At 58.5% G+C, this 71,830-nt stretch overlaps 4 gene segments (V, D, J or C); all 4 read left to right on the forward strand.

Annotated features, from left to right (window-relative positions):
- Window positions 1-4,557, forward strand: part of LOC129550112 (Ig gamma-2 chain C region-like) — a 6,447-nt gene extending 1,890 nt beyond the window's left edge. The window contains 4 exon segments of the C gene segment in view: window positions 2,881-3,174; window positions 3,501-3,545; window positions 3,672-4,001; window positions 4,084-4,557. Of these exon segments, the coding sequence occupies window positions 2,881-3,174; window positions 3,501-3,545; window positions 3,672-4,001; window positions 4,084-4,412 (998 nt within the window).
- A 1,246-nt stretch (window positions 4,558-5,803) lies between these two features.
- LOC148774462 (immunoglobulin heavy constant gamma 1-like) lies at window positions 5,804-7,295 on the forward strand. The segment is given in 2 exon segments: window positions 5,804-6,088; window positions 6,250-7,295. Coding segments are annotated over 2 exon segments (276 nt in total).
- A 16,382-nt stretch (window positions 7,296-23,677) lies between these two features.
- LOC129550111 (immunoglobulin heavy constant epsilon-like) lies at window positions 23,678-25,295 on the forward strand. The segment is given in 4 exon segments: window positions 23,678-24,017; window positions 24,148-24,471; window positions 24,559-24,882; window positions 24,955-25,295. Coding segments are annotated over 4 exon segments (1,329 nt in total).
- A 15,946-nt stretch (window positions 25,296-41,241) lies between these two features.
- On the forward strand, window positions 41,242-42,449 carry LOC129550723 (Ig alpha-1 chain C region-like). The segment is given in 3 exon segments: window positions 41,242-41,359; window positions 41,546-41,875; window positions 42,055-42,449. Coding segments are annotated over 3 exon segments (843 nt in total).
- The last annotated feature ends 29,381 nt before the right edge of the window (window positions 42,450-71,830 follow it).

Raw genomic sequence — 71,830 nt, forward strand, 5'->3', positions numbered from 1 at the left:
GGGGAGCAGGTTCAGCTTCTGAGGGTGAGCTGGGGCTGGGAGGGCAGGGCATGTCCCTGGTGTTTTGGGGGAGCAGGTATAGCCCATGAGGGTGAGCAGGTGCTGGGTGGGCAGGGTGTACCCCTGGTGTTTTAGGGAGCAGGTGCAGCTTGTGAGGGTGATCTGGGGCTGGGAGGACATTGGGTGCCCCTGGTGCTTTGGGGGAGCAGGTTCAGCTTGTGAGGGTGAGCTGGGGCTGGGAGGGCAGGGCATGCCCCTGGTGTTTTGGGGGAGCAGGTTCAGCTTGTGAGGGTGAGCAGGTGCTGGGTGGGCAGGTGCTTTGGGGGAGCAGGTACAGCTTGTGAGGGTGAGCAGGGGGCTCGGAGAGCATGGGGTGCCCCTGGTGCTTTGGGGGAGCAGGTTCAGCTTCTGAGGGTGAGCTGGGGCTGGGAGGGCATGGGGAACCCCTGCTGCTTTGGAGGAGCAGGTACAGCCTATGAGGGTGAGCTGAGGCTGGGAGGGCATGGGGAACCCCTGCTGCTTTGGAGGAGCAGGTACAGCCTATGAGGGTGAGCAGGGGCTGGGAGGGCAGGGGGTGCCCCTGGTGCTTTGGGGGAGTAGGTACAGCCTATGAGGGTGAGCAGGTGCTGGGAGGGCTGTGGGAGCCCCTGGTGCTTTGGGGGAGCAGGAAGAGCTTGTGAGGGTGAGCAGGGGCTGGAGGTCAGGGGGAGCCTCTGCTGCTTTGGAGGAGCAGGTACAGGTTATGAGGGTGAGCAGGAGGCTGGACAAATAAGGGATGCCCCTGGTGCTTTCAGGGAGCATGTACAGCTTGTGAGGGTGAGCAGGGGGCTCGGAGGGCAGGGGATGGCCCTGCTGTTTTGGGGGAGCAGGTTCAGCTTCTGAGAGTGAGCTAGGGTTGGAAGGGCAGGGGGAACCCCTGCTGCTTTAGGGGAGCAGGTACAGCCTATGAGGGTGAGCAGGTGCTGGGAAGGCAATTGGTGCTGCTGGTGCTTTGGGGGAGCAAGTACAACTTGTGAGGGTGAGCAGGGGCTTGGAGGTCAGGGGGAGCCCCTGGTGCTTTAGAAGAGCAGGTACAGGTTATGAGGATGAGCAGGGCACTCGGAGGGCAGGGGGTGCCCCTGCTGCTTTGGGGGAGCATGTACAGCTTGTGAGGGTGAGCAGGGGCTGGGAGGGCAGGGAGTTCCCCTGGTGCTTTGGGGGGTCAGGTACAGCTTATGAGGGTGAGCAGGGGCTGGGAGGGCAGGGGGAGCCCCTGCTGCTTTGGAGGAGCAGGTACAGGTTATGAGGGTGAGCAGGAGGCTGGACAAATAAGGGATACCCCTGGTGCTTTCAGGGAGCATGTACAGCTTGTGAGGGTGAGCAGGGGGCTCCGAGGGCAGGGGATTACCCTGGTGTTTTGGGGGAGCAGGTTCAGCTTCTGAGGGTGAGCTAGGGTTGGAAGGGCAGGGGGAACCCCTGTTGCTTTGGGGGAGCAGGTACAGCCTATGAGGGTGAGCAGGTGCTGGGAAGGCAGGGGATGCCTCTGGTGCTTTGGGGGAGCAGGTACAGCTTGTGAGGGTGAGCAGGGGTTTCAGAGGGCAGGGTGTGCCCCTGGTGCTTTGGGGGTGCAGGTACAGCTTGTGAGGGTGAGCAGGGGGTTCAGAGGGCAGGGTGTGCCCCTGGTGCTTGGGGGAGCAGGTACAGCTTGTGAGGGTGAGCAGGAGGCTGGGTAATTAGGGGATGCTCCTGGTGCTTTCGGGGAGCAGGTACAGCTTGTGAGGGTGAGCAGGGGCTGGGAGGGCAGTGGATGCCCCTGGTCCTTTGGGAGCGCTGGTACTGATTATAAGGGTCAGCAGGGGGCTGGGAGGGTGGGAGGAGCCCGTGATGGTGAGCAGGGGGCTGGGAGGACAGGGTTGCCCCTGGTGCTTTGAGGGAGCAGGTACAGCTTCTGGGGATAAGCAGGGGGCTGGGAGTTCAGGGAGCTCTCCCAGGATTTTAGGAGAGCAGACAAAAATTGTGCAGCTTAGCAGGGGCTGGGATATCACACCCCTGCCGACGACCTCCGCTGACCATGTGTGTGCTGAGCATATCAGTAGCAGATGATCCTAGGCTGCACGGGGCCATTTGTGCTGTCAGGTCAGGATGTAGGGACACTGGGCATTTTGAGCCCTGCAGAGAAGATGGGCCCAAGAGCACAGCCGTCCAGAGCTGAGTCCAGAGGGCTGAGACCAGGGGTGTGGGTGCTGGACGAGGGTGAGGGACGGGGGTCAGGGAGCAGGGGCACAGAGCCAGAAGAGCTCAGGCCGCAGCTGCTCAGGCAGAGGGCTGAGACCAGGGGTGTGGGCTGCCCCTCAAGCTAATGGGGACACTGTTTGGCGGAGGGTCTGCATGAAGAACAAGACAAGGACGAGCAAAGACCGAGAGGAAGGGCTCTGGGCCTGCAGGGTGAGGCGCCCTGAGGGCACTGCGGGGACTGCACTTCCTGGGCCGAGGGTCTGCCTGTCCCAGCAGCCTGTGTGGCTCAGGAGCCAAAGTGCGACCAGGCCTGGCATGGTGTGTTGACAGGGTGGTACGAGTGGCCAAGGAGGCTTGGGTCACCGGCTCAGTGGTCAGACAGGCTGCAGGTCCAGGGAGCTGACCAGGCTGGGGGAGCAGGGGCCACGGGTCAGGCCAGGCACCTACCGGACAGAAGGGGGCCCGGGCTCTGATCCAGGAGGCCACACCCACTGACCCCAGCTGTGTCCAGACACCCCAGCTGCAGCGCACAGAGCCGGGTGGCCAGACCATGCCGGCCAGTCGTCAGACTCTGGAAGCACACCGTGGCTGGGCTCAGTGGTGCCACAGGCTTGGGCACCTGAGGTCCTGCCAGACCCCGCATTCACCCAGCCTCCTCTCTCACAGCCTCAACCACACCCCCGAAAGTCTACCCTCTGGCTTCTTGCTGCGGGGACACGTCTGGCTCCACCGTGACCCTGGGCTGCCTGGTCTCCAGCTACATGCCCGAGCCGGTGACCGTGACCTGGAACTCGGGTGCCCTGACCAGCGGCGTGCACACCTTCCCGGCCGTCCTGCAGTCCTCCGGGCTCTACTCTCTCAGCAGCGTGGTGACCGTGCCCGCCAGCACCTCAGGAGCCCAGACCTTCACCTGCAACGTAGCCCACCCGGCCAGCAGCACCAAGGTGGACAAGCGTGTTGGTGAGAACATGGGCCACGGGGAGGGCGTCCCCTCCAGGAGACCAGGGGCCGCCCCTGCCTGCAGGGCCCCTCCCAGGGGTGACGGGAGCCAGGCCCGGCGGGTCAGGGGAGGCCCTGTCTGTCTCTCTCCTGACGGTCTCGCAGGCTTGAGGAGGGGGTTGTCTGGAGTTTCCACCAGGTCCAGGGTGCCCGCAGGCTGGACGACGTCCACACACCTGGACCCACAGAGACGGGCCCTGGGCTCAGAGCTGCCAAAACCCGTCCCTGCCCTAAGCCCGGTCCATGGCTTCCTGCCCCTGGTAACCCCAAGTCTGCTCTCTCTGCAGACCCTGGATGCAAACCGCAGCCCTGCGAATGTTGCAAATGCCCAGGTAAGTCACCCAGTCTCACCATCACACCCCGGATGTGGACAGAGCCCGGAAGGGCCACAGGTGAGGCTGTGGAAGTCCAAGAGGAAGTCTGCCCAGGGGCTGACACCTGTTATGTCTTCCCCAAAGCCCCTGAGCTCCCCGGAGGACCATCTGTCTTCATCTTCCCCCCGAAACCCAAGGACACCCTCACGATCTCTGGAAAGCCCGAGGTCACGTGTGTGGTGGTGGACGTCGGCCAGGACGACCCCGAGGTGCAGTTCTCCTGGTTCGTGGATGACGTGGAGGTGCACACGGCCAGGACAAAGCCGAGAGAGGAGCAGTTCAACAGCACCTACCGCGTGGTCAGCGCCCTGCCCATCCAGCACCAGGACTGGACTGGGGGAAAGGAGTTCAAGTGCAAGGTCTACAATGAAGGCCTCCCGGCACCCGTTGTGAGGACCATCTCCAGGACCAAAGGTGGGCCAGGTGGACAGGCTAGGAGGGTCCCGTGGGCCGATCAGAGTGACCGCTGTGCTAACAGCTTTGCCTGTCCCCACAGGGACACCCCAGGAGCCGCAGGTGTACGTCCTGGCCCCACCCCGCGAAGAGCTCAGCAAAAGCACAGTCAGCGTCACCTGCCTGGTCACCGGCTTCTACCCAGACTATGTCGCCGTGGAGTGGAAGAGAGAGCGGCAGCCTGAGTCGGAGGGCAAGTACGGCACGACCCCGCCCCAGCTGGACGCCGATGGCTCCTACTTCCTGTACAGCAGGCTCAGGGTGAACAAGATCAGCTGGCAGGAAGGAGACAGCTACACGTGTGTAGTGATGCATGAGGCTCTGCACAATCACTACACAGAGAAGTCCATCTCTAAGTCTCCGGGTAAATGAGCCACACGTCCCTGCACCAGCAAGCCCTCTCCCACCCCACCCTACCCGGGCTCCAGGTCCAGCCAGGACGCCCTAGCCCCTCCCTGTGTGCATTCCTCCTGGGCCGCCATGAATAAAGCACCCAGGCCGCCCTGGGACCCTGCAACGCTGTGCTGGTTCTTTCCGAGGCAGAGCCCTGGTAACCGCCAGGCCTGCGGGAGGTGGGCTGAGCCGACTCTGGGCCACTTTGTTCACCATCTGAGGGGGAGCTGACCCCACCCCGGGCCAGACACACAGTGAGTGGGTCCAGCAGGCCACCTGGGGGCTGCCCAAGGCCATGAAGGGGCTGTCTAGAGGCACCGCTTCACGGCCCCCTCCAGCCACCACCTGCTGGGCCAGACTCTGGACAGGATCGGGGGAAGCCCCAGAGACCCTCAGGGATTGAGGCCCAATGCTTCCCGCCTCTGCTCCAGCCCACACTGTGGGGCAGGGCCACATCCTTGTCCCCAGGGCCCTGTCCCTGGGTGTCCAGCGTCCGTGTGTCCACTCTGGGCCTGCCTGGAGCCAGGCGTGCCCGTGGGAGGGAGCCCTACTTCACCCTCAGGCTCCCGAGGTCAGGCCTCGCCCTCCATCCACCAGGAGGCTCTGCCTGGCCCTCCCTGCCTGGGGCCAGGCCTGTGCGCTCATGGGGAGGTCGTCCCTGTGCCTGAACAGGGCCCAGGCCGGGAGCCCTGAACGTCCAGGGCAGGGACCCAGCTGCTCCCTGCGGACACTGAGCCCAGAGCCACAGACATCAAGCCCCAGCCCCGCACACACATGAGACAGCCCGCACCCAGGCTCCTCCACGCGCACGCAGGCACCCACCCGCACACGATCACACTGCATCCCCGCCACACACCCACATCCTCACACACTCAGGGCTCGCACTCGGGGACCTGGGGCCAGCCCGTGGGCCCAGACCCAGAGCTGGGTCTCGTGAGCCCTCCCTGTGGACACCAGCTGGTCCCCACCCTCCAGCGCCCACGGGCTGCTCAGCGGCCCCCCACACACTAACCACACTGACCAGTCAGACATCCGTCCCTCGCCTCCCCTGGGCACCCATGCCCCTCCCTAGCAGGCTGAGATCCCCCTCAGCCCCTCGTCCTGGCACCCTCACCCCTCGGGCAGAAGGACACAGCCCGGCGCTGTCTGCCCTCCTTCCCCAAGGGCAGGGCACAGGCACGTGCACTCTGCTCACCCTCCTGGCTCCAGGCCTGGCCCCCAGGGCAGAGCAGGCCGGGAACTGAGCCTCTGTCCTGCAGGGCGGTGGGGTCAGGGCCCCAGCTCAGGACCCAGGTCAGGATGGGAGCAGGACCCCACAGGCCAGGCCCAGAGAACGGCCAGGGCTGGAGGGGTGGGGGCTGAGGCTGGGGCCCAGAGACTGACCTCAGGTGACCCCTGCCCGGCCCATGGGGGGATCATGACACCTTCCCCCACCTCAGAGGGAGCCCTGCCCCGAGGCCCCAATGACCCTGCCCAGCCACCCGTGGGCAGACACAGCACTGACCAACCCTCCTTGTGCAGACCTGCTCCTGGAGGAGGAGAACTGTGCGGATGCCCAGGACGGGGAGCTGGACGGGCTCTGGACGACTATCTCCATCTTCATCACGCTCTTCCTGCTCAGCGTCTGCTACAGCGCCACCGTGACCCTCTTCAAGGTGGGGGGCCACCCCGCTGGGCCCTCGGGTTCCCTCTCTGTCCCCAGGGTCCCCTCAGAGCCCCTCCCCACTGACTGTCCCTCACTGCCCACTCGTCCACTCCCTGTCCCTGGGAGCCACCAGGTGAGACTCAGGCTGCGCTCACCCCACCCCTCCGGCAGGTGAAGTGGGTCCTCTCCTCCGTGGTGGAGCTGAAGCAGACAATCACTCCCAACTACAGAAACGTGATTGGGCAGGGCGCCTAGAGCTCCTGTGGGCCTCATTGGACCACCCCAGACCCGACTGGACCACACCTGTCTGCTCGTGACTCTCAGCCTGTGCCAGGTCTGTTCCATTGCCTTATGAACTCGCTAACCCTTTGGTTTATGGCCACCCTTGCCTGTACTTCAGAACTCTGGCATGGTGGCCACCACTGTCTGGTCCAGCACCCTCAAAGACCCGAGTGGGCAGCAGGTGATGCCCCAACCTGAACTGATGGATGCCAAGGCCCCTGCAAAGCATGCAAGACACCATTGCCGCCACATGCCCTACCGAGAATGCATGGGTCCAGGGCTGTCTGCAAAGGGCACCCACATCTTGTCCAGGCCTGGATCCAGACCAAAGGTCCCTGGGGGAGGCCCCTGTGTCAGATCCTTGGGAATGGCTGTCCTGCAGGGGCCCAGCCTCCCAGCAGGGAAGCTCCTGGGAGGACCACTAACCGTTACTCAGGTCACCTCAACTGAGAACGCTGCTGCGAGCAGGGCCTGGGCCCACGGCTCCTGCAGGAGCCCTGGTGGGGGAAGGGCTGATGTCCAGCCAGATGGACCACCTGGAGACAGAGCTGGTGACCACTCCCCAGTGGACAGAGCTGGAGGGGCTCCCAGAGTACAGGACAGCAGGGCAGCCAGTCCATCCTGCGGCCAACAGCCTGACACGTCCCGCAGGAGCTCAGTCTGCACCGAGGGTGGGGCTGAGAGGGGAGACCAGAGACCCACAGAGGCCCAGCCCCAGGCCCCGGGGCCCCGCCTCGCCTCCCGGTACAGACTCTCCCGACATTGCAGAAATGTGCATGGGCGTCTCTGCATGGGAGGCGCTGCCCCTAGGACTGGGAGGAAGGACTACAGTCTCGGAACTTGGGAAGCTTCTTCTGTGTAATGTGGGGGTCTGCTCATTCTCTTTGCTGTCTCTTGATCTCTTTAATGACAATAAAGCATCTTTACTTCACCTAGCTCACTGGCCAGTCTCCGTATGTTGACACACCTTCTCCCTTTGCAGAGTCCACAGCCTGGCCGCCCCAACCCCACTGGCCCCTGGGCTTCCTGGCCCCCACCACCTGCACCTAGGGTCCCTGGTCCCGTCCCTACTTGACCCTGGGGTGCCTGACCCCCACCCCTTACCCGCCCCTAGGGCTCCATTCCCCCTCGCAGGCAGAGGCCAGCCTGGCGCCAGGGGAGCCACAGACAAGTGCCCCGTGTTGGGTGGTCAGCACAGGAGGCTGTAACGAACACCACAGGGGGCTTGGACCACAGGCGTCACCGCTCACACCCTGCAGCCTGGGAGCCCGGATCCAGGAGCACAAGGCCGGCTCCTCCTGAGGCCTGTCTCCATGGGCGGCAGACGCCGTGTCCTCACGTGGGTGCCCCTCTGTGCCTGCTCTGCCCTCACCTCCTCTTAGAGGGTCTGCAGTCGGACTGGATGAGGGCCCAGCCTGGGACCCCAGTTCACCCTCATCACCTCTTTAGAGACCCCGCCTCCAAAAGCAGTGATGCTTGAGGTCTGGGGTCAGGGCTGCAAGATTTGAATTTGGGGGCGAGTTGGCGCCAGAAACCCAGAGCAGGAGGGGACACCAGTGAAGGCGGGCCAGGAGAGGCAGCTGGGTGCGGGGTGTCCAAGGGAGCACCCAGACCTGGTTCAGTGCTCAGGACACACTGGTCCATGAGAAGGACCTCAGAGGGCCACTGGGGACACTGTGCTCAGCCTGGGCTGCACAGAGGTGATGGCTGTGTCACAGAAGAAGCGGGAGGGGCCCCAGGGCTCCAGACAGGGACCAGGAAGGGTGGCCGCCTGCATGCGATGAGGCCGCTGTGTCCACCGGCCGGCCTGGGTGCAGGATGCAGTCAAGACTCAGTCCTCAAAGACACTGGGGACCAAGGAGACTGGACACTCCCCAAGGGGGAGGAGGACCCTGCTCAGGGACAGCTCCAAGAAGGGGGCCAGGGCCTGGGAGGGTGCTGGCCGTGTGGGCTCTCTCTGACAGGCCTTTTAGGGGAGCTGGGTCATAATGGAGGAGGACCCTGCTCAGGGACAGCTCCAAGAAGGGGGCCAGGGCCTGGGAGGGTGCTGGCAGTGTGGGCTCTCTCTGACAGGCCTTTTAGGGGAGCCGGGTCATAATGGAGGAGGATCCTGCTCAGGGACAGCTCCAAGAAGGGGGCCAGGGCCTGGGAGGGTGCTGGCCGTGTGGGCTCTCTCTGACAGGCCTTTTATGGGAGCTGGGTCATAATGGAGGAGGACCCTGCTCAGGGACAGCTCCAAGAAGGGGGCCAGGGCCTGGGAGGGTGCTGGCCGTGTGGGCTCTCTCTGACAGGCCTTTTAGGGGAGCTGGGTCATAATGGAGGCATGTGAGTGTTTACTCAAGCCGTTCGGGTGGAAGGGAGGCCCTGCCACTGGACAGCCCAGGCCTGGGCCCGGCAGGACTGGCTCCAGACAGGGACCTGCCATCATGTCAGTGTGGCCACATCACCCCAAGGCCCTCGGAGGTGCTGGTCCAGGCTCCTGTGGGTAGAGAGACAGACAGAGGACTTCACGCATCACTCAGAGGACCAGACGTAAGACTGGGTGCTGGGAGGGGCCAGCAGGATGGCCATGGGGTGGACGCCATGGTCCAGGAGACCATCTGGCCCTGGGGGACCCAGCCAGGCTGCATGTACATGAGGCCTCTCTGCCAGCAGGCTCTTGGGGTCCCCCGGCCTTTCCCACACACTAACCATCTCACCAAGACGCTGACCATCCAGTCGGCCGTCCAGCCTGCCCAGCCCTGGGCCCTGCCCCTCACTTCCTTCCCCCAGACCAACATCAGCCTCGAGCTGGTCCAGCTGTCAGGAAGGCTAGGGTAGCCAACTCGAGCACTGGCTCTCTGGCCTCCTAGCTGAACACAACCCCCAGCAAGCCTACTCTGGGCCCCTGGAGAACTGACCCCCCACACCAGCTTCCCGGACTCCCATGCTGACCTCTCAAAAGCCACACCACAGGGCACCCCTCCTCACACTTCCCTCCATTGATTTAAAAACATTCACAACCTAAAAGTTAAGAGTTATGTCTAATTGGGTGGGAATTTTTAGGACTTCAAGCATCCTGAGAGGACTGCTATGAGTTGGGGATGGGAGGAGCCAGCATGTAGAAGTTTGCAACAAATGTCCGGCAATCTGAATGTCAACAGTTTATTGTTAATTAAATAAAACTGGAAGCCCAGGTTAAGGGGCTTACACTTTTCCGTACACCTGATGATACAAGAGTCTGGGTTCTCTTCGCATGCACCTCAGCTACCCTTGGGCCAGCACCCTGCTTTCACATCCTGAGTTCGCTAGGACTCACCATAGGGAGTGGCTGCAGCCTGCGGGCTTCTAGGAGGCAAGTGCTCTTCTCGCTTCTGAGTGCCCTCAGGGCCACTGGCTCACAGAGGAGGGCTGCAGTCACTGAGACTGTGGCGTTCTCACTCACTGCTTTGGCAGGAGATACTCCATTCCCCACCCAACCTCTGTACATTCCCCATGCCCCCCAAAGCCCAGTGGGGGTGCCTGCCCTTGAGCCACTCCAGCTGTGCCCACCTGAGCCTGAGGTCAGCCTCCAGCTGCTTCCTCACCCCAAGAGGCTCCAGAGTAAGAGCCCCGGCTCACACCTGTCACTCTGCCACCTGGGGTACACGCACCACCGACTGAGTCTACACACAGACACACACACAGTCAGTGTGTTACCATGTGTGCACACACCTCCATCTGCACCTACACACACCTGTCAGTGTCACCTGGTATATGCACACGTCCATTGTGTCTATAAACACACACACACATACCTCTCAGTGTGTCACCTGTGCACACACATCCATCTGTATACACAGACACACACACACAGTCAGTGTGTTACCATGTGTGCACACACCTCCATCTGCACCTACACACACCTGTCAGTGTCACCTGGTATATGCACACATCCATTGTGTCTATAAACACACACACACATACCTCTCAGTGTGTCACCTGTGCACACACATCCATCTGTATACACACACAGACACACACACAGTCAGTGTGTTACCATGTGTGCACACACCTCCATTTGCACCTACACACACACACACACATGCCCCTCCACCATGAGGCCCCCACCCTGTCCCAGCCTCCTACCTTATTCCACGGGAATCATCTGAATTCTGGAACCTGGTATAGCCTCAGTGGTGTGGTGTCTTTGGTGTGGTGTCCCTGGGGGCCCAAGCTATGGAGTGGTCAGTGGGAGTGGGAGAGGGAAAGAGGAGATGCCATGGACTGAATGTTTCCCCCGAGATTCCTGTGTTGAAGCCCTCAGCCCTAATGTGATGCCACACAGAGTTGGGGCTTTGGGAGATGATGTGGTCATGATGGTGGAGCCCTTGGGAAATGGAGTGGAGTCCCTGTCGGGTCCCCCAGAGTTCTCGGTTCTCCTATGTCAGGGCACCTCAGGGAGATGCTGTCTGTGAACCAGGAAGCAGCCCCCACCAGACACCGAGTCTGCCAGCACTGTGACCTTGAACTTCCTGCCCCAAGAACAGTGAGAGTGTGTCTGCCATCCACACATCTGTGGTGCCCGGTCGGAGCAGCCAGACCCACTGAGGCAGGAGGCTCCTGGCCAGGACCCAGTTGGGCTGGTGGAGCAGCACTCGGGCTACTGAGATGGGGAGCCCCCCACAGTCAGGGTGGGCGCCTGAGGCCCCATGCGCTTGCTGCCAAAGCCCCGCCACGAGCTCAGCCCACACGGGCAGGCCCGGGGACTGGCCAGGCCAGGGAGAGGGTCTTGTGGAGTCCTGGCAGGGGCTGTCCTGTTCCACAGGCTCTTAGCACTGCAGCTGCCAGTGCACCCGGCAGCCCAAAGTCACAGGGTCAGTCGGCCTGTAGGGGAGGGAGTGGGGAGAGCAGATGGGCCACCCCCAAGAGGCTCTTACAGGCACCCCCAGATGTGTCTGAACCCCTGAACAAGGGAGGGAGCCAAGATGGGCACCCATTGGCCCACTGTCCCTGTGGACTCTTCAGACTGCTCTGCAGGCTGGGGTCACTGTGGCCAAGGCCTGCCCAGACCCACCCAGAATGGCCCAGTTGTAGGCGGTAGCCAGGGGCCAGTAAGTGGAGGGGTCAGTCACAGCATTAGCATGACTTCCCCACCACTACCTCTGGGCTCCCTTCAAATGTAGGCTGCAGAGGACCAAGCCAGAGCAGAGGCCACAGGGGGCTGTAGAGCTTGCCCCAGGGAGGAATCAAGCCAGGTGAGGAGCCAACAACATCAGAGACACAGGCAGACTCGGCCAGGCACAGTCACAGGACAAGGCTGACACACCAGCTGTCGGGCAGCTGGCTTCAGGCTCCTTGAGTGTGTCCTCATCCTGGGGTGCGCTGGTGACTGTCCCCGTGGCTCACCACGCACCCCTACAGCTCTCCTTTGGCGCAATGATGTCTCCTTCCCACTGGCCTTGCCTCGGCTGCAGGAGCAGGCACGGCAGTGCCCATCGCAGCCCACACCTGCTCCATCCCTCCACCCTGACGATGGCAACTTCCAGAAACACCTGCTCCTTTGGCCTGGATCCCAGAACAGAGAAGCCCAGACAGCCTGCAGGAGACATGGCCACAAAAGAGAAATATGGCCTGACGCTGCAGCCTGTTCACCTGGGGCTGGTATGATGGCATCCTGGCGAGAGCTGGCAATACAGTCATCCTCAGACGCCACTGTGCAACATAAGCTCAACAACGAGTATAAATGTAATAACACGTCTGACGTGTGCAGAGTCCTGACTGTTTCAGAGTTTTCAGAGACTGTTAGGGTTTTCAAGAGAAACAGAACCAACAGGACAAAGATGACACAAGCATTGCATATATCCATACAATACAGCTACACGTATATACATGTACAACTAGAGGCAGAGCTGTAAATACAGCAATACAGCGAAGGACGGATCCAGACGTAGGTGACACACGTATATCGACACACAGAGACAACAAGCTTTCTTTCAAAGAGCTGACTCTCTGCTTGCATGGGGCTGGCAGGCAGGGCTCACATATGCGGGGCAGGCCAGTGGGCTGGAGGCTCAGCCAGGAGCAGCTGCTGCTGTCTTGAGGAAGAACCTTCCCCCCCAGGAAGCCTCAGTTCTGTTCTCAGATCCTTCACTGGCCGGATGAGGCTTGCCCACATAGCTGAGGGTCAGCTCCTTTACTCGAAGCCCTTTGGTTGTAGACACTAACCACGTGTACAAAATTCCTTCACAGCAACACCCGGACTAGTGTCGGAGTGAATAGCCCCACTGTGTGGGCGAGACTGACCCTCACAAGGGCCTCATCTCCCTTTGCGCCCACGACACCCCACAAGGCCGGGCCACTGTCTCCACCTTACCATTGAAGAAAGAGCGCCTGCCGCCCCTGTCCGTGGGACCCCTGCCTCTGGCGGGAGGGAGGTGCCAGGGCTTCATCTATGTCTTCTGAGCCCAAAGCTCATGTTGTCTCTGCTATCTATGCTGCCTCTTACAGAGACCCTGGGATGCCCTCCTGGTGAGATTCCTGCCCTCAGGACAGGCTGCCTGAGAGCATCCATCCAGCTGGGAGGCTTTTGGAGAGAAAGAAGCCCTGGAAGGTCTGTGAAGGTGTGTCCGTTTATCTGGTGATGGCAACTCTGCCATCAAGCCAGCCACCGAGTGTCCCTGGTGAATGATACAGGCATGGCCTCTGACCTCAGGAAAGACAGAGCAGGGCAAGTGAGTCGTCCCACAAGCAGTGATGTGAGGGCTGCCATGACCAGTGCTATGAATGGGAAGCTGGGGCAGGAGGCCCTACAGCAGAGGGAACAGCCCCTTCTGCGGGGTCAGGGCAAGCTTCCCAGGGCACGCCCTGAAGCAGAGCCTGGGGGCAACAGTGTGGCTGCCTTGGGTCTGCTTGTCAACGCCTGGTCTCCCACCTTCCAGGCCACAGAACTTCCTGGACTCAGGCTGCATGGGGCCACATGAGAGGACATGGCCATGACCTGCTAAAGGACAGGTTTCGAAACATGGTCTGAGGATGAGCGGATACATAAAGGACACTTCTCACAGGTTAACGCATTCATTGGTGGGTCACACACAGTTCAAAGGGGAATTCAAAATATCACATGTATATAGTTGAATCAAGGATGCAGACGTGAGTTGAGAGCGACTTCCTTGGTGATCCAAGGGTTAAGATTCCGCCCTGCAATGCAGGGGACACAGGTTAGATCCTTGGTTGCGGAACGAAGATCACACATGCCGTGGGGCACCTTTGCCCACACACCGCAACTGCTGAGCCCACGTACCGCAACGAAAGACCCCACGCCAAGACTAAGAACGCAAGACCCCACTCCAAGACGAAGAACACACAGCCCAATAGACGAATGCCTTCTGGAGGGGCTTTCCTCACAGCTCAGTGGTGAAGAATCCGCCTGCCCCTGCAGGAGACGTGCATTCCCTCCCTGATCCAGGAAGATCCCACATGCCCCGGACAACTAAGTCTGGGAGCCACAACTATTGACCCTGCGCTCTGGGGCCCAACAGCCACAACTACTGAAGCCCACGCACCCTAGAGCCCGTGCTGCAAGAGAGAAGCCCCCGCGGTGAGAGGCCTGCGCACCACCTCTAGGAAGCAGCACCTGCTCGCCCCAACAGCAGAGACCCAGCACAGCGAGAATCAAACACATAAAATGTTTTCAAAGAATTGAGCTTATAAATGGGAGGCAGGGAAGAAACAATTGTCCTTCCCAAACAGGGAATTTGCATTGCCATCGATTATCTATGGCTTATGGAGTTATGAAGTAGCTCAAAGACAGCGAAAGTCGTAGAGCCCTCTAGGATCAGACAACCTTGAAGAGTATGCAAGACAACACCTTGTTTTCCACAGAAGACTCAAGAAGTAGCCTTTTGACACACGGCCAAGTCTTTCACAGTTTCTCCTGATAACATATACAACAGAAACAGATCCAGAATACAGAGAGAGCTCCTGCAAACCAATCAGAAAAATCAAACAGTTTGGCAGAGAAGTGGTAAAGAGAATTAAACAGATGTTTCACAAAAGATGTCCAAACAGCCCTCAAACATTTGAAAGGAAGCATACTGGTTACCAGGGAAATGAAAGTGAAAAACCACATCAAAGTAGTTCTGATTCCAGCACAGGGTCGGGCAGCCTGGCCCAGACTAACCCCTTTCAAATAATAATTATAAGCCGTGGGAGAAAAAAACTGTTCTAAAAAAAAGGATCTGAAGGCACTGGGGAATGCCCAAAAGACACTGGAGACCCTTTGAAAGATTAGTCTGAGGAGGTACCTGTGGTCAGGCACTGGGTGTAGCTAGGACATGAGCAGGAACTGCAGTCGGCACGAGGGTCGCATCACAGGATGCAGGGCTGCCTGCAAGGGCAGCTGGAACTTAAGGAGAGAAGTCCAGAAAAGAAGGCAGCCACAGAAGGGGAGCCCCCAAATGCTGCATGCACACTCTGCACAGATCCCCAGCTGTCCCCTCCCATGTGCATGTGTAGGAAAACTCCAAAGGGCCTGGTAGAGGCACCAGCGGGAGGTTAAAAGAACTGAGGTGACCTGAGCTACCGCCAAACACAGGAATGGTGCCACAGCAGACAGACTGGAGCTAACTGCCTCCCGACAGAAAATCAGTCCTTGTCTGAGGAAGAGTACACGATCCATCGCCTTTGTTACGTTTAATCTGCAACACCGAGCACACACTCAGAAATCACTACTTGGGCAAAGAGACAAGAAAATGTGACCCACAGTCAAAATACAAGGTTGTCAATGGAGCAGTTAATCTCTACAGAAAATTTTTAAACTATTTAAAAGAACCAAATAAAACTTCTAGAACTAGAAGTACAATTCTGAATTTTTTAAGTCACCTGATGAGCTTAACAGCAGATTGAAGAAGCTAAAAGAAAGGTCAGAAAACTGAATTTCAATATAGAGATATTCTATATTTATTATAGATAATCTAATGTGTTACATATGTAAAATACATTTTAAATAATATATAGATACACATTAAATCTGCATTTTATATATCAATAAAATGTTTTTAATCCAATTCAAAGAACACAAAGAAAAATATTGGAGAAAATAAAGAAAAGAGACTCAATGTCCCGCAGGACACTATGAAACACTTGAAAATATGTAAAACTGGAGTCCTAGAAAGGGACAAGCGATAGAATGCGGCAGAAAAAGTCTTTGAAGAGATAAAAGCCAAAAGTTCCCAATGTAGCCAAAATATCAATTCACAGATTTAAGAAGCTCAGCCAGTTCCTAACAGTAAATACGATATGATGTGCCACGTGGAGGCATGTTGCACAAACTGAGGAAAACCAAAGATAAAGAGGATGCCTTGAGAGCAGTCAGAGAAATGACGCAAATGTGCAGGGAGCAGATCATAGACGGCTTCTCATGAGGACAAGCAGCGACCGGAAACAGCAGAATGGGGCGTTTCAACCGGAATTCTAAATCCAGAGAAAATACCATTCCAAGATCAGTACAAATACATAATAGATGTTTACAGACACACAAAGCCTGAGGGAGGGCATTTCCAAGAGACCTGCAGTAAAGGAAAGGCTAACAGAGAACCTTTGTGCCGAAAGGAAATGACACCAACTGAAAACTCAGATCTACAGGATGGAAAGAGGAGCTTCAGAGATGGTAAATATGCAAATGCAAGACATCATCTTTCTTCTCTTCGTTTCTTGAAAAGATAATTGATTGTTTAAAAACTGTCAACAGTATGTTGTGGGGGTTTTAAATGCATGGATGCAACACACATGGCAACAGCACAAAGGGTGGGTCGCAAATGAAACTCAAGCTTTCGAAGTTCTAACGACTTACGTGAGGCAGCAAAATATTCAAGCTAAGTTCAGTGTGGTGACTTCAGGATGCACATTATAGTCATGAAAACCGCAGTGCAAAGAGACTCATCTAAAAAGTTGACAGGGAAATGAGAATGGAATGCTAAGGAGTACTTATTAACCCAGAAGAATAAGGAAAGAAGGAATAAAGCTATAGGGAACACATCTAACAGACAAACTTTAGAGGCATTCCCATAAGACTGGAGATGTGTAGTGGGAATCCCTAATAATGTGTTTTCACAGCCTTGAGAAATCCCACAGAAATAGAATCTGGAAAAACAGCATATATTAAGAAACTGTGTTAATGATTAACTTTCAAACCCCAAGGCCAGACCCAGAAGGGAGTATGAGAGGGATCATGAAAACAGGGATCTTGGAACACTGGGTTGGCGCCAGGCGTGAACGCTGCCTACGAACTTGCTAATTGTTCCCAAGGCTAGACCAGAAGAGAGGAGATCTGGACAACGTCGGTGTCGTCCGTGACGTACAGGAGCACATGATTGACACAGCATGTGTCTTGAGAAAGATAAGATCTGAGAAAGTCTTGTAGTCTGCGATTAGGAATAAAAGCTGGACTCAGAGTGGACTCTGCATGCCAGTCCAATAGGGGCTGCAGGTCCCCTGACCCCTTGCACCAGATTTCGTGTTCTGTCTTCATTCTCGTCACTCACCCCTGGACCATTAGGGCAACAGAAATGAAGCAAGTATGCCTGTCCCTTCTGTCATACTATTTTGCAGTGCTTTTCACACATGTGACCTGACTATTTGTGGACTGTGAAATCAAATCAGAGAGTTGCCTTTTTTAGTAAATAAAGAATAAAAAACCTTTATAAGTTTAAAAGAATAAAAAACATTTATAAGGTTTAATAATGAAGGTTTTTAAATTAAAAATCTTTAATAAAAAACCTTTTTTAATAAATAAAGAAAATGAGAAAAATCTATGCATTGTATATAACAAGACTAAATATTTTCATGAAACTTTTGTTTCAGTTACATAAATAAACATATATAATATATGTTATATATAAATAATGTTGGACTTCCCTGGTGACTCAGATAGTAAAGAAACTAGCTGCAATGCAGGAGACCTTGGTTCAATCCCTGGGTGGGGAAGATACCCCTGGAGAAGGAAATGGCAAACCACTCCAGTATTATTACCTGGAGAATTCCATGGACAGAGGCGCCTGGCAGGCTACAGCCAACAGGGTTGCAAAGAGTTGGACACAACTGAGCAGCTAACACTTTCACTATTCTTTCATAAATAATGCATGTATATGAATTAAATTATAATGTAAAACAGTTTTTACAAAGACCGTAGTCGAAACAGTTTGAAAGATGGTCATTTAATAGATTATTGGAGGTCCTGGCCAGTGGTACATGACAAGAAAAAAGAAACAGGGCTGTTACAATTGAAAAAGATGTGAAATAGGTCCTACTTGCAGATGATATGGTCATTTCCAAGGAAAAGCCAACACCATCAGCAAACTGTTAGAACTAACAAGCACAATTTCTATGCAAGGCCAATTTACCACAAGTAGTCGTGTTCTCATGAGACGAGTTGACTCACTGGAAAAGACTCTGATGCTGGGAAAGGTTGGGGGCGGGAGGAGAAGGGGACGACGGAGAATGGGATGGCTGGATGGCATCACCGACTCTGTGGACATGAGTTTGAGTGTACTCCGGGAGTTGGTGATGGACAGGGAGGCCTGGCGTGCTGTGATTCATGGGGTCGCGGAGAGTCGGACACGACTGAGCGACTGAACTGAACTGAACTGAACTGAGTCGTGTTCTTCCATGTCAGCAAAAACCTACTAGAAACTGAAACAGACAGGGCAGCACAAGCCACAGCAGTACAAGGAATGACCTGAAAAAGAATGTCCCAGACCTTTGAAGAAAACAATCAAATTCCATTCAAGAGCGTAAAAGAAATCTGAATGCCTGGAGAGATACACTCCTCAAGAAAGGGATGGCTTATTAAAGTAATATCATTTATCTCCCAGACTAAGAGACACAGTATGTGCCAAATCAAAATCCCAGCTGAGTTGGCTGGTTGGTGAGATCCATTTACAGCTGAGATCATTTTGAAAAATAAAGCAAAGGATGAAGCGTTTTGGGGAGACTGTCCCCCTCAGTGTTAACACATACCCCTAACCGTCACTGAAAAGGATGGTCTCATGCACAAATTACCAGACCCAAGGACTAGGAGAACACTCAGAAATAGCCTGGTCATTCTTAGGAAGGTGGACAACAGTGAGCATGGCACTGCCAGGCAGCAGGAAAGCTTCTGAGGTGAGCAGGGAAACTGGCTTCTTCCATGGAGAAATTCAACCTGCATGTCTACCCCACAGCACTTGCAAGGTGAGTGGGTGGTGGGGGGAGCCTGCTGAAACCCAAAACTTACATCAGAAAGGCCAACTCTAAGCTGAAAGGAAAAAGACCAGCTGAGGCTGGCAAAGAGTGGTGACAGTATCTCCCCAGTGCCGTGTGCATCCCCCCAGAACTCCAGAATGTGACCTTGTCTGGATATGAGGTCTCTGCAAGTGTCATTCGCTTAAGGACCTTGAGATTACGTCACACCCGATTTCAGAAGCACATTAAGCCCAGTGATTTACAACAGGAGGAGCTGACACAGGGCAGATGACCATGTGCAGATGGAGGCGAAGACGGAGCCGCCAGGCACTGAAGGAGGCGGGGGGGCCCCCCTGGAGCCTCCTGGAGAGTCCAGCCCTGCTGACTCCTCAGTTTCGGACTTCAGGCTCCAGAATGTGAGGGTCCATTTCTTTGGTTTTAAGCCACCAACTGTGTGGCCTTTGTCATGGCAGGCCCAGGAAGCTCACACAGCAGCCCCGAATGTACAAGCTGGAGGGTAAATAGCCGATGACCCTGCCATGTGGAAATCAAGAATTTCTGTTCAATGAAAAGGGTTCAATAAGCAGCATAAACAGCCAAGGGATTAGCCAGGAGACGCTTATCACAAGTTGAAAACTAGCAAGGGGGAGCTTTGCTGCTGGTCCACCGGTTAAGACTCCATGCTCCCAGTTCAGGGGGCCTGGGTTCGACCCCTGGTCGGAGAACTAGCCTTGACAGCTAAAGAGCTCGTGTGACACAGCTAAGACCCAGCACAGCCAAATAAACGTATATATCGGCCGGGCACCAAGGCCTCTGCCCTGAGTGCCCACGGCGGGGGAGAATGAGCAAAGGGGTGCCAGGGTGGGCCAGGGCAGACAGGCCAAGCCCCAGCCCCACACGCTCACACAGTGCAGGCTGCAGGGCCTGACACCACCTGGCAGGAGGCTCCCCAGTGGGGCTCTGCACTCCCTGTGGTTTCTCTGAGAACCCTGGGTCCTTCCAGGGAACTCGGTGTTCTCCCATCCACCTCCCATGCACCATCTGTCCCTGGGGCCAAGGGGGGAGGGGTGGCACAGACCAGGACAATCTGTCCTGGGGTCCTCGGGGCCCCAGCTCTGTGCACTGGGTCCACCCCCAGGCATGAGGCTGCCCTCTGGGGTCTTCTGCCCTCCAAGAGGACCAGGCCTCACAAGGCCTCTGGCATGTGGACCACCAGCCCAGGACGTCCTGGGTCCAGGGCACAGGGTCCTGCAGCCCAGGTCCACGAAACGGAGGCAAGGCCGACACTCAGCCATCACCAGCTGAGCACACATCAGTGAGCATCTGTGAGGGACCACTGCTGTCCTCACACCCTGGGTGGACTATGGCAGCCCAGGTGGCACGGTCCACCCCAGGCTCTGGGGAAGCTCGTGTCCAGCCTTCCCCAGGCCCTCGCTAACCTGATGGGAGCCTGGCTGCAGGACAGTGATTGTGCAGCAGGCACACAGGCAGAGGATGAGCCTGCCAGGGGGCGAGCTGTCGCTCCCTTGCCTACACCCAGCTGGACTCATGGCCCTGCACACACAGCCAGGGCCACCCCAGTGGGCCAGACCTCAGCCTGCTCCTCCTAGCAGTGTGCTCTCGGGTAGCCCCAGGATCCACCGCAGGCTCCGGGGCCACCAGGCCTCGACCTCTCCCTCTCAGGGTGGCCTCGGGGACAGTGGTGGTCATGCCTGCTGCCCTGTCCCTTCCCAGCCATCACACGACCATAGTGCATGCCACGGGCTCACCAAGGCAGCTCGTGGCATCGAGAAGAGAGGCCATGAGCCAGCAGCGGAGGCCGGGGGGTGAGGCCACAGAGAGGAGCCTGGCCTGGGACCTTCCATCACTCAGCTGACTTCCCAAGAACAGAAAGAGAAGGGAAATCCCAGGGCTGCTGGGGCCTCCGGGGGTTCCCACCCCATTTTTAGCTGAGAGCACTGAGGCAGAGCCCCCCAATCCCCGCCCAGGCCCTACCATCTGGATGTAACAATGACAGCAATGGGTATTAGCGATTCACCTCACCCGGGAGCCTGTCCAGGGATCCTGGAGAAGGCCACCACTGGCCAGACGGGCCACACCAGCCATGGACACATGATGGAGCACCCAGCACCTTGGGCGCCCCAGCTCCTGGAGCCACCCAGACCCTGCTGGGAGAAGATACCTGAACTGCCTGCCGTGGGAACGCAACCTCCAGGTCACTGCTTGTCTCTCCGCTGTCCACTCCCCGCATGGGGACACAGGGAAGGGAGAAAATGCTCAAAGCCGACCTGTAGGAGACAAAGGGGCCGAGATTCTCAGACAGGTCAGGGCCAGGGCAGGGACTACACACAGGGTGTGGAAAGTGGGCTGAGCACGGATCTGCCCACAGCCAGCCAGGACAGTGGCAGCTAGCCAGGGTCAGGGGGGAAAGCTGCAGGGTCAGTCCGCATGCTGGCCAACACAGCAAGAGCACTGCAGCCACACTGTCTGCCCTGAGCCACCCTGACTCAGGCGGGCCAGGCAGGGCTCCTCTGGGCCAAGTGTGGCTTAGTGGACAGAGCCATGAGGAGGGAGATGAACCATCCCAGCCTCAGCTGGGCCTCACTGGACACACGGGCTGTCCTCAGCCACGTGGGACTGTGAACTGAGCTGAAGTGAGCTGGGCTGCTTGGAGTCAAGGTGATTCTGGGTTAAACTGGGTGGACTGAGCCAGGTGGTTTGGAGAGATGTTGTTCTCAGGGGGCCAGGGTAGCCTATCTTGGCTGTCCTAAACCAGGCTGGTCCAGCTGAGCAGAGCTCAGGAGTCAACCGTCCTGGGTTGCCTGAACTGGGCTGTGCTAAGCTGACTTAGGTGGACCTGGACTTGACTGGACTCGGCTGGATTGAGTTGGGCTGAGTCAGAAGAAACTGGGCTCAGCTGAGTCCAGCCAAACTGGAATGGCTAGGTGGGATAAAATGGGCAACCCAAACCTATCTTGGCTGGCTGGGCTGGCTGGGCTAGAATCTTCTCTAGTGAGCTTGCCTACCCTGGAGGGGTGGGGCTGAGTGGGGATTGGCTGAGTTGAGCTGGGTCAAACTGGGCTGAGCTAGGTTGAGCTGCACTGTGCTGGGCTGAACAGGGCTGAACTGGGCTGTCCTGGGTTTAGCTGGGCTGAACTGGGTTGAGTTGGGCTGAACTAGGCTAAGCTGAGGTGAATAAGGTTGATCTGGGCTTAACTGGGCTGAACTGGGTTGAAGCTGGCTGAACTGGGCTGAACTGGGTTGAGCTTGGTTGAACTGGCTTGAACAGGGCTGAACTAGGCTGAGTGGGGTTGAACCGGACTGAGCTGGACTGAAAGGGTTGAGCTGGGCTGAACTAGGCTGAGCAGGGCTGAACTGGGCTGAGCTGGCCTGAAAAGTGTTGAGCTGGGCTGAACAGGACTGAGCTGGGCTGAACTGGATTGAACTGGCTTGAACAAGGCTGAACTAGGCTGAGCAGGGCTGAACTGGGCTGAGATGGGCGGAAAAGGGTTAAGCTGGGCTGAACTGGGTTGAGCTTGATTGAACTGGTTTGAACAGGGCTGAACTAAGCTGAGCAGGGCTGAACCAGGCTGAGCTGCGCTGAACAGGGCTGGGCTGAGCTGAGCTAAACTTGGCTGAGCTTGGTTGAACTGGGTTGAGCTGAGCTGAATAGAGCTGAACTGGGATGAACAGGGCTGAATAAGGCTGAGGAAGGCTGAACTAGGCTGAACCAAGCTAAACAGACTGAACTGGGATGAGCTGGCCTGAGTTGCGCTGGTCCGAACTGACTGGACTGAACTGGACTGAACTCTGCTGAGCTGGGCTTGGTTGAGTTGAATGAGGCTTGATTGAGTTGAGCTGGGCTGAACTGAACTGGGCTAAGCTGGGCTTTTCTGGGCTGAACTGGGCTGAATGGGGCTGAGTTGGGCTGAACTGAGTTGAGCTGGGCTTAGCTAGGCTGAACTAGACTGAGTTGGGCTTATCTGAGCTGAACTGAGCTGAACAGGGCTGAACTGGGATGAACAGGGCTAAGTTGGGGTGAACATGGCTGAGCTGGGCTTGGCTGAGTTGAGTTGGGCTGAGCTGAGCTGGGCTGAACCGTGTCAAGCTGGGATGAAATGGCCTGAACAGGGCTGAACTGGACTGAATTGAGCTGAGCTGGGCTGAACTGGGCTGAGCTGAGCAAAACTGGGCTGAACAGGAATTAACAGGGCTTAGCTGGGCTGAAATGGGTTGAGCTGGGCTGAACTGGACTGAGTTGAGCTGGGCTGAACTGGGATAAACAGGGTTGAATTGGGCTGAACAGAGCTGAATAAGCTGAGCTGACTGAACTGCACTGAGCCTGAGGGGGCTGCCGAGGGGGCTGAGGAGGGCCCTGAGGGGTCTTCATCCTCTCTCGATGGGGCTGTAATCGAACTTCCTTGCGGGTCCACAGGCAGGGCACCAGGGGGCCTGGGCTCTTCAGGGGAAAAATGGGGTGAAGGGGCAGCCATGATGGAACAGCTCAGGGACCTGAAGGGCTAATCCACTGGCCGCAGGTAGCAGGGCCCAGAGGGAAGCAGGTGGATCCACCCACAGGATGCCCACAAGGACTGGGGTGATTCCTGGGAAGCGGGGGCCTTTGGGTCCCCAGGGGGCTCTGAGTTATGGGAGTGGGGAAGCAGCCTGGTGATCCCTGGGGGTCTCTGACCCAGGCCAGGGCTAAGGTGGGCAGAGCGGACAGACTCATGGTTCCTGGGGTTCTCAGAGTCCCTGATCTCCAACAGGGGTCTGAGTGGGGACAGAAGAACAGCCTGGTATCTCCTGGAGGTCTCTCCGGTCCCCAGGCACTGACAGAGGTCATGAGCTCTGAGCACCCACCTCCAGGAAGTGACACCTCCACTCAAGTGTCCTGTGTCCAACCACTCAGGCCAAGGGCAGTGACTGTCACTGCTCACTGGTGGGATTCCTGGTGGGCTCAGGAGGTGGAGCACAGCTGCTCACTGGAGGGGTCCCTGGAGGGGTCAGGAGGCGAGAAAAGAACCCAGAAGAAGCCATCTGTCCCTCAAGGCTGGAGCAGAGTCCCAGTGCTCCCTGAACCAGACCACCCCACCTCAGCTCCACAGCCCACCCCAGGTGAGCAGTCAGCCTGGCACGTATGGGTGACAGTCCTGAGAGCAGCACTGACCCTGGTCCTGTCCCCACAGCCTCCAACCAGAGACCATCCGTCTACCCCCTGAGGTCCTGTTGCACAAAGGAAGACTCTGTGATGCTGGGCTGCCTGGTCAAGGGCTACTTCCCAGGGTCAGTGACCGTGACCTGGGACACAGTGCCCCTGGACGGGAGCACACTGACCTTCCCTAGCATCCAAATGGCGAACTCCGATCTCTACATTACCACCAGCCAGCTGACCGTCTCAGGCGAGCAGTCCAAGCAGTTCACCTGCAGTGTTTTCCACGCTGAGACCAACTACACCACCATGGGAACCATCAGCACTGGTGAGCCAGGGCTGGGGTAGCCGGTGAGGTAGCCAGGGGTCGGGGCTGGGCCAGCCAGGACTGGAGGAGCAGGGAGAAGAGGCTGGGGTCCCCGGGAGACCAGTCCCACATCTGCCACCTCTGCCCCCAGAGTGCACCAAGAACTTCAGCGACCCCTCAGTGAAGCTCTTCTACTCCTCCTGCAACCCCAATGGCGACACCCACACCACCATCCAGCTCCTGTGCTGGATCTCTGGCTACACCCCAGGCAAAATCAAGGTCACCTGGCTGGTGGATGGGCATGAGTCCAAAGAACTGTATGCACAATCCGGCCCCGAGATGCAGGAGGGCAATGTGACCTCCACCTACAGTGAAGTCAACATCACACAGGGCCAGTGGGTGTCCAAAAAAACCTACACCTGCCGGGTCAACTATTACGGCTTCAACTTCGACAACCACGCCCGCAGGTGCACAGGTACGACCCTCAGCTGCGCCGACATTCAGACACTGGGGTCTCAGGGAGGAGGGCGGCCAACCTCACGTGGGCCCCTCTCACACACAGCCGAGTCCGAGCCCCGCGGCGTGAGCACTTACCTGAGCCCACCCACCCCCCTCGAGCTGTACGTCAACAAGTCACCCAAGATCACCTGCCTGGTTGTGGACCTGGCCAGCACGAAGAACTTGAGCCTGACCTGGTCGAGGGCAAATGGGAAACCTGTGCACGCAGACCCCCTCGACATAAAGACCCAGTTCAACGGGACGATCACTGTCACGTCCACCCTGCCGGTGGATGTCACTGACTGGGTGGAAGGTGAGACCTACTACTGCAAAGTGAGCCACGGTGACCTGCCCATGGATATCCAGCGGTCCATCTCCAAGGATGTTGGTGAGCGGCAGGCTGAGGGGAGGTAGGTGGGCCTCCTGGGAGAAGCCTGGCTGACCACACACCTGTCCGCAGGCAAGCGTGTTGCCCCCAAGGTCTACGTGTTCTGGCCAGACAGAAAGGAGCTGGAGAATGAGGAGGAGCTCACCCTCACCTGCCTGATCCAGAAATTCTTCCCCAAGGACATCTCTGTGCGGTGGCTGCATAACAAGAAACCCGTGCGCGCAGACCAGCACACCACCACGCAGCCCCACAGGGCCAACAACAACACCCCCGCCTTCTTCGCCTACAGCCGCCTGGCGGTCCCCAAGGCCAAGTGGAAGATGGATGATGAGTTTACCTGCCAAGTGATCCATGAGGCACTGCCCAAGACTAGGACCCTGGAGAAATCGGTGCTCATTAACAGCGGTAAATAATGCCTGCCCTCCCGCCGCCCCTCTCCAGGGGCAAGGGAGGGCCAGTGGGACCTTCTGTCCACTGTCAATAAACATTCTGGTGCCTGCTCAGAGCCCCGGGCATGCCTGTTCTTGGGGCTCGTGGGCTGTGGGTCGGGGTGCGGGGGGATGTCCCAGCAAAGAGGAAGGGAAGGCATGGCAGGCGGCCAGGCCTGAGACAGGGCTCTGTCCGGCATCACTCTCCATGTTGAGGCCCTCCCCCTACCCCACTATGAATTCTGCCCACTCAGCAAGTTCTAAGAGCCAGAGGGCGGTCCTAGGGGAGGGACCACCCCAGCCTTTTCTGAGGGTCTCAGACCCCCGGGGTGGGGCCTCTACCCGAGGCTCCTGTCAGCCCCTCTGGACACAGATAAGCCCCCAAGCTCCCAAGTTCAGCTGCTCACACACAGGCCCTCCAGATAGAGAAACGGGTCAAGTCAGACCTGCACATAGGCACCAGCATGCAGGTCCCTCCACTGTCACCTCTGGGGTACAAACAGGCCAGCTGCGCATGTGGGCTAGCCTGGGGTCTGCTCCTCTGGCCCCCACCTCTGAAATCCCCCACCCATGCCGTCTTGCTGGGCCAGGCTCAGCGCCAGCGCCCCATCTTGCTGCTCAGTCTCACTCCACTCTGAATCGGTCTGGGACACACCCACCACTCCCAAGCACCCTCAGGCCACCATGTCCACTGGTGCCAAGGCTCCACACCCATCCACTGCCAGCCACAGGCAGCATCCCACACACTCACAAGAGGCCCGCCCTCTCACCCAGAACACACCCTCACACCCTCACACCCTCTCAGCCAGGCCACACCCTCACATGCTCTCACCCTCACCCAGACCACACCCTCACACCCTCACACCTTCTTACCCAGGCCACACCCTCACACCCTCTCAGCCAGGCCACACCCTCACATGCTCTCACCCTCACCCAGGCCATACCCTCACACCCTCTCATCCAGGCTACACCCTCACACTCTCTCACCCTCACCCAGACCACACCCTCACACCCTCATACCTTCTTACCCAGGCCACACCCTCTCACCCTGTTACCCAGGCTACACCCTCACACCCTCTCAGCCAAGCCACACCCTCACACCCTCTCACCCTCTCAGTCAGGCCACACCCTCTCACCCTCTCACCCAGGCTACACCCTCTCAGCCAGGCCACACCCTCACACCCTCTCAGCCAAGCCACACCCTCACACCCCCTCACCCTCTCAGCCAGGCCACACACTCACACCCTCACACCATCACACCCTCTCACCCTCACCCAGGCCACACCCTCTCATCCAGGCCACACCCTTTACCAAGACCACACTCTCACAGTCTATCATCCAGGCCACACCCTCACACATTCTCACCCAGGCACACCCTCACACCCTCTCATCCAGGCCACACCCTCTCACCCAGGCCACACCCTAACACCCAGGCCACCCCCTCACACATTCTCACCCAGACACACCCTCTCACCCAGGCTACACCTTCACACCCTCACACCCTCTCACCCAGGCTACACCCTCTCACCCTCACACCCTCTCACCCAGGCCACACCCTTTACCAAGACCACACTCTCACAGTCTATCATCCAGGCCACACCCTCACACATTCTCACCCAGGCACACCCTCTCACCCAGGCCACACCCTAACACCCAGGCCACCCCCTCACACATTCTCACCCAGACACACCCTCTCACCCAGGCTACACCTTCACACCCTCACACCCTCTCACCCAGGCTACACCCTCATACCCTCACACCCTCTCACCCTCACACCCTCTCATCCAGGCCACACCCTTTACCAAGACCACACCCACACTCTATCACTCAGGTCACACCCTCACACCCTGGACCCTGGACCCTCCCTTGCCCCACTTGGTTTCCTGCTGTGGCCCCAGCCTCCCCGGGCCAATGCCTCTCTGTCAGTTGCACTCCACAGACGAACAGTAGGATGCACAGGCACATGGGAACACACATGGATACACACGCTGACACATGGATACACACGCTGACACATGGACGCACATGGACACACACAGGCATGTGGACAGACACACATAGACACACACCTGAGAGCACACAGACATGGACACACTCACACAGACATGTGTGTGGATGCACATGTGGACAGCACACGGTCACCACCACACATCCACAGAAACCACCACATGCACAGCCCACACCCTGAAGGGAGCCCAGAGTGGAGGCTGTGCTGGGAGAGGAGAGGCCCAGCCCCAGGACAGGAGGAGCAGGGGGCTGGGGGCAGCTCTGGATTCCCACACGTTGGGCAAGGTCCACTTGCCTGGGCACAGCCCATCACCACTTGTGATGATATGTTGACTCCAGGGGCCGTCCCGGGTCCTGGCTTCTCCTGAGGGCTCCAGGCAGGGAGGCCAGCCCCTGACGAGAGTGAAGCTGAGCAGCAATGGGACCCAGGGGGCTGGACTAGGCAGCCACGGGCCGTGCAGTTGATGGAGGAGGGCACTCTCCAGGCCGGGGGGCCACCACCTGCCATGCAGTGGAGAGTGGGAGTGGGACAGAGCTGAGGAGCCCACAGGGTTGAGTGCAAGTGACCAGCGGTCAGCAGAGAAGCTGTGCGAAACGGTGGGAGAGTAAATACCAACCACCTGGGGGTTAGGGATGGACGCGAGAGGGCAGGGCCCGGAGTCCCCCACACAGCTGCCTGCCGGCTCAGGGCCCTCCTGCCCCCACAGCCAGGGCCAGCTGGAAGGGCCAGAATGGGGGCCACCCAGGACCAGGGCACCAGGCCCAGCTCCCTCCACTCCCTAAGGGTGGCCAGGCCTGTCTTCCCCACCTTGACCCCAGGCCAGGGGGCTAACCGCCCGTGCCCACAGAGCTGGCCCTCGAGGACCTGTGTGCGGAAGAAGCTGAGAGCGAGGAGCTGGAGGAGACCTGGACCAGCCTCCTCGTCTTCATCGTGCTCTTCCTGCTCAGCACGAGCTACGGCGCCGCCGTCAGCCTCTGCAAGGTGGGCACGGATGCCCCACTTCCGGGCGGGGCGCCCAGAGAGGGGGAGCCCCGGCTGGGCTCAGAACCCGCCTCACACGTGCCCTCCCCCAGGTGAAGTGGGTCCTGGCCGCCATTCTCCAGGGGCAGCCCCAGGGCCCCCAAGACTACACCAACATCACGCAGCGCCCGCTGCCTCCTGGCATCTGAGCATCCCTGCGGCTGCCAAGCTGCCCTGGGAAGGAGGAAGGGGCAGACAACCACTGAGGGGCTCAACGACCAGCCGCAGGCATCCAGACAGTCCAGCTCAGTCTCAAGGTCAAAGGCAACAAGGAGGCCCACCATTCACAGCCCCCACACCCACCCCACTTGGGGGAAAGTCCCAGGAGAGCATCTGTCCCCTCCAGAGACCTGGGCTGGGCGTGGACACTGACTGCCCTCGGCTCCTCCCAGGCCCCTGGGGTGGGGGCCACATCCTGACTAACAGAACAGTCCCCAAAACACATGGAGGGCCTGGATCTCACAGCCCACCCCATGCTTAGAGTCCAGAGCCCACCTAAGACTCAAGAGCCCCAGTCCAGCCCAACCAGCATCTGAGTCCAGCCCAACCAAGCCAAGAGCTCCCTCCCCAGCCTCAGTCCCCGCCTCCCTGCCCCAGGTCCAAGGGCCCTGCCCTGCTCCCCTGTCCACCCTTCCTGCTGTCCACCCCCAGGCCCTGGGCCTGCAGAATAAGGGGGCGGGGAAACCCTTCTGGGGAGAGCTGTGGGAGTTTCCAGGGCTGCAGGCAGGGCCTCCACAGTAGAAGACAGGTCCCACAGCACAGGGGGATTACCACAGGGCCTGCCCCGCAGCCAGCTCAGCCCAGGCCCACCCCAAACAACCTATTCAGCCGAGCAGCCCACCCCAAAACCCCCTCACTGTGGCCTTGTCTGACCTCTCTCTCCACAGGGCCTGCACCGCAGCCCACTCAGCCCAGCAATCCACCCAACCCCACCACTCAGCCCAGAAGCCCACCCCAAAACCCCCCCACTGTGGCCTTGTCTGACCTCTCTCTCCTAACTTTTCCAAGTAAAGTTCATTAAAGTAAAAAATCCCATGTACATACTTTAGAGGAGCTGTGGTCCCATGGAAGTGGGAGGTACCTCCACCCAAGGAAGTGGACAAGGATCAGAGGGAAGCAGGCAGAAGACAGCTCTGGGTCCTAAGCACCCAAGTGTCCAGCCAAGCCTGATTCAAGCATCCTTTGATGCCCACAGAGACCCTGCCTCAGCCTCCACCACACCTGCTCCACTGGCCCTGACTTACCACCCTTCCCCACGTGAAGGTCAAACAACAGTCCCACTCCCAGCAGGCAAACCCTAAAGGGTCAGTCATGGTCAACGCTGACAGGAGAGACCATTCATGGTGAAGGCCCTTCTGAGAGCCGCCATCCATGCTAGGAGACCACATCCCATGGACGCTAACACGGACCAAGCAGCCTGCAGGGATCGAAGGTAGAACACCCAGGGTTGGGCAACTCTGAGGTTGTCCAGAGACACCAAGAGTCTGGTCCAAATAGAACATGAGATCAAGAGAGAGCCTCATACAAGGCCAAGGCCACAGCGCTGCCGTGCTCCACCCTCACAGGTCAACACTACACACTTGCATAGACTCATAGAGTCTCAGGAAACCAGGCCCGAGACCAGACCGTACCTGCAGGGCTCTCTCAAGCCAAGGCCAGGTACCCTCCTCCCTGTCCCCTGAGCTGGGACTTCTGAGGGCAGAGTGGGGTGTCTTCTCTCTCTGACTTGCACCCCAGACCATGAGACCCACTGGGGACCCCAGAATGAGGTACCTCAGCCCTGTGATCTGGGCGTCATCACACACAGACCACACATGTCTTCCCCGAGTCAGGAGGGAAAGGGGTGAGGTAGAAAAGAGAGGGCCCTGGGCTGAGCAGGTGGAGTTTGCCAAGTGCAGCAAGTGATTCCCTGACACTCCAAGGGCAAAACTCATGGCAGGAGCTGAGATCTGCTCAAGTAGAGACAAGAGGACCCCATCTATCACTCCTGAGGCCAGGGGATCCTTCCCAGCTGTACCTGGGCAGGAAGGCTCCTCCAGGGTCATAAAGGGAGGGTGCAACCCAGAATAAGTGTGGTCGAACCTCCAGGTGGCCTGTGCTAGAATCTTTCTCAGTAAAAATGCTTATGCATACGGGGAGAGCCTGAGGAGAGGTCAAGTGTGGGAAAGAGGAGAGGTGATCGGCCAGAGGACAGAACCCGGAAGAACTGCCCCACAGACACGAGTCAACACACGCAAGTCAGCACACGCGTGAGCCAACACACAGGAGCCTACACACACGAGTCTACATACACGTGAGCCAACACACGCGTGAGCCAACACACAGGAGTCAACACACGAGTCTACATACACGTGAGCCAACACACGCGTGAGTCAACACACAGGAGCCTACACACGCGTCTACATACACGTGAGCCAACACACGCGTGAGTCAACACACACGAGTCTACATACACGTGAGCCGACACACGCGTGAGTCAACACACAGGAGCCTACACACACGCGTCTACATACACGTGAGCCAACACACGCGTGAGCCAACACACGAGTCTACATACACCTGAGCCAACACACGCGTGAGCCAACACACAGGAGCCTACACACGAGTCTACATACACGTGAGCCGACACACGCGTGAGTCAACACACACGAGTCTACATACACGTGAGCCGACACACGCGTGAGTCAACACACAGGAGCCTACACACACGCGTCTACATACACGTGAGCCAACACACGTGTGAGCCAACACACGAGTCTACATACACCTGAGCCAACACACGCGTGAGCCAACACACAGGAGCCTACACACGAGTCTACATACACGTGAGCCGACACACGCGTGAGTCAACACACACGAGTCTACATACACGTGAGCCGACACACGCGTGAGTCAACACACACGAGTCTACATACACCTGAGCCAACACACGCGTGAGTCAACACACACGAGTCAACACACGAGTCTACATACACCTGAGCCAACACACGCGTGAGTCAACACACACGAGTCAACACACGAGTCTACATACACGTCAGCCAACACACGCGTGAGCCAACACACAGGAGTCTACATACACGTGAGCCGACACACGCGTGAGTCAACACACAGGAGCCTACACACACGCGTCTACATACACGTGAGCCAACACACGCGTGAGCCAACACACGAGTCTACATACACCTGAGCCAACACACGCGTGAGCCAACACACACGAGTCTACATACACCTGAGCCAACACACGCGTGAGTCAACACACACGAGTCTACATACACGTGAGCCGACACACGCGTGAGTCAACACACACGAGTCTACATACACGTGAGCCAACACACGCGTGAGCCAACACACAGGGGCCTACACACACACGTCTACATACACGTGAGCCGACACACGCGTGAGTCAACACACAGGAGTCAACACACGAGTCTACATACACGTGAGCCGACACACGCGTGAGTCAACACACGAGTCTACATACACCTGAGCCAACACACGCGTGAGTCAAAACACGAGTCTACATACACGTGAGCCAACACACGCATGAGCCAACACACGAGTCTACATACACCTGAGCCAACACACGCGTGAGTCAACATACACGAGTCTACATACACGTGAGCCAACACACGAGTCTACATACACGTGAGCCAACACACGCGTGAGCCAACACACGAGTCTACATACACCTGAGCCAACACACACGTGAGCCAACACACGAGTCTACATACACCTGAGCCAACACACGCGTGAGCCAACACACAGGAGCCTACACACACGAGTCTACATACACGTGAGCCAACACACGCGTGAGTCAACACACACGAGTCAACACACGAGTCTACATACACCTGAGCCAACACACGCGTGAGCCAACACACGAGTCTACATACACGTGAGCCAACACACGCGTGAGCCAACACACGAGTCTACATACACCTGAGCCAACACACGCGTGAGCCAACACACGAGTCTACATACACCTGAGCCAACACACGCGTGAGCCAACACACAGGAGCCTACACACACGAGTCTACATACACGTGAGCCAACACACGCGTGAGTCAACACACACGAGTCAACACACGAGTCTACATACACCTGAGCCAACACACGCGTGAGCCAACACACAGGAGCCTACACACACGCGTCTACATACACGTGAGCCAACACATGCGTGAGTCAACACACACGAGTCTACATACACCTGAGCCAACACACGCGTGAGCCAACACACACGAGTCAACACACGAGTCTACATACACCTGAGCCAACACACGCATGAGCCAACACACGAGTCTACATACACGTGAGCCAACACACGCGTGAGCCAACACACAGGAGCCTACACACACGCGTCTACATACACGTGAGTCAACACACGAGTCTACATACACCTGAGCCAACACACGCGTGAGCCAACACACAGGAGCCTACACACACGAGTCTACATACACGTGAGCCAACACACGCGTGAGTCAACACACACGAGTCAACACACGACTCTACATACACCTGAGCCAACACACGCGTGAGCCAACACACACGAGTCAACACACGAGTCTACATACACCTGAGCCAACACACGCGTGAGTCAACACACACGAGTCTACATACACCTGAGCCAACACACGCGTGAGCCAACACACAGGAGCCTACACACACGAGTCTACATACACGTGAGCCAACACACGCGTGAGCCAACACACAGGAGCCTACACACACGAGTCTACATACACGTGAGCCGACACACGCGTGAGTCAACACACGAGTCTACATACACCTGAGCCAACACACGCGTGAGCCAACACACATGAGTCAACACACGAGTCTACATACACCTGAGCCAACACACGCGTGAGCCAACACACACGAGTCAACACACGAGTCTACATACACCTGAGCCAACACACACGTGAGCCAACACACAGGAGCCTACACACACGAGTCTACATACACGTGAGCCAACACACGCGTGAGCCAACACACACGAGTCAACACACGAGTCTACATACACCTGAGCCAACACACGCGTGAGCCAACACACGAGTCCACATACACCTGAGCCAACACACGCGTGAGCCAACACACAGGAGCCTACACACACGAGTCTACATACACGTGAGCCGACACACGCGTGAGTCAACACACACGAGTCAACACACGAGTCTACATACACCTGAGCCAACACACGCGTGAGCCAACACACAGGAGCCTACACACACGAGTCTACATACACGTGAGCCAACACACGCGTGAGTCAACACACACGAGTCTACATACACCTGAGCCAACACACGCGTGAGCCAACACACAGGAGCCTACATACACGAGTCTACATACACATGAGCCAACACACGCGTGAGCCAACACACACGAGTCTACATACACCTGAGCCAACACACGCGTGAGTCAACACACACGAGTCAACACACACGAGTCTACATACACCTGAGCCAACACACGCGTAAGCCAACACACACACGAGTTAACAACCTCTTCACTGCACTCCTCCCCATTAGGGAGGATGCCCACACCCTTTCTTTCCGGGCTGGTATCTCCGCCTTGCTCTGTCTTGAATAAATAAACCTCTTATCTCTGTGCTTTCCACGTGTTGTGCTGTGTCTCTAATCATAAACTTCGCACCTGTATTTACAGTGTTTGCCTCCTTGGAACATTCATGCTTTCAAATGAGGCAAGAGCCAGGCGATCCTTCCTTCTAGTCTCCAGCCCCTGGTGCTCTAGCTGCGAGGACTCCAGGATTTCATCCAGGCTATGCAGGTTCAATTCCAGGACAGGGAACTAAGCCCCTGCTTCAGGACCGCTCCCTGCTGTCTCTCCGAGGACAGTGGCAGGCAGCCCCTCTAGTGGGGCTGGAAGGTGAGTGATCGGCCAAGAACAGGGCTGCAGAGAAGGACAAGAAGGGTTATGCCAGCCAGCTGGGCTCTGAACCAGTGACCCTGCTGCACGTGCCCTCCCAGCAGCAAGATGCCAGCTTCTCAGGGTCCCCTCTGTCCCTCCTCCTCTTCCTTCTCCATTAACCCACCACTAAATGGTGCCCCCCAGCAATTATGTCCACATCCTAAGCCCTGGGACCCATGAATGTGACCTTATTCAGTCTTTGCAGATACGATTAAAGGATTTTAGGATGAGATTGTCCAGGTGGGCCCTAAATCTAATGACAAGAGTCCTTACAAGGGACAGAGGAGGGGAGGCCAGACCTAGATGGGAGGTCATATGAGGACAGAGGCAGAGATGGGGGCAATGCCTGGGCGGCCAGAAGCTGGAGGAGGTAGGAAGGCAGGGGAGAGCACGGCCTTGCCCACACCTTGATCTCAGGCATCTGGGTCCAGGTGAAAGTCATTCAGTCATGTCCAACTCTTTGGGACCCCGTGGACTATACAGTCCATGGAATTCTCCAGGCCAGAATACTAGAGTGGGTAACCTTTTCCTTCTCCAGGGGCTCTTCCAAACCCAGGGATCAAACTCAAGTCTCCCTCTGGCTCTGAAGCATGAGATTAAATTTCTGTTGTTTTGAGCCCTGCAGTGAGGTCTTTGTCACAGCCCCAGGACCCTCACTGCCAGGCAGCAGGCCTTGGCCATGCTGAGGCCCCTCCTGCTTCCAAAGAAGCCCAGGAGGACTTGTCCAGTCCCGGCTCTTTCCTCTCCAGCCTGGACCCACACTGAACAAGTCCCTGACTCCCGAGGGTGCTCAGTGAATTTTACCAACAGTGCCCACTAAGGCTCAAACCCTTCCCCAAAACTCTGCAGCTCTCAGTCCTATAGACCCCATGTCCATCCGTCTCAAGCCCAAGCTCTTCTTTCTGCCCAAAGCTCCATGCCCATCTGTGACCTTGGTAGGGTAGTACTATCTGTATGGGGGCACAGGATGCTGGAGACTGCGGCCCTCAAACGCCCCACCACCTTCCTCTGTTTCCTGCATGCCCGCCAGGCCACGTGTGACCACACATCCTGAGTCCTGTTCCTCCAGCTCCCTCAGGGACAGCGCCAGGGGACATGAGGGACACAGGGACCCCCAGAAGGCACAGAGCCCCGGGCACGCGAGGGCCAGCAAGAAGAAGGACCCTCAGAGCCAGGCTCCGTGATGCAGACACTGCTAGCACAGTGGACATGGGTGGACCTGAGGCCAACCGGCAGCCTGGGAGGAAATGTCCCTTGTGGGTGGCACTACAGGTGTCCCAGGGTTCATGATAGACCCCAGGGGTCCTTAAACCAAGCCAGGGTGTATGTGCCCACCTGGCACGACACCCTGGGCTCCTTTTCCTCCATCTGTCTCCTCCTCCCACCCTACCGGCCCCACCCCTGCCCCAGGGAAAAGCCGGTCTCCCCCTGAGGCCCAGCATCTCCACCTGCCAGCCGCCCTCCCCACAACGGTATTCTTCCCCAGAGGGGACTGTTGGTCCCTGTATTGCTCCAGAACCTTCTGTGTGTGAAGAAATGAAGCATCAGGGCCTCCCTGGTGGTCCAGTGGTTAAAAATTCACCTTGCAATGCAGGGGACACCAGTTCAATCCCTGGTCCAGGAAGATCCCACCTGCCGCAGAGCAGCTAAGCCCGTGAGCCACAACTACCAGGCTCGAGAGCCCACAGGCTGCAGCTGCTGAGCTCACAGGCCTCGAGCCTGTGCTCCACACGAGAGTGGCCGCCACGAGAGCTTGTGCTCGCTGTCAGAGCAGCGCCTGCACATCGCAACGGAAGAACCAGCACAGCCAAAAGTAAAATAAACAAATTTTATACGGACACAGATGCAGACCAAGCCCCTCAGCCCGTGTGTGCCCAGGCAGGGACCACCTCCTGAGGGTCACCAGGGAGGCCAAGCACCTGGGCAGCTGGCAGGGCAGCTGGTCAGAGAATCCTGGGCAGGAAATAGGGCGGAGGCAGCAGGGGCAGGTCAGCCACCCCCCAACACAGGACTCCAGACTCCAGATAGGGGTGACCCCCACACCACCGCTCCAGCTCCAGTCAAGGACCCCGCCACCCCTGGAGGAAGAGGAAGGGTCGTGGCCAGGCTGGAGAGGCCCCACCCAACAAGCCGCCCTGCGCCCTGATGGTCTAGGGAGCCTGCTCGCTGGGGTCACCCTGAAGTGCCTGCCTCTCGGGGCTCCAGCCTCTGCTGACCTGTGCAGCCTTCCCCCCTCCAGCCTCACTTCTTCTCCACTCTGGGGCCATGTGTCCCTCAGAGACCTTAGGCCCCTGACTCTGGCTACTGTGGCCCCTGACTCTGGCTACTGTGGCCTCTGCTTCTTCCACTGTGACCTCAGCTTCTTTTCGCCTCGGCCCCCAGCCCAGCTCCACGGACAGCCCCCTGGGGCCACGACCACCCCCACATGGCTCCTGCCTCTGCACCCACAAGGTCTCCAGCCAGGGTCAAGTTCCTGGGGGTCCCACAGTCCAGGCCACACACACCTGGCCCCACCACAGCCAGACCACAGACCAGACATGACGTGGAGGCAAGCGGCCGCAACTGGTGGGACAGGAAGTGGGTGAATGACCCCATCTATGGGGTCACGCAGTCTATCCCAGCCTGCCCCTCACAGCATCAGCCTCACCAACAGCCCAAATGGCCCAGAGAGGGGCAGGGTCAGCTAAGACTACACAGCCATCAGGAGGGCCTAGACAAGGCCTAGGCTTCCACCCACTCCAGCGCCTCTGGGGCAAGCGAGTAGAGGGACCTGCAGTGCGGGGCCACATGGACAAAAGGCAAGGGCCCCTCCCAGCTGCACTGGACCCTTGGGCAGCCATGAGCAGGTGGGTCCCAAAAGCTGTTGAGGGTCATCTCCTCTGTAGTTGGGCACACTAGGGCCTCCTGGGGTGGGAGGACAGAGGACAGGCTCTAAAAAGAAAGGCAGACTGCCACCCACCAGACACGGAGCAGGATGCTCTACATAGCAGGCTGAACTGGGCAGAGAGCTGAAAGCTGGACTGGGCTGAACTGGGCTGGGCTAGGCAAGCTGAGCTGAACTGGGTAAAGCTGGCCTGAACTGGGCTGGGCTAGGCGAGCTGAGCTCAATTAGGCTAAAATGGACTGAGTTGGGCTGCACTGGGCTGAGCTAGGTGAGCTGAACTGAACTAGGCTGAACTGGGCTGCACTGGGCTGAGCTGGGCTAGCCTGGGATGAACTGGGTTAAGTTGGGTGAGCTGAGCTAAACTGGACTGACCTGGGCTCAATTAGGCTAAAATGGACTGAGCTGGGCTAAACTGGGCTCAGGTAGGTAAGTTGAGCTAAACTAGGCTGAACTGGGCTGAGCTAGGCTGAACTGGTCTGAACTTGGCTGAGCTGGGCTAAGCTGGGCTGAGCTGGGTGAACTGAGCTGAACTGGGCTGAAATGGGCTGAACTAGGCTGAACTAGCCTAGGCTGGGCTGAGCAGGGTTGAGCTGGCCTGAGTTGGGTGAGCTGGGATGAACTGGGCAGAACTGGACTGAACTGGACTGGGTTAGACAAGCTGAGCTGAACTGGGCTGAACTGGGCTGAGCTGGGTGACCTGGGTGAACTGGGCTGGACTGGGCTGAGCTGGACTGAACTGGGCTGGGCTATGCAAGCTGAACTGAACTGGGTAGAGCTGAGCTGAACTAGGCTGAGCTGTGTTCAATTAGGCTAAAATGGACTGAACTGGGCTGAGCTAGGTGAGCTGGGCTGAGTTGAGCTGAACTGGGCTGAGCTGGGGTGAACTGGGCTGGACTGGGCTGAACTGGGCTGAGATGAGCTTACCTGGGCTGAGATAGGTGAGCTGAGCTGAACTAGGCTGAACTGGGTTCAATTAGGCTAAAATGGACTGAACTGGGCTGAGCTAGGTGAGCTGGGCTGAGTTGAGCTGAACTGGGCTGAGCTGGGCTGAACCAGGCTGAGATGAGCTAAGCTGAACTGGGCTGAGATGAGCTTACCTGGGCTGAGCTGGGTGAGCTGAGCTGAACTAGGCTGAACTGGGCTGAAATGAGCTGAACTGGCCTCGGCTGGGCTGAGCAGGGTTGAGCTGGCCTGAGCTAGGTGAGTTGGGTGAACTGGGCTGGACTGGGCTGAACTGGACTGAACTGGGCTGGGCTAGGAAAGCTGAGCTGAACTTGGTAGAGCTGAGCTGAACTAGGCTGAGCTGTGTTCAATTAGGCTAAAATGGACTGAACTGGGCTGAGCTGGGCTGAACTGGGCTGAGCTGGGCTAGGTTGGGCTGAACTGGGCTGAGATGAGCTGAGCTGGGCTGAGCTGGGTGAACTGAGCTGAACTGGGCTGAAATAGGTGAGCTGAGCTGAACTAGGCTGAACTGGGCTGAGCTGGGCTAAACTGGGCTGGGCTAAGCTGAGCTGAACTGGGCTGAGATGAGCTCAGCTGGGCTGAGCTGGGTGAACTGAGCTGAACTAGGCTGAAATGAGCTGAAGTGGGTTGGATTGGCCTAGGCTGGCTGAGCAGGGTTGAGCTGGCCTGAGTTGCGTGAGCTGGGCTGAACTGGGCTGAGATAGGTGAGCTGAGCTGAACTAGGCTGAACTGGGCTAAGCTAGGCTAGGCTGGGCTGAGCTGGGCTGAACTGGACTGAGCTGCACTGAACTGGGCTGAGATGAGCAGAGCTGGGCTGAGCTGGGTGAACTGGGCTGAACTGGGCTGAAATGGGCTGAACTGAGCTGGTCTAGGCAAACTGAGCTGAACTGGGTAGAGCTGGGCTCAATTAGACTAAAATGAACTGAGCTGGACTGAACTGGGCTGAGACAGGTAAAGTGAGCTGAACTAGGCTGAACTGGGCTGAACTAGATTGAGCTTGAAAGGTTGTTGCTGAGTCATGAATGATGCTGGGATTCTTGGCCTCCAGAGTAGAGGAATTCAGTCCAGGGCCAGTGACGAGGCTTGATCGCTCAGAGCTTTTGTGTGATAAAGCTTGATTAAAGTATAAAAGAGAGAGAGACAGCTTCTGACATAGACATCAGAAGGGGGCAGAAAGAGGGCCCCCCTGCTAGTCTTTAGGAATATGTTACATGTCTATCAGGAGGCTGTTAATTAGAGAAAGGAAATGTCTCAAAACTCAGAGACTGGCACCTGGCCCCTCACCCACAGCGTGCATTTTGAGATAACGTTGACACAAAGTGAGTCGTCCCAGGCCATAAAATGATTGACATGAATCTTGAAGAAAGGCAGGTTTCCAAGCAAATACGTGGTCTCATTAACACAGCTTAAGAGAATATTTGCACGGGTAAAATACACTGGTTTGTCAAGCTGGAGTCTTAGGTGGAACTGACTTGAAGACAGACAGAGTATAGAGTAAATACATAGTTCATTAACACAGCTTAAGAGAATATTTGCACGGGTAAAATACACTGGTTTGTCAAGCTGGAGTCTTAGGTGGAACTGACTTGAAGACAGACAGAGTATAGAGTAAATACGTAGTTCATTAACACAGCTTAAGGAAAACATTTCCATAAGAAACATGCATTAGTTACCTCAAGGTCTGAGAAAAGTTAAGTTCAGGTGGAACCAGGTGTCGTCATGGCAACACAGAATTGTAAAAGAAAGCTTCTACATTTGTACAGAGAAGAGAAAACATCTGACACTTGTAGTCTTTTCCTCCTGCCGCTTAAGGGAGAGAAAAAAAATGTCTGACACTTGCAGCCTATTTCCTCTGTTTGGAGACCCCTAGCCTTCCTGCCTGTTACCCTCTCAGTTGGTCTAAACTGGGCTCTTCTTGGCTGAGCTGAGATTAACTGGGCTGTACTGAGCTGGGCTGAATTGGGTTGAAATGGTTTTAACTGAGTTGACCTGGGCCCAGTTGGGTTGAGGTGGGGTGAGCTGGGTTAAAATGGACTAATCTAGGCTGGGCTGGGCTGGGTTGAATGTGGGTGGACTGGGCTAGTGTCTGAGTTGACCTGGAGGCGTGGGTTGAGCAGGGATCGCTCCCAGAGCCATGCTGTCCAGCCAGATAGCACCCCGTGTTTCCTGGGGGCACACAAGGGCCATGCAGCCCCTGGTGCACCTCTGACTCTCCCCTCTGCCTTCACCTGTTGACAGGAAGGGGACTGTGAAAACACAGGTTAGCCCACGCCCTCTGTAGGGGCCATCCAGGGGGCAGCCCTGAAGGGCTGATTTGTTACTGGGCTTCCAGCCTCAAAACCCTCGTAGTCCACGGAAACCAACTGCTGGTTTAGGAGAGGGGGCGGGGGGATTCGTCGGGGTGGGGGTGCGGGGGGGGCAGTGTGACTGAGACACAAGCCAGGGAGTGGGAGGGGGACACAGAAGGCAGGCTTCCCCCTCCCCACCGGAGCCCCAGGACAGCCAAACTAAGCCCCCACAGACTCAGCTTCGAGCCCAGGTTGCTGGCTCTGCTTAGCCCACGATCCCCCACACCCTGGGGGAGGGCAAGCTGGGCCCACCACACAGAGGGCAGCTGAGGCGCCTACAGTGCCCACAGCCCCAGCTGGTCAGTGAGAGAGCCCTGTGTCAGCCAGGACCCCCACCCGGGAGTGGCCTGACCCAGAGACCCCGTCTGAAGAGCGTGTGTGGTCCCCATGATCAGAGCCCTGAGGGGAATGCTCAGAAATGGCTCGCCTGGACTCAGGTGGGCGCTGCTGACCCCAGGGGCACCTCATACAAGCTGTGTGGCCTTGGGCCAGTCACTCACTCTCTGTGTAAAGGAAAGGTGGGCATCGCCCTGCGTTCGTGGGGCTATCAGGGGTACGGTCAGCAGAGGGCTGCTGTCTCACAGTGCACCCTGTGTTTCAGTGAGTGAAGCCAGCCCCAGCATCTTCCCACTGAGGCTTGAGAATGACCCAGCCGGGCAGGTGGTCCTCGGCTGCCTGGTCCAGGGCTTCTTCCCATCGGCGCCCCTGAGCGTGACCTGGAATCAGAGCGGCAACGACGTGTCCATCAGGAACTTCCCCGCCGTGCTGGCCGGGAGCCTGTACACCATGAGCAGCCAGCTGACCTTGCCGGCCAGCCTATGCCCAGATGACAAGTCCGTGACCTGCCAAGTGCAGCACCTCTCCAAAGCCAGCAAGACCGTGAACATGCCCTGCAAAATTCAAGGTCAGAGGGCAGGCTGGGGTGAGGCCCTGTCCTCCCAGCCCGACCCAGGGTGGACCATTTTCCTGTGGGCGCTCTACTCAGACGAGGGGGGGTTGAGCCCCCAGCAGGGATGCCAGGAGGGGCCCGGGCTGGTGCTGGAGGCAAGGAGAGGCAGGCAGAGGGCTCACTGACCTGCCTGTCTTTCAGAACCATGTCAGTGTTGCGTGCCGAGCTGTGAGCCCAGCCTGTCCCTGCACCCACCAGCCCTTGAGGATCTGCTCCTGGGCTCCAACGCCAGCCTCACATGCACACTGAGTGGCCTGAAAAGCGGCGAGGGCGCCAGCTTTACCTGGACCCCGACAGGTGGGAAGACCGCCGTCCAGGGGTCGCCCAAGCGTGACTCCTGCGGCTGCTACAGCGTGTCCAGCGTCCTGCCGGGCTGTGCCGATCCCTGGAACAGTGGACAGACTTTCTCCTGCTCTGCCACCCACCCCGAGTCCAAGAGCTCACTGACCGCCACCATCAAGAAAGACACAGGTGGGCCTGGACCACCGCGCGTGGGCGGCTGGGCCCTGCACACGGAGGCGCCCTCCTGAGCCCGGCCCTCCCTCTCCAGCCCCGCCCACCCCTCGCAGAGGGAAACTGAGGCCCGGGGCCCGGGGCCAGGGGGCGCTCTCTGCCCCGCGCAGACCCCTGACCCACTCTCTGCCCCGCAGCAAACGCGTTCCGGCCTCAGGTCCATCTGCTGCCGCCGCCGTCGGAGGAGCTGGCCCTCAACGAGCTGGTGACGCTGACGTGCCTGGTGCGGGGATTCAGCCCCAAGGACGTGCTGGTGCGCTGGCTGCAGGGGAATCAAGAGCTGCCCCGCGAGAAGTACCTGACCTGGGGCCCCCTGCCCGAGCCTGGCCAGAGCGTTGCCACCTTCGCCGTGACCAGCGTGCTACGCGTGGACGCCGAGGTCTGGAAGCAGGGGGACACCTTCTCCTGCATGGTGGGCCACGAGGCCCTGCCCCTGGCCTTCACCCAGAAGACCATCGACCGCCTGGCGGGTAAACCCACCCACGTGAACGTGTCCGTGGTCATGTCAGAGGTGGATGGGGTCTGCTACTGAGTGCCCTGCCCCAGCCCTTGAATAAACTCCATGCTCGCCTGAAGCAGCTCTGCGCTTCCCTGCGGCCGCCTGTCTGTCCGTGCTCCTCCTCGAGGTCTGCGCACACTGGGAGGGGGCAGGTCCCACGAGGAAAGCCACAGCACCAACCCTCTCCAGGCCTCGGCGTCCCCTCAGCCTGGCGCTGGACATGCCTTCATGGCTGTGCACTTGTGTATGTGTGTGTGTGTGCGCGCGCGCATGGGTGCTGACCATACAAAGCAGACACAGCCTGGTGTGAGAGCAGTGGCCCCACGAAAGTCCCCGGGGGCGGGGACGGGTGGTCACTTGTAGTTCAGGAAGCTGCCTCTAGGGGCAGCCAGTAGGCACGAGCCAGGCAGAGTGGGGAGCCTGCCAGACAGGGAAGAGCAAGAGCGCGCCCAGGACGGGACTGGAGGAGAGACTCAGAGAGGGCTGGACGCCAGAGGCCCTGCGCCACCCTCTGCACAGGAGAGCCCCTGACGGAACACAAAGGGGCCACCCCCGCCCCAGGCACAGCTCTACCCACCCCACACCCCGCCGCTCTGCACGTACACAGGGGCGTGCACACACACACACATGCTCTCATGTATGCACATGTTCTCTCTCACACACATGCGCGCACGCGTGCACGCCTGAGCTCTGCAGGTGCAGGAAGTTGACAGCCCTAACCCAGCTCCAGGAAGGCTAGGGGAGTCCCAGTCCAAGCGCCCAGAAGTGCCTCAGGCCCAGCTCCACTGCCCCAGGACCCTGCTGGCCTCAGGCCTCCCTGTGTGTCCAGCTGGGCACAGCTCAGACACCTACTGCAGAAGCCCAGCACCTGCTCCCTGCTTGGCCCCCAGATTCAAGTCTCCCATCCCTTCCTGAGCCCAAGTGTGGCCCAAACCATGGACAGTATGGCGGGCAGAGGGAGGGGTCAGAAGAGAGCACCTCCACCCAGGGACCCTCGATAACTTCTGCTCAGAGCTCCGGGCAGGAGGGAAGCCTGGGGAGACAGAGCCCAGAAGGACAGGCCATGACTGCTGTGGGGCACCTGCTTCAGGGCCCCCACAAGGGGGCAGCTGGGCCCCTGTTCTTGTCTAGACACCTTCTGGGGCCCCCCCAGGGGACATGGCCTTCTGGCTGCCTCTCTTTTCTCCCAGGGCCAAGGTGGGCTGGAGACCCCTGCCAATGCTGGCCATTGCCCCCTTCTCAAGGGTCAGTCCCCAAGGGTGATGGGTGAAACAATGGGGAAGTGCTGCCTCAGAGAAGGTGGGCCAGCCGCCCAGAGCCAGGCCCTGACCACAGGAGGAGCTTTCTGGAGAGAGGGGAGGAGGAAGGGTCAGCAGATGAGGGTGGAGCCAGCAGACAGCACAGAGAGAACACGTAACAGATGGAAGGGTGGAAAGACAGCTGGACAGGAGGATGGACGGATGGACAAATGCACAAACAGGTGGGTGGATGAGTGAATGGTCAGACAGACAGATAAATGAACAGATGGACAAATGGACAGACAGAGAGCTGGATGTATGGAGGTTGGATGGATAGGTGGGTGAATGGACAAACAGGCGGACAGGTAGATGGAAGGATGGGCGGGTGGAAAGATGAATGAGTCGACGGGCGAATGGATGGGCAGGTAGTGGACGGATGCAGAGGTGGATGGATGAGTGGATGGGTCAATTATGACAAGCAGGTCCAGATCCCAACTAACATGCAAGGTCTAGGCCTGGGACCCCAAGCTGGGGCTTTCACCTGGGCCTTCCTTGTGTTCCTTGTAGCTTTATCAGCCGTTTCCTGGGAGAGCAACAGAGCCCCTTGGTCTTGTCCATCCAGCCCTTGGCACACTGAATGACAGACCAAGATCCATGCCTCAAGCTGGAGCACCCTGAGGGTGGGCATGGCTGGTCTTCTCTGGCCCCACCCAGGGCCCAGGCCATGAAGGTCCAAGAACAAGGGCTTGCTGAGGAAACAGGCAGGGCTGGGAGTCAGGAGTCCGTGGCCTTTAACTCTCCTTGGAGCAGCAGAGCCATGCCCACCCTCCTGCCCTGCCACGTCTCTCCCTAAGGTGTCCTGAGACCCCAGAGGCAGGAGTCCTGCGGGTGTCTTCAGAGCTGCAGGGTCCTGGCCCCTTCCCTGGGCATCTGCAGCCTCAGCCCTGAGACCGGGCATTGGCTGCCAGTGTCCCCTCCTGAGAGTTGGTGCAGGGGAGGGCCCAGGCCTGGCAAGCCCTCTGTGTCTTACAGAACCTCAGCCCTGGCTGGTGCTGGACGTGATGCAGGACGCGCCCGAGGAGGACAGCCCGGAGGCCAGCCTGTGGCCCACGACCGTCACCCTGCTCACCCTCTTCCTGCTAAGCCTCTTCTACAGCACAGCACTGACCGTGACAAGCATCCGGGCCATGCCGGACAGCCGGGAGGTCCCCCAGTACTAAGCAGGAGCCAGCTGGGCAGGTGGGCAAGGAGGCAGAGCTGTGGGCTGAGGGGTGGGAGTGCCCAGCCTCACCAGAGCTGGAGTGTCCCTCCCAAGTGGGGGTCTGGCCTCAGAGGGGGACGGTGCCCATATAGATACTGAGGACTTGTGCAGGCCGGGGGCAGACCCTGTGTACCCCTCCAGGGCAGGGCATCTGCTTCCCTGGGTGTGGCCATCCCTGGACTCAGCCAGTGGACAGCAGGCAGGCCATGGTGGGGACAGGGCATTGGCAAGGACGCTGCCCACCTCGGGAGCCCACCAGGCCCTGACCCCTCTTGTGTTGGCAGGAAAGAAACTTGAGGAGCCTCCAGAGAGCCAAGCTGAATAATAGACATCAGTCCTGGTCAGAAGTCACGGGCCCACCCACAAAGGCCTATTTTCTGGTGCAATAATAAATTATCCCAAAGGCAAAAGTTTTCAGACTCTGAATGAGTGGAGGGAAGGAGAGGGGCAGAGGCTCTTGAGACACAAATGCCTGCCTCATGGATGAAGGAGGGTCTCAGGTGCATGGACGGATCACGAGCTGATTCTGTACCCAAAATATTAGGCAAAGACTAGAACTAGGCTTCATCAAACAGTATAAAGTAAGACCTCTACAATAATAGCACTCAAGTTCTTGGCCCTGATCACTGAGTCCTGGTCCTGATCACTGGGCCCTGGTCCTGATCACTGGGCCCTGGTCCTGATCACTGAGTCCTGGTCCTGATCACTGAGTCCTGATCCTGATCACTAAGCCCTGGTCCTGATCACTGAGTCCTGGTCCTGATAACAGAGTCCTGATCCTGATCACTGGGTTCTGGTCCTGATCACTGAGTCCTGGTCCTGATCACTGGGCCCTGGTCCTGGTCACTGAGTCCTGGTCCTGATCACTAAGCCCTGGTCCTGATCACTGAGTCCTGGTCCTGATCACTGGGCCCTGGTCCTGGTCACTGAGTCCTGGTCCTGATCACAGAGTCCTGATCCTGATCACTAAGCCCTGGTCCTGATCACTGAGTCCTGGTCCTGATCACTGGGCCCTGGTCCTGGTCACTGAGTCCTGGTCCTGATCACTGAGCCCTGGTCCTGATCACTGAGCCCTGGTCCTGATCACTGAGTCCTGGTCCTGATCACTGGGCCCTGGTCCTGATAACTGGGCCCTGGTCCTGATCACTGGGTCCTGGTCCTGATCACAGAGTCCTGGTCCTGATCACAGAGTCCTGGTCCTGATCACTGGGCCCTGGTCCTGGTCACTGAGTCCTGGTCCTGGTCACTGAGTCCTGGTCCTGATCACTGAGTCCTGGTCCTGATCACTGGGCCCTGGTCCTGATCACTGAGTCCTGGTCCTGATCACTGAGTCCTTGTCCTGATCACTGGGCCCTGGTCCTGGTCACTAAGCCCTGGTCCTGGTCACTGAGTCCTGGTCCTGATCACTGGGCCCTGGTCCTGGTCACTGAGTCCTGGTCCTGGTCACTGAGCCCTGGTCCTGATCACTGAGTCCTGGTCCTGATCACTGGGCCCTGATCCTGATCACTGAGCCCTGGTCCTGATCACTGAGCCCTGGTCCTGATCACTGAGTCCTGGTCCTGATCACTGGGCCCTGGTCCTGATCACTGAGTCCTGGTCCTGATCACTGGGTTCTGGTCCTGATCACAGAGTCCTGGTCCTGATCACTGAGTCCTGGTCCTGATCACTGGGCCCTGGTCCTGGTCACTGAGTCCTGGTCCTGATCACTGAGTCCTGGTCCTGATCACTGGGCCCTGGTCCTGGTCACTGAGTCCTGGTCCTGATCACTGGGCCCTGGTCCTGGTCACTGAGTCCTGGTCCTGGTCACTGAGCCCTGGTCCTGATCACTGAGTCCTAGTCCTGATCACTGGGCCCTGATCCTGATCACTGAGCCCTGGTCCTGATCACTGAGCCCTGGTCCTGATCACTGAGTCCTGGTCCTGATCACTGGGCCCTGGTCCTGATCACTGAGTCCTGGTCCTGATCACTGGGTTCTGGTCCTGATCACAGAGTCCTGGTCCTGATCACTGGGTTCTGGTCCTGATCACTGGGCCCTGGTCCTGGTCACTGAGTCCTGGTCCTGATCACTGAGTCCTGGTCCTGATCACTGAGTCCTGGTCTGTCACTGAGCCCTGGTCCTGATCACTGGGTCCTGGTCCTGATCACTGGGCCCTGGTCCTGATCACTGAGTCCTGGTCCTGATCACTGAGCCCTGGTCCTGATCACTGAGTCCTAGTCCTGATCACTGGGCCCTGATCCTGATCACTGAGCCCTGGTCCTGATCACTGAGCCCTGGTCCTGATCACTGAGTCCTGGTCCTGATCACTGGGCCCTGGTCCTGATCACTGAGTCCTGGTCCTGATCACTGGGTTCTGGTCCTGATCACAGAGTCCTGGTCCTGATCACTGGGTTCTGGTCCTGATCACTGGGCCCTGGTCCTGGTCACTGAGTCCTGGTCCTGATCACTGAGTCCTGGTCCTGATCACTGAGTCCTGGTCCTGATCACTGAGCCCTGGTCCTGATCACTGGGTCCTGGTCCTGATCACTGGGCCCTGGTCCTGATCACTGAGTCCTGGTCCTGATCACTGAGCCCTGGTCCTGATCACAGAGTCCTGGTCCTGATCACTGAGTCCTGGTCCTGATCACTGAGTTCTGGTCCTGATCACTGGGCCCTGGTCCTGATCACTGAGTCCTGGTCCTGATCACTGAGTCCTGGTCCTGATCACTGAGTCCTGGTCCTGGTCACTGAGTCCTTGTTCTGGTGACTGAGTCCTGGTCCTGATCACTGGCCCCTGGTCCTGGTCACTGAGTCCTGGTCCTGATCACTGAGTCCTTGTTCTGGTCACTGAGTCCTAGTTCTGGTCACTGAGTCCTGGTCCTGATCACTGGCCCCAGGTCCTGATCACCGGGCCCTGGTCCTGGTCACTGAGTCCTGGTCCTGATCACTGGGCCCTGGTCCTGATCACTGAGTCCTGGTCCTGATCACTGAGCCCTGGTCCTGATCACTGAGTCCTGGTCCTGATCACTGAGTCCTGGTCCTGATCACTGGGCCCTGGTCCTGATCACTGAGTCCTGGTCCTGATCACTGGGCCCTGGTCCTGATCAACTGGGCCCTGGTCCTGGTGACTGAGTCCTGGTCTTGGTGACTGAGTCCTGGTTCTGGTGACTGAGTCCTGGTCCTGATCACTGGGCCCTGGGCCCTGTCACTAAGCCCAGGTTCTAATCACTGAGTCCTGGTCCTGATCACTGGGCCCTGGTCCTGATCACTGGGCCCTGGTCCTGATAACTGGGCCCTGGTCCTGATCACTGAGTCCTGGTCCTGATCACTGGGCCCTGGTCCTGATAACTGGGCCCTGGTCCTGATCACTGAGTCCTGGTCCTGATCACTGAGTCCTGGTCTTGATCACTAAGCCCTGGTCCTGATCACAGAGTCCTGGTCCTGATCACTGGGCCCTGGTCCTGGTCACTGAGTCCTGGTCCTGGTGACTGAGTCCTGGTCCTGATCACTGAGTCCTGGTCCTGATCACTGGGCCCTGGTCCTGGTCACTGAGTCCTGGTCCTGATCACTGGGCCCTGGTCCTGATCACTGGGTTCTGGTCCTGATCACTGAGTCCTGGTCCTGATCACTGAGTCCTGGTCCTGATCACTGGGCCCTGGTCCTGGTGACTGAGTCCTGGTCCTGATCACTGGGCCCTGGTCCTGGTGACTGAGTCCTGGTCCTGATCACTGAGTCCTGGTTCTGGGGACCTAGTCCTGGCCCTCATCGCTGGGCCCTGACCCTCACTTGGTCCTGCCCCTCATCATGGGTTCCAGCCCTCATTTCTTTCCATTCATCAGGAAGCCCCTGTTCTTTGGCTTCATCACTTGATCTTAGATCCTGAGCCCTAGTCTCCCTCGGTGGGTCCTGGATCTTGAACTTTATAAAAAGTGACTCACTTGGAGGAAGAAGAACCTCCCAGGACCCTGAGACTCCTGGTGATCCTCTTGGTCTGAACACAGAATGGAAATGAGGTGATGCCCCATCACTGATTTCACCCCTTCCAGGGTCCAAAGGTGTTTGTAGATGCCAGGCCACCTTGATGGAAAGAAACTTGGCCCAGGGCCCTGGGTACAGGAACCAGAACCCCGTCCACAAGGGTCGCCAGGCGCAGAGTTACAGAGGGGGAGGGCTTGGGTGCGGGGGGAGAGGGTGGGGGAGGCAGCGGTGTTTGTGTGCTCTTGTTTTTCTCTTTCTTCTCGAGACTCCTGCACCTCAACATCTGCTGAAACATTCAAAACAGCTCTAGATGGCTACTGAGTCATTGTGAGCACAGCCCTACCCAGGTGTCCCAGCCAGGCTGCTCTTCTGAGAATCCGGCCCCAAAACTGAGACCTGGCCAGGTGGGCCTGGGGCCTAGGCCCAGGGCCAAAGCCCAGGGGAGTCCTGGTTGGGGGGGGCGGGTGTCAGTGAGTTTCCCAAGACCTGGAGAGGGCCCTGTCCCCTCCCCCACCAGCCCCCACGGGCCTAGGGTCAGCCAGGGTCTTCCCAAGGTCAGCTGGGGGATAGCCTGTTATCTGATACCAGGCTATAGCTTGATAACAGGGGATATCCTGGCTATCAGCCATCACTGGCTAATAGACAATATCAGCCTAGGATCAGCCAGGATAACTAGGGTCAGTCTAGGGTCAGCCAGGATCAGCCAGGGTCAGCCAGGATCAGGTCTTAGAAAGTCCAGGGTCAGCCAGGACTAGGCAAAGCATCAATGAGTCAGGTCAGTCAGCTCGAGGTCGGTCAGGGTCAGCTAGGGTCAACTCAAGGTCGGTCAGGGTCAGCCCTCAGTCAGACAGTGCCAGACCTGGGTCAGGCAGGGTTCCACCAGGGTCTGCATAGGTTTTTCTGGCATCCGCCCGGGTTGGGCCGGGTCAGAGTGCTCTTGCCAGCCACAGGCCCCTTCAAGATGTGGGCCCCATGCTGGCTGAGCCCAAGGCAGAGACAGGCCCAGGTATGGGGCCCAGCCATGACTCTGCTGCCCCAAATCGCATGCACCCCATCCCTCCTCTTCCCTGTGTGGGCCCTACAGCCAGGGGTGGACGGTGGGCTCAGCTCTGGGACCCCGGCAGCTTCCCCCAGATCGCAGACCAAGACAGAAGCAGCCCACAGGGCGCACAGCAGGACCCCTCTCTCGCAGGGGGACAGAGGGATCAGGGCAGGGACACAGCACCAGGGTCGGTGAGGGGGACGGGGCTGCACGAGGCAGAGAGAGGCATGAGAGCCAAAGAGAAGCACAGAGTCGCCAAGAGGGAGGAGACAGAAGGGCCTGGGGACACAGACACCCGGCAGCCCTCACACACTCCACTCACCCACACGCGCCTCACTCCAGGCCCCTGGGGCCCCTGGAGCCCCGCTCAGGCGCACTCAGGCCCGGTCACGTCCTCTGGGGCTGAGGACCTGCCCAGGTGTCTGTGTCCACTGGCCCCACCGCTCACTAGCCGTGTGCCCCTGTCCTGCCTCAGGGGTCCCGTCTGGGAGGTGGGCACGTGCCCTCTGCCCAGGGAAGGCCCCGCACACACACACGGTGCAGGGTTAGCCAGGATCAGCCAGGGTCAACCAGGGTCCTGCCTTAGAGAGCCCAAGGTCAGCCAGGATTCGGCAAAGGTCAACCTGGGTCTGCCGGGGGTGGGCACAGGGTGGGGTGGGGCAGAGGTCAGCCTGCGCCTGGGAGCGGCCAATGAGCCCTGGGTCAGAGCGGGGCCTGAGTGCAGGTGGGCAGGGCGGCTGCATTTCCGGGGTCCAACCCCCGAGGTCTCTGGGGTCCTTGGCCCTCCACCCTGGGCGCTGACCTCCAGGCCTCGGGGAGAAGCCCACAAGCCTGTCTGGGCCCCGAGCACGGGGCTGGCCACAGGGACACCATCTAGGGGGGAGGCCTAGGGACCCTGGAGCACTGGGGCCTGAGCCCCTAGGCCGAGACCTGGGCTGGTGCAGGGCCCCCTCGAGGGGCTGACAGCCTGGGCTGCTGCCCCCTGGGCCGGCTCTCACGGGTCCTCAGAGCTGGGCTGTAAGCCAACCTGGCCTGAGGATGGTGAGGGATGCTGCAAGGCCAAAAGACGGGGGTCTGGGGGCCATTTCCAGGTGGGGGCCCAGGAGGGGCCTGTGGGGGCTGGTGTCCAAGAGAGGGTCTGACCCGTGAGCAGTTGGGGGGGAAATGAATGGTGTGGGGGAGCGGTGATGAGGGGTGGTAGGGCTGGGGGTGCTGGGAGCTAGTTTGCTTTGACAGCGCCCAGGTGCAGGTGTGAGCGGCTGGACCCCTTTCCCTCAGGCGGCCAGGTGGGGAAGGGACCCGTTCCAGGCAGGGATGGGGATGCGGGGAGGGCGTCCCATTCCATCGGGGTTCCCAGAGGGCTCCCACTCCTCCAACCCTTCACGTGTCACTGGGAACCTTCTAGAAGGAGTGGCGCCCTCAGCTACTGTGTGGCTGAGCACAGAGCACAAGGCGTCCTCCCATTCTTCACGTTTTCAGAGCAGCCACTCAGTCCCGGCAGCTAGAGGCCCATGTGGACCTGCACCGCGGCCCTTCCACCAGACGGCCGCAGCCTCCACGTTCCCCACCAGCTACACAGCCTCTGCGGCCATAGCCCAAGTTGCTGGCCAGGCAGCCAGGTCCAAAAGGCCCTCCTGTCTGCCCATCACCGTGGCCGAGGCCAGGGGACACCCAGGCCTCCGCTGGCACCAGCCCCTCAAAGGCACCTCCATCCAGAGCCAGTGATGCTCCGTGGCCACCAGGAACTGGGCCTGGCTGCAGGCCTCTAACACCAGTGGCGGAGTCAGTGCCCAGACCCTGTGGGCCTTCCCATTGCCCAGGGCCCCAGGGTAGTGTGTCCTGGCTGACCAAGGGCACGGGCAGCTGAGCAGGCCTCTGAGCCACACGTTCTCCTCTGGGGGCCAGCCCGGGGGGCTGCTGGGGGCGTCTCTGGGGGTCCAGGCTGGGGGCTCAGTGCTGAGCTGGCAGAAATGGTGGCGGGCTGGGGGCTGCCATGCCGGGGTCTCTGGGCCATGAGGCCAGGCCGGGGCCTGGGCCTGCTCCCTTGCAGCCCCATCCCCCCACCCCGCAGGCAGGTGTGAGGCCCTCTCGGTTTCTCCCCAGGTTAGTCATTTGGGGCACACTTGGCCTGCAGGGCATGCAAATGGCTGTTTGTTCCACACTGAAAAACATGTCTAAGCTTCTGTGGCTATTTCCAGAAATAGCCTGCGCCCACGCCCCACCTGCAGCCCCAGCTCTGACCCTCCCGAGTGCCAGGCTGGCCTGGAGCTCAGGATTCAGGGACCCTACACCCCCGGCCCCAGGACAGAGCCCACTGGCCCCCCTGGTCAGTGACTGCCCTGGTGTGCAGACTGAGAGAATTAGGACAGTCCTCAGCTTGATTCCGTGCTTGCTGCCCCGGCCCCCAGGCACCCCCACAGCCCAGCACTGGGGGTCGGGGGTACGAGGAGCAGGACTTGCTGCCTGCCTCCTGGCCTGGCTGTCCCCAGTGACAGGCCAGGGAGAGGGCCTGAGGTCACACACCAATGGGCCCGGGGGCGGCCACAGCCCTGACTCCTCATCATCCCGGCCGGCACGGCCCTGTCCTCACCCCGCGGGCCCCGTCCACCCCCGTCCGTCTCCATCTGAGCCCCTGGCGCCAGGGCCCCCAACTGCCCCGGCCCCTTCTCCGACACCCAGCTCCCCCGTTACTGTCTCTGGGTCCGTCTGTCCGTCTGCTTTTTGTCCTGTGCCCATTCCTGTCTCTGCCTGACTCTCTTCCTGGGTCTCTGTCTCCTGGTGTCTCTGTGTCTGTTTCCCTCTCTGTCCGGTGTGGGAGTCGGGGGCTGGGGGCGTCCCCAGAGGCTGCGGACTCTGAGAAGTTAAGGGCTCCCAGAGCTCCCTTGGCTCAGAGCCTCCAGTCCTTGGTGGCTGGAGCTGACGTTCACGGACAGACCAGGGCCTGCGGGTACTGGACGAGCCTGGATGCACCTCGACCCAGGCCCCTCGCCCACGGGCCCCCTCAGCAACGTTCTCAGGTGGATTAAGTGTGCCTGTCAGCGTGGGGGCCGCACGGAGGGGCAGACACAAGGTTGCCGTTGCCACGTGTGTGGCGGGACACGCTGAGATGGCTCTCCCGGCTGTGCACGTGTCTGAAACACCGGCAATCAGCAGGCACAGTCCCCCTCTCCACCGCCCCGCACCCCAGTGTGCCCCACATCCTCCTGGACCCCCACCCGGACCCCGGCCCTCACCCCGACTCCTTGCCTCCACTCAGAGCCCAGGTCTGTCCACGTGGCCAACCCCTGCACCTGGGCTCCCAACCCACATCCCCATCCCTGCCTGGACCCAGGTCCCTTCCCCACCCAGCTGCCTGGGGAACAGTAGTCCAGCCGCTCAGGCCTGCACCTGGGCGCCATCGGAGCAAACCAGCCCCCAGACCCCAGCCCTGCAGCCCCTCCTCACCACTCCCCAACCCCATTCCCTGTCCCCGCGCTGCTCACGGGTCAGACCCTCTCTCAGACACCGGCCCCCACAGGGCGCCCCCCAGGCCCCCACCTGGAAATGGCCCCCAGACCCCCATCTGTTGGCCTTGCAGCATCCCTCACCACCCTCAGGCCAGGCTGGCCAATGGCCCAGCTCTGAGGACCCGTGAGAGCCCACCCAGGGGGCAGCAGCCCCCAGCCCTGGCTGTCAGCCCCTTGAGGGGGCCCTGCACCAGCCAGGGTCTCAGCCCAGGGTCTCGGGCCCCAGTGCCCCAGGGTCCCCGGGCCTCCCCGCTAGATGGTGTCCCCATGGCCAGCCCCGTGCTCGGGGCCCAGATAGGCCTGTGGGCTTCTCCCCGAGGCCTGGAGGTCAGCACCCAGGGTGGAGGGCCAAGGATCCCAGAGACCTCGGCGGTTGGACCCCGGAGGTGCTAGAGGGTCCCGCAGCCGCCCTGCCCACTTGCACTCAGACCTCGCTCTGACCCAGGGCTCATCGGCCGCTCCCAGGCGCCGGCTGACCTCTGCCCCACCCCACCCCGGGCCCCGCTACCCCCCGGCAGACCCAGGTTGACCTTTGCCGAATCCGGCTGACCTTGGGCTCTCTAAGGCAGGACCCTGGTTGACCCTGGCTGATCCTGGCTAACCCTGCACCGTGTGTGTGGGGGGGGGGGGCCTTCCCTGGGCAGAGGGCACGTGCCCACCTCCCAGATGGGACCCCTGAGGCAGGACAGGGGCACACGGCTAGTGAGCGGTGGGGCCAGTGGACGCAGACACCTGGGCAGGTCCTCAGCCCCAGAGGACGTGACCGGGCCTGAGTGCGCCTGAGCGGGGCTCCAGGGGCCCTAAGGGCCTGGAGTGAGGCGCGTGTGGGTGAGTGTGAGTGTGAGTGAGGGTGTCCGTGTGTTCCCCTTCTGTGTGTGAGTGAGCCGGTGTGCTCTGGGTGTGTGGGGAGTGGGGGACGTGCGTCTGTATTCTGTTTGTGAGCGTGTAGCAGGGGTGGGTGCTGTGTTCAGTGTGTCTGTCTCTGAGTGTGGTCCTCCGTGTGCACGTATGTGAGTTGTGTGCATGTATACACAGGACACCTGCTCCGAGGCCCCCACTTGTCCCAAGGCTGAGTCTCAGGGCCGCCACCCAGCTCAAACCACACCCTGACCCCAAGGGGCTCCTCAGCACCCACACGCCGACCCCCACTCCTGGGCATGGGGACTCTGTTTGGGGCTCGGGGACTGGGGCTCTGCCCAGACCGGAGAGGAGCTGGACAATCCCACAGGGTCCAGCCCACAACACTCACATGCACAGACACACACACGCAGGCCCAGACACAGGGCTGTGCCCCACACCTGCCCAGGCCATCCCCGCCATTGTCCAGCATGAGCCCCCATCACAAACGGACATCTCCTCTGTCTGTGCCAGGCTGTGCCAGGCTGTGCTGGCCCCCACTGCACACCTTACACACCTATAGACATCTACACACACCTGGGCACACCCACACACTCTACAGATCTACGCACACCTACTCCACACTGGTCACGCTCACACCACACGCCGTGCGCACAGGCATGTTTGCACTCACACGCATACACGTGGACTGTGGGCCCTGAGGTTTGCACCCAGGGTCAGAGGAGGCTGGCCAAGCGGGTCCCTCAGCCTCCCCAGCCCCCTGGGCAGCCCGAACTCAGTCACGGGGCCACGGGGAGGGGGCTGCCTGGCACGTGGAGTGGGGACCCCTGGGCAGCAGCGTGAGGCCACACATGTGTGTGCACACATATGTGAGCTGGTGTGTGTGTGCACACACGCATGTGGTGTGAGAGCATGGCTGGGCCTGCTGTTTCTGAGCCTCACTTTCAGCCTCGGCCCAGGGAGACTGTGGTTCTGGAAGGTTCCCTCTGGCAGAGCCATGGGCCACACCCAGACCTCCGCACCAGGGCCAGAACTCAGGCCTGGACTCCACATGCTGCCTGGGGCAGGGACCACACACCCTGCGGTCCCCCCAGGACCCTCTGCGGGGGTCCTGCCCTCTGCCCTCTCTGAGGAGGCTGGACGTGGGCTCCCCTCCCCCAGCCCAGTGGGCGCCGGCTGCGCCCCACCCCCGCCCCACACAGCACAAACACACTTGCAAATGTTTCCAAAAACAGGCCAAGGCCGAACCGCAGAGCAGGTGGGGACCAGGGTGGAAAGCCCCACTCACCCCGAGACCGAAACAGCAGAACCTGAACCCCAGGCATTTGCATTGCTGGGGGAGGGGGCCAGGCTGGGCAAGATGGCTGGGGTGGTTCCTGACCACTCTGCCCCCCGGCCCTGGCCCCAGGCCCCAGCCCTGATCCCTCTCCACAGCTGGCCTAGCCTGTGCTGAGGCCAGGCTCCGAGTGACCAGACACCCAGGCCACGTCCCAGAGAACTGCCTGGTGGAGGGGGCCCTGAGGGTCGGGGGGCCAGGCTCAAGGCCCACCCAGCCTGCAGCTTCAGCCTCATGACCCTTCACGGCCCACCTGACACCAAACCTTTGTCACTGCTGTGCCCAGAACAGGCACTGCCCAGTCCATGACAGCCCACACCTCAGCCCATGAAGGCCCCCGTGAGAATACCCTCAGAGGGCAGACTTGGGTCCCCCTGCCCCACAGACTGAGACCCCCAGAGGGCCAGTGAGGGTGCGGTGACTGTGGAGAGGAGCCCCCGCACATCCCTCACCTGCAGGAGCCGGCCGTGCCTGCATCCACCTCCCCAGCAGGCCCAGGCCCTCAAGGAGGCTCGCCTGTTGAAGGGAAGCCCTGGGAAGAACCACAAGGTGTGCTCTGGGGGACAGGGGTCACTGGGTGTGTCCTTACACACGCTGTCTCCCACAAACATGGCCATGCAGACTCAAGCAGGCAGACAGACACACACAGTGACACAGAGACACACAGACACAGAGACACACAGAGACACAGACACACAGAGACACACGCAGACACAGAGACACACAGGGACACACAGAGACACACAAGGACACACGCAGACACAGAGACACACAGAGACACACGCAGACACAGAGACACACAGAGACACACGCAGACACAGAGACACACACGGACACACACAGACACATGCAGACACAGAGACACAGACACACAGACACACACAGAGACACAGAGACACACAGAGACACAGACACACAGAGACACACAGAGACACAGACACACAGAGACACACGCAGACACAGAGACACAGACACACAGAGACACACAGGGACACACGCAGACACAGAGACACAGACACACAGAGACACAGAGACACACACAGACACACACAGAGACACACGCAGACACAGAGACACACAGAGACACAGAGACACACAGGGACACACGCAGACACAGAGACACACAGGGACACACGCAGACACAGAGACACAGACACACAGAGACACACGCAGACACAGAGACACAGACACACAGAGACACACAGGGACACACGCAGACACAGAGACACAGACACACAGAGACACAGAGACACACACAGACACACACAGAGACACACGCAGACACAGAGACACAGACACACAGAGACACACGCAGACACAGAGACACACAGGGACACACAGAGACACACAGAGACATGGACACACAGAGACACAGAGACACACAGAGACACAGGCAGACACAGAGACACACAGGGACACACGCAGACACAGAAACACAGACACACAGAGACACATGCAGACACAGAGACACACAGGGACACACAGAGACACACACAGACACACACAGACACATGCAGACACAGAGACACAGACACACAGACACACAGAGACACACGCAGACACAGAGACACAGACACACAGAGACACACAGAGACACACGCAGACACAGAGACACAGAGATGCAAGAAACACACAGGGACACACAGGGACACACGCAGACACAGAGACACAGAGACACACACAGACACACACAGAGACACACGCAGACACAGACACACAGACACACAGGGACACACGCAGACACAGAGACACACAGGAACACATGCAGACACAGAGACACAGACACACAGACACACACAGAGACACACAGGGACACACAGGGACACATGCAGACACAGAGACACACAGAGACACACAGAAATGTAAGCACACTCAGGAACTCAGACACACTACAGGACACACAAAGAGCCACTAACATACAGATGCACCACAGACCCCAAAGGTACAAGCACACCAGGTAAATGTGTGTCCACATGAACAGACACCCTGGCACACCCTGACACACACACACACAGAGCAACCGCCCAGCCACCAGCACATTCTCAGAGGCTGACAATCAGCCAGTCACAAAAACAAATACACTCAGACACCCTCAAACACACACCTTTAACAGGCTCACAGGAGTTGAAAGAACATGTTTGACCACCGCCATTGGACAGGCTCACAGAGGCACACAGACTCACACAGCAACACAGGCTCACAGGTTTACACAAGCTCACACAGGCACACAGGCTCACACAGGCACACAAAGGCTCATAGAGGAACACAGGCTCACAAGACACAGGCTCACAGAGGCAGAGAGACCTATAAAGACTCACATAGGCTCACACAACACACACACACACACACACAGGCTCACAGATTCACACAGGCACAAAGGCTCACACAGGCCCAGAGGCTCACAGAGGCATACAGACTACAAAACTCGCACAGGCTCACACAGGCACAAAGGCTCACACAGGTTCACATAGGCTCGCAGACTCATACAGGCATACACAAGCACACCAATTCACGCAGGCACACACCTCAAACAGGAACACAAGATCACAGGCTCACACATGCACAGGGGCTCACAGAGACACACAGACTCACATAGGATCACAGACTTACACAAGCGTAAAGGCTCACACAGGCTCACAGGCTCACACAGGCTCACAGGCTCACAGGCTCACATGGGCTCACAGGCTCACAGGCTCACACAGGCTCACACAGGCACACAGTCTCACAGGCACACACAGGCTCACAGGCTCACAGGCTCACACAGGCACACAGTCTCACAGGCTCACACAGGCTCACAGTCACACAGGCTCACAGTCTCACAGTCTCACAGGTTCACAGGCTCACACAGGCACACAGTCTCACAGGTTCACACAGGCTCACAAGGCTCACACAGGCACACAGTCTCACAGGCTCACACAAGCTCACACAGGCACACAGTCTCACAGGCTCACACAGTCTCACAGGCTCACACAGGCTCACAAGGCTCACACAGGCACACAGTCTCACAGGCTCACACAGGCTCACAGTCACACAGGCTCACAGTCTCACAGGCTCACACAGGCACACAGTCTCACAGGCTCACACAGGCTCACAAGGCTCACACAGGCACACAGTCTCACAGGCTCACACAAGCTCACACAGGCACAGTCTCACAGGCTCACACAGGCTCACAAGGCTCACACAGGCACACAGTCTCACAGGCTCACACAGGCACACAGTCTCACACAGTCTCACAGGCTCACACAGGCACACAGTCTCACAGGCTCACACAGTCTCACAGGCTCACACAGGCACACAGTCTCACAGGCTCACACAAGCTCACACAGGCACACAGTCTCACAGGCTCACACAGTCTCACAGGCTCACACAGGCACACAGTCTCACAGGCTCACACAGGCACACAGGCTCACACAGGCACACAGTCTCACAGGCTCACACAGGCACACAGGCTCACACAGGCTCACACAGGCACACAGTCTCACATAAGTTCATACATGCACAAAGGCTCACAAAGGCAAACAGGCTCATAGACTCACACATGTACAGAGGCTCACACAGGCACACAGGCTCACACAGTATCACAAACTAGCACAAGTACACAGGCTCACAGGTTCACACATGCAAAATGGCTCACAAAAACTCACACAGGATCATGGGCTCACACAGGCTCACAGACTCACACAGGCCAACAGTTTCAGAGACACAGAAACTCACACAGGCTCACAAAGACACACAGACCTACAAAGACTCAAAAATGCTCACAGACTCACACAGACACACAGGCTTACACAGGCAAAATATCTCACACAGGATAACACCAACTCACACAGGCACCTAGGTTCACACGGGCACACAGGCCCACACAGATACATACATTCTCACAGACACACAGGCTCATACAGGCAGAAAAGCTCATACAGGCACAAATTCTCACACAGACACACAGGATCACAAAGATACACACATTCTCACAGACATACAGGCTCACACAGACACAACTGACACAAGCTCACAGGCTCATGCAGGCACAAAGGCTCACACAGGCACACAGGCTCTCATAGACTCACAGGATCAAACAGGCACACAGGTTCACACAGGGGAATAGGATCACACAGGCACATAGGATCACAGAGATATACATGTTCACACAAGCTCACAAAGGCTCACAGGCTCACACAGACACACAGGATCACATAGGCACACACACTCCTTCAGACTCACACAGGTTCACAGAAGCACAAAGAGGCACACAGACCTACAAAGACTCAAACAGGCTCATAGACACATAGGCACACAGACTCACACAGGCAAAAGAGCTCACACAGAATCACACAGACTAACACAGGCTTACACACATTCTCACAGGCTCACAGACTCACAGGCTCACACAGGCTCACAGGCTCACACAGGCACACAGGCTCACACAGGCACACAGGCTCACAGAGGGTCACAGGCTCACACAGGCACACAGGCTCACAGAGGCTCACAGGCTCACACAGGCACACAGGCCCACACAGGCACACAGTCTCACACAGGCACACAGGCTCACAGAGGCTCACAGGCTCACACAGGCACACAGGCACAGAGGGTCACAGGCTCACAAGCTCACAGAGGCACAAAGGCTCACAGGCTTACATAGGTTCACACAGGCACACAGGCTCACACAGGATCCCACAGACTCACACAAACACACAGGCTCACAAAGGCACACAGACTAACACAGGCTCACAGGTTCACGCAGGCTCACAAGCTCACACAGGTTCACACAGGCACAGAGGCTGACAAAGTCTCACAGGCTTACACAGGCACACCGATTCAAACAGATCACAGGCTCACACAGGCCTACAGGATCACAAAGGCACAGAGATTCACACAGACATACAGACTCCCTCAGACTCACAGAGGCACCAGAGGCACAGAGACATACAAGACTCAACCAGGCTCACAGACTTACACAGGCTAAAAAGCTCACACAGGAATCACACAGACTCCCACAGGCACACAAGCACACAGGCACACAGACTCACAAAGGAACACAAGCTCACACTGGCTTTCAGGCTTTACAGAGGCACACGGATTCACAACCCCTTTTACAGGCTCCCCTACTGGCTCTCACAGGATCACACAGGCACACAGGCTCACAAGGCTCACAGGCTCACACAGGCACACAGGCTCACAGAGGGTCACAGGCTCACACAGGCACAAGGCTCACAGAGGCACAAAGGCTCACAGGCTTACATAGGTTCACACAGGCACACAGGCTCACACAGGATCCCACAGACTCACACAAACACACAGGCTCACAAAGGCACACAGACTAACACAGGCTCACAGGTTCACGCAGGCTCACAAGCTCACACAGGTTCACACAGGCACAGAGGCTGACAAAGTCTCACAGGCTTACACAGGCACACCGATTCAAACAGATCACAGGCTCACACAGGCCTACAGGATCACAAAGGCACAGAGATTCACACAGACATACAGACTCCCTCAGACTCACAGAGGCACCAGAGGCACAGAGACATACAAGACTCAACCAGGCTCACAGACTTACACAGGCTAAAAAGCTCACACAGGAATCACACAGACTCCCACAGGCACACAAGCACACAGGCACACAGACTCACAAAGGAACACAAGCTCACACTGGCTTTCAGGTTCACAGAGGCACACGGATTCACACCGTTTCACAGGCTCCCATAGGCTCCCACTGGCTCTCACAGGATCACACAGGCACACAGGCTCACACAGGCATACAGGCTCACACAGGCACACAGGCTCACAGAGGGTCACAGGCTCACACAGGCACACAGGCTCACAGAGGCACAAAGGCTCACAGGCTTACATAGGTTCACACAGGCACACAGGCTCACACAGGATCCCACAGACTCACACAAACACACAGGCTCACAAAGGCACACAGACTAACACAGGCTCACAGGTTCACGCAGGCTCACAAGCTCACACAGGTTCACACAGGCACAGAGGCTGACAAAGTCTCACAGGCTTACACAGGCACACCGATTCAAACAGATCACAGGCTCACACAGGCCTACAGGATCACAAAGGCACAGAGATTCACACAGACATACAGACTCCCTCAGACTCACAGAGGCACCAGAGGCACAGAGACATACAAGACTCAACCAGGCTCACAGACTTACACAGGCTAAAAAGCTCACACAGGAATCACACAGACTCCCACAGGCACACAAGCACACAGGCACACAGACTCACAAAGGAACACAAGCTCACACTGGCTTTCAGGCTCACAGAGGCACACGGATTCACAACGCTTCACAGGCTCCTACTGGCTCTCACAGGATCACACAGGCACACAGGCTCACAAAAGTACACAGGTTGACACAGACTTACAAGCTCACAGAGACGCAGAAAGCCACACTGATTCACACAGGGCTACAGAGGTTCACATATGGACAAAGGCACACAGGCACACAGGCCCACACAAGCACACAGTCTCACACAGGCACAAAGGCTCACACAGGCACACAGGCTCACAGAGGCTCACAGGCTCACACAGGCACACAGGCTCACAGACGCTCACAGGCTCACACAGGCACACAGGCCCACACAGGCACACAGGCAAACAGAGGCTCACAGGCTCACACAGGCACACAGGCTCACACAGGCACACGGGCACAGAGGGTCACAGGCTCACACAGGCACACAGGCACAGAGGGTCACAGGCTCACACAGGCACACAGGCTCACACAGTCTCACACAGGCACACAGGCTCACAGAGGCTCACAGGCTCACACAGTCTCACACAGGCACATAGGCTCACACAGGCACACAGGCTCAAACAGGCACACAGGCTCACAGAGGCTCACAGGCCCACACAGGCACACAGGCTCACACAGGCTCACACAGGCACGCAGGCTCACACAGGCACACAGGCTCACACAGGCACACAGGCTCACAGAGGCCCACAGGCCCACACAGGCACACAGGCTCACACAGGCTCACACAGGCACGCAGGCTCACACAGGCACACAGGCTCACAGGGGCTCACAGGCTCACACAGGCACACTCACACAGCCACTCTGGTTCACACAAGCCTACACAGTTTCATATATGCACACAGGCTCACGGGCTCACAGAGGGTGACAGGCTCACAAAGGCACACTCATCCACATAAGCTCACAGGCTCACACAAACACACAGATTCAAATAGGCTCACAGGCTCACATAAGCTCACAGACTCTCACAGGCTCACACAGGCACACAGGTTCACGCAGCCTTATAGGATCACACAGACAAATAGTCTCACAGAGGCAAAAGGCTCACACAGACCCACAGGATCACAAAGGCACAGAGACTCACACAGGCACAAATACTCCCTCAGACATACAGAGGCACACAGACCTACAAAGACTCAACCAAGCTAACAGACTCACACAGGCACACAGCACACAGGCTCATACAAATACACACATTGTCACAGGCACACAGGCACAGAAACTCACCTGGGCTCACAGGTTCACACCAATTAACACATTCTCACAGGCACACAGACTCACACAGGCACACAGGCTCACACAGGCACACAGACTCACAAAGGCACACAGGCTAACACAGCCTCAGGCTCAGACAGCCACAGTGGCTCACACAGGCTCACACATCCACAGGCTCACACAGACACACATATCCACAGGCTCACACAGGCACACAGACTCACACAGGCACACAGCACATAGGCTCACACAACACACACATTGTCACAGGCACACAGCCACAGAAACTCACCTGGGCTCACAGGCTCACACCAATTAACACATTCTCACAGGCATACAGACTCACACAGGCACACAGGGTCACATGCTCACACAGCCATACAGGGTCTCACAGGCTCATAGGCTCACACAGGGAACAGATTCACACAGGTTCACAGGCTCATAGGCTCACATGGGCTCACAGGCTCACAGCTCATGGGATCACAAAGGCACAGAGACTCACACAGGCACACAGACTCCCTCAGACTCATAGAGGCACCAGGGGCACACAGACCTACAAAGACTCAACCAGGCAACACAGACTCACAGAGGCACATGGACTCACAGAGGCAAAAAAGCTCCCACAGGATCAAACAGACTCACACAGATACACATTCTCACAGGCACACAAGCTCAAATAGGTACACACATTCTCATCGGTACACAGACTTATAAGGCACACAGGCTCACACTGGCACACAGATTCACACAGGTTCACATTTCACACAGGCACACTGGCTCACATAGGCACACAGGCCTACACAGGATCCCACAGATTCACACAAGCTCACAGGCTCACAAAGTTTCACAGGCTCACATGGACTCACAGGTTCACACAATCTCACACAGGTTCACATAAACTCACAGGCTCACACAGGCTAAGAGGCTCACACAGTCACAAAGGCTCACACAGTTTCACACAGGCTCACGAGGGTTCACAGGCTCACACAGGCAAAAAAGCTCACACTGGATCACACAGACTCACATAGGCACCTAGGCTCACACAGGCACAAAGGCTCACACAGGCACTCAGGCTCACACAGATACACTGACTCACACAGGATCACACAGTCTCACCTACGTACAAAGGCTCACACAGATACACTGACTCACACAGGCCCACAGACTCACACAGGCACACAGACTCACACAGGCACAAAGGCTCACAAAGACACACAGACTCACACAGGCATAAAGGCTCACACAGATAAACTGACTCACACAGGCTCACACAGACTCACCTAGGTACAAAGGCTCACACAGATACACTGACTCACACAGGCACACAGACTCACACAGATACACTGACTCACACAGGATCACATAGTGTCACCTAGGTACAAAGGCTCACACAGATACACTGACTCACACAGGATCACACAGTCTCACCTAGGTACAAAGGCTCACACAAATACACTGACTCACACAGGCACACAGACTCACACAGGCACACAGACTCACACAGGCACACAGACTCACACAGGCACACAGGCTCACAGAGGCACACAGGCTCACGCAGATACACTGACTCACACAGGCCCACAGATTCACACAGGCACACAGGCTCACAAAGGCACAAATGCTCACACAGGCCCACAGACTCACACAGGCACACAGACTCACACAGGCACACAAGCTCACATAGGCACACAGACTCACACAGGATCACACAGTCTCACCTAGGTACAAAGGCTCACACAGGCCTACAGACTTACACCGGCACAAAGGACCACACAGATACACTGACTCACACAGGCCCACAGGCTGACAGCTACACTGATTCACACAGGATCACACAGTGTCACCTAGGTACAAAGGCTCACACAGATACACAGACTCACACAGGCCCACAGACTCACACAGACACACAGACTAACACAGGATCACACAGACTCACACAAGATCACCCAGTCTCACACAGACACAAAGGCTCACACAGGCCCACAGACTCACACAGGCACACAGACTCACACAGACACACAGACTCACACAGGATCACACAGTCTCACACAAGATCACCCAGTCTCACACAGGCACAAAGGCTCACACAGGCACACAGACTCACACAGATACACTGACTCACACAGGATCACACACTCACAGAGACACACAGGCTCACATACGCACAAAGGCTCACACAGACACACAGACTCACACAGGCGCTCAGACTCACAGGGGCACAAAGGCTCACACAGGCTCACAGACTTAGTAGGCATGCCAGTCACTTTGCCCACAGGTGAAGGAGTCCAGTGTGGGTTCCTGGGGCGCCCAAGTGAGAACCCTGCTCAGCCCGAAGAAGCCAGGCCTGCCCCAGGCATCGCCCCCGGCACTGGAGCCTCAGCAACTCTGCACAGTGACACCCACTCAGACTGGTCACACTTTGTCGGGACTGAGCTGGACCTGGGTCCAGACACGGATTTGGGGCCTCCCACCCACCTAGAGCCCCACAGACCCCGGCCCGCGCCACAGCCAGGGGACGGTGTGCGCGCGCGTGAGTCTGGACCTGGACTCGTTCACCCACATGCTTCACAGCCACACACGCGGGAAGCTGGCCGCCAGCCCCGTGAGGCTGAGCACCAGGGTCATGGTCCAGCTGACCTGGGCCTGTCCCCACAGGCCCTGAATCTGAGTCCCCCAGCTGCTGGGCTGGGCACCTTTCAGATGGCCCCGTGCTGATCCTCGCAGCATCTGTACCCCGGGGATTGTTCTAGAACCCATGGCTAACCACAGCCCCGTTGCTCTCAGGGTGAACCTGGCCAGCCCTGCCCTCTTCTTCTGGCCAGCTCGTCTTACTTTAGAAAAGCGGGAACGTTAGGTTTCTCGAGTCCGGTGTTTTAGTGCTCCTCACCACCCACACAGGCACACAGGGAGTGGGTCTGTTCTGCTGGTGGAAACGACCCCACCGTGGCTCTGCCCTTTGCTGTTTCACCTCCCGAGTTACAGGACCCTTCCCTCTGCAGTGGCCAGTCCAGGGAGGACAGGCAGCCAACAGACAAAACCCAAATGCTGTCTCTCCCCATCAGGCTGTGACCCGTGGAGAGGCTGGGGGCTCTGAGGTGCATAGAACTGGGGTGCCTCGTGCAGGGCAGGGCTTCGGGTGGACGACACACACAGACCAAGGCCATGGCCCACATGTGCGCACTTGTGAAAGCTTGAGAAACGATCCGGGGTCCCCCAGTCCCTTCACCTACAGCGTGGGTCCTTCAGGGCAGCAGCCACGCTCCCCGAAACCCGGCACCACCAGACCCCCCAAAGGCCCAAGCACCCACCACTGGCCCAGCCTCTATCCCCAAGCAGGGACCTAACTCCTGCCACAAGGGGACCCCCACCCGGAGGTGTCAAGACCGCCGACCATGACAAGTGTCCCCCCTCCTGCTCCCCAGCACCAGTCTCACTGTGGGGCCAGCGCCCCTGAATTCTCCAAACGCTGCCCCCAGTGGTCACTCGGTACGGGTGCAGCCAGCGCAGCCCCCGATGACCCAGGGCCGTGGGGTGACCGAGTACTGCCAGTGAGCTCAGCCCGGCAGGGGCCGGGGTCCAGGCTGAGCCTGGGGCCGGGGTCCACGGGACCTAGGGCCAGGCTCGGGGGAGCCTGGGGTGGCCGCAGCGCCGGCGCGCCCTCTGGCCACGCCGGGTCTCCGTGCAGAAGCAGCCCCAGGAGCCGGACCCCCAGCCCCGAACACGCTGGACTCTGCTGCCCCCGTGCGGCCACCGGCAGCATCGCACGCACTGGGCCCGCAGAAGGCTCTGCCCGGACCTGGCGGGCAGGAGCAAAGGCGGGGTCAGCGGGCATGGCCAGCACCACGCCCAGCCTGGCGCCCAGGGAGGGTGTGCACCCTGGGCCCCCGTCCTTGCAGTGCAAGTAAGCTCTGGGGTCCTTGGAACAGGCTCAAGGGAAGGGGCACACGGGGAGCCAGACACACCCGGGGGCCTGTGCCCCGGCACCTGCATGGTCAGGTGTGTACTCGGCAGGTGTGTCAGCTGTCCTGAGGGCTACAGGTCCAGCCCAGGGCCGAGGGCACGGCCCAAGGCTCGCACTCTGCTCCCTGGTCCGCCAGAGGCTGCTGTATTTGTCACTGCAGTTTGCGGGGATGCTACCCGTGTGCCCATGGGGTGACATCCAAGCCCCACCTGCAGCCGGTCCCATCCTGCAGCAGGTTCCGGGCAGGTGGTCACGCCGGGTGTCCCCGAAGCGAGGCTCAGTGCCCCCTGGGGGCCATTCTGCACCTTTGCCACTCTGCCAAACCTGGGGCATCAGAGCCCTCTGCACAGCCCTGGGGCTCTGAGCAGGGGCTCTGTGGGCACCATGTGGGCAGTCTGGGACTGAGTCAGGGGCACAGGGGTCCCCCTGGAGCTGCACCGGGGCCGGGGCTCAGAGTTGCTCTTGGGGCCGGGCCAGTACTCGGTTCTGAGTGAGCAGGTCCATCACAGACATGCAGACTCCCCAGCTCTCCTGCATGGACCATGGGCAGCGCCCACCCAGCAGCATGCCAGGGACTGTCACCCAGACCCAGGCCCCGAGCCCATCTGCGACAGGGCAGGACCAAGCCTGGGACCTGGGTGGGCCCCCGTCTGTATCAGGGCGGGGGGGATTCTGAATGGACACTGTGATGGCTGGTGAGAGGTGGGTGGCTGAGGGGAGCACTGCCCTGGCAGACACAAGCCTCACTCCCTGAGTGCCTGGGGCACTCAGCCTTCAGCCTCAAAGAATGCTCGTGACAGAGATCTGAGGACAGAAGCCCACTACGAAAATCTCAAGGAAGAAAAGCAAGAAGCCAACTGTCATTTCCTGTGAAATGAGGAACCGCAGAGTCAGACCCCAGGGAGAGGAAAAGCCGGTTATCAGAACCATCAGACACAGAACACTCAGCGGAAGCGCCTAAGGTGGTTTCTAAAGATAATGCACTCGAGCACATGACAAAATAAGATAAAGTTTGCGATGAACCAAGAGATTTGAAAAGATCTCCTAGAACTGAAAAAGGTTTGACAGGGAAGTCAAAACAGACAGCACACAGGGCCCAGCCAGAGCGAGGATTCATGTTGGAGGAGAAGTAAGACAGCAGGGGGGTTTCCCCGGTGGGTAAAGAACCCGCCTGCCACGCAGGAGTCACAGGAGATGCAGGTTCCATCCCTGGGTCGGGAAGATCCACTGGAGGAGGGCATGGCAACCCACTCCAGTGTTCTTGCCTGGAGAATCCCACAGACAGGGGAGCCTGGCGGGCTACAGTCCGTGGGGTCACAAAGTCAGACACAACTGAAGCGACTGAGCTCAAAAGGCAGCGTGAAGACCCCGAGCACGAGGATGCTGGGCAGCAACAGCAGGTGCCCCAGACACTGCAGCAGACAGGCCGCTCCAAGGGACCCATCACCCAAGGAAGTGGGGGTGCCAGAGGCCAGGGCCCAGAGCGGCCCAAAGGAGAAGAGAGATGGGGCTCGGCACACTCGAGACCCCAGCAGACCCCAGCAGGACAGGGTTCGGGCCCGCTTGGGCTGTGGTGATCAGCACCAGACTCCAGGCAGCAGAAAGCAGACTGCATCTCCCAGTCCTGGAGGCCAGAGGGCTGAGACCAAGGTGCGGCATTGGGGTCCTCCTGAGGCCATGGCATGTAGACACGTCCTCACTGGGCTCCTCCCGAGGCCGTGGCGTGCAGACACGTCCTCACTGGGCTCCTCCCGAGGCCGTGGCGTGCAGACACGTCCTCACTGGGCTCCTCCCGAGGCCGTGGCGTGCAGACACGTCCTCACTGGGCTCCTCCCGAGGCCATGGCGTGCAGACACGTCCTCTCCCAGGCACCCCCAGGCCTGTCTGTGTCCTCATGTCCTCCTCTTAGAACACCAGCCAGACTGGGTGGGGGTCACCCAAGGGACTGCATCTCAACTCGATTACCATCTCCAAGTTCAGCAAAAATTTGAGCTCTTGGAGGTTAGGGCTGCAACATCTGAATTTAGGTAGACACAGTTCCCTCCATAACATCAAATAAAAACAAAATGCAATTCCTGACACATTGAGGAGAACAAAGCAGGTTGCCCTGTGACAATCTGGAGGGGTGTGGGGGGAGCGAGGAGCTCAGGAGGTAGGGGATGCAGGTTCGCCTGTGGCCGATTCATATCAATGGACAGCAAACACCATCACCATATTGTAAAGCAATTATCCTCCAATTAAAATAAATACATTGCTTAAAAAAAGAAAACGGAAGATTTTAGAAGCAGATGGCCAGACACGCCAGGCAGGGAAGGCTGAGCATGGCTGCTGTGCAGGGCTCCAGGGCTCAGGTCACACTGGCTGGTTCACCTGTCTGGACGCGGCTCCTACACCCCGTCCTGTTCCTGCAGACCCCAGGGCGAGACGCGAGGGCCCCCTGGTGGCCGTCCTGAGTCATCACATGCACATGTGGACACAACGGTGATTACACTGTGAGGTCTAATCGTTTGCTCCTTGGAAGAAAAGCTAAGACCAACCTAGACAGCATATTAAAAAGCAGAGACATTACTTTGCCAGAAAAGATCTGTATAGGCAAAGCTATGGTTTTTCTAATAGTCATGCATGGATGTGAGAGTTGGACCATAAAGAAAGCTGAGCACCGAAGAATTGATGCTTTGGGTCTGTGGTGTTGGAGAAGACTCTTGAAAGTCCCTTGGACAGCAAGGAGATCCAACCAGTCAATGCTAAAGGAAATCAGTCCTGAATACTCATTGGAAGGACTCGTGCTGAAGCTGAAACTCCAATTCTTTGGCCACCTGATGTGAAGAACTGACTCATTTGAAAAGACCCTGATGCTGGTAAAGATTGAAGGTGGGAGGAGAAGGGGACGACAGAGGATGAGATGGTTGGATGGCATCACTGACTCAATGGACATGAGTTTGGGCAGGCTCCAGGAGTTGGTGATGGACAGGGAGGCCTGGCGTGCTGCAGTCCATGGGGCTGCAAAGGGTGGGACACAACTGAGCGACTGAACTGAACTGAACTGTGAGGTCTAATGCAATAGACCGAGGGGTCCCAGGGCAGCCCCTCCTGGCACACGGACCACCGTCTGGGTATTCTTCTAGACTCTCACAGTGTACAATAAATGCCCTGAGTCCACACTGACATAATGGATTCAAACAAAGTAAAGCATTGAATGAAAAAATTAAAATGGGGGGGGAAGAGACAGCTCTCCCTGAAGAAGAACCCCACAACTACAGAGATGCTTCCCCTCACCCAAGTGGAGGGTAACACCCCCACACCCCGCGCAGGGGGCTTCCTCCTGGACCCGCCTGTCTTTATAGACCCTGAGCGCAGAGGGCGGGTAGGGAGCCGCCACTCTCCGGTCGCTGCTTCATGGAGGGACTGGAGCCCCGCTGTGCTCTCTCTCGAGCTGGCCTGCGGCTAGGAGCGTGCTCTCTTCACTCGCACACCCCGAATCTCTTGTGCAAAACTGCACGACGTGATTTCACACGGACAGCGCCCCTGGTGGCCGCGCCCAGCCAGCCCTCGGCTCTAGAGTGGGGGTCTCCGGGAAGAGCCACAGACTTGGACATGAGCACGTGTGGTGTGTGTGTGAGAGTGCCTGTGTTCACACATGTGTAGCCCTAGCTCCACCCACCGAGCGGTCCCAGGAACAGCGATAAGTACATATCGAGGGCCGGGGGAGCACGGTTCCGCCTGACGCCCCTGCGGTTTCTGTACGATCGGCAGGCTCTCCCTGTGGACGGACGAGCTGCGTCGTCCTGGGGTCCGGCCCTGCAGCTGGGATTTTGGGCCGTATGGACGGACCGCTTTGCGGAGGGGCCCAGGCGGCCCGGGGGCGGGAGTGGGGAGTCCTGCCCTTCGCAGGGACCGGGCTGGCCATGCCTACCGTCCGTCACGGAGCACAGCCGAAGGCCGCTGGGCCGGCCTGGCCGTCCGGGGCGGGGGCGGTCAGCAGCAAGGGGCAGCGAGAGCGGCCTGGGTCCCTTCAGTCCGCGACCAGCAAAAGCCCCCGAGCTGCCCGAAGCCCGGGGGCGCCGGAGAGGCCCCGCGCGCTGCGCGTCCAGGCGGGCGGGACGCTGCGAGCCGGGCAGCAGGGAGGCGGAGCCGGAGCGGCGGGCGGCCCCGCGGCCCGGGACCCGCCCCGCCCCGCGGCCGCCCCGCTGCAGAGCCGGGACCTCGCGTCCGCCTCCCCGGGCCCCAGGTGCTGACGCCGCAAACGCTGGCAGCAGCGGGGCGCCCACGACCGCGAAGGCACAAAGGGCAAAGACGGGGTTCCGGCGACCCCCCGACAGACGCGGCGGCGGCGGCCTCCGGAGCGAGACCGAGCCCGCGGGCGCCGAGGCCGGAGACCTGCCGGGCGGAAGGGAGAGCTCTGAGCCAAAGCGCCGGGGCTTCCTGGGGGCGGGGGAGGGGGCGGCAGAGTCAGCACGCAGAGCTGAAGACCCGGCTTCGATCCCTGGGTCCGGAAGATCCCCTGGAGAAGGGAACGGCTACCACTCCAGTCTTCCGGCCTGGAGAATTCCGTGGACTGAACAGTCCATGGGGTCGCAAAGAGTCGGACACGACTGAGCGCCTTTCACACCACTTGGAAGGTGCCAGCCAGGAACCCCCATTCCCCTCCCAGTACCGGGAGGAAGCCGGGACACTGTCCCACGAAGAAAAGCCGATTCTCCAGAAACCAAGCTTAAAGCCACGGAGTATGGAGAGTTCACTGACGGACAAGTCACATAGCTGTCACGGAGACTCAACAAG

Source organism: Moschus berezovskii, chromosome 21, assembly GCF_049115385.1.
Source record: "Moschus berezovskii isolate FMDL1 chromosome 21, NW_MosBer_1.0, whole genome shotgun sequence".
In the NCBI taxonomy this organism is placed as follows: Eukaryota; Metazoa; Chordata; class Mammalia; order Artiodactyla; family Moschidae; genus Moschus; species Moschus berezovskii.